General features: G+C 37.8%; 8 protein-coding genes across 9 annotated transcripts; 3 read left to right on the top strand and 5 right to left on the bottom strand.

Moving 5' to 3' along the window:
* Positions 1-1,574: 1,574 nt before the first annotated feature.
* On the top strand, positions 1,575-2,240 carry LOC110692566. The gene has a single exon (XM_021869602.1). The coding sequence runs from the start codon at positions 1,575-1,577 to the stop codon at positions 2,238-2,240; it is 666 nt and encodes a 221-aa protein (XP_021725294.1).
* Positions 2,241-12,935: 10,695 nt separating this feature from the next.
* On the top strand, positions 12,936-20,146 carry LOC110692486 (apoptosis-inducing factor 2-like). 2 transcript variants are annotated; one of them, XM_021869496.1, is made up of 5 exons: positions 12,936-13,226; positions 13,597-13,740; positions 14,609-14,865; positions 17,728-18,173; positions 19,739-20,146. In XM_021869496.1, the coding sequence occupies exons 2-5, from the start codon at positions 13,634-13,636 to the stop codon at positions 19,994-19,996; spliced, it is 1,068 nt and encodes a 355-aa protein (XP_021725188.1). In that variant the 5' UTR covers positions 12,936-13,226; positions 13,597-13,633; the 3' UTR covers positions 19,997-20,146. The 2 variants fall into 2 exon arrangements, with proteins under 2 accessions (XP_021725188.1, XP_021725187.1); XM_021869495.1 differs by lacking the exon at positions 12,936-13,226 and adding an exon at positions 13,235-13,338.
* An 11,537-nt stretch (positions 20,147-31,683) lies between these two features.
* Positions 31,684-33,309, top strand: LOC110692565. Its single transcript, XM_021869601.1, has 2 exons — positions 31,684-32,983; positions 33,059-33,309. The coding sequence occupies exons 1-2, from the start codon at positions 31,684-31,686 to the stop codon at positions 33,307-33,309; spliced, it is 1,551 nt and encodes a 516-aa protein (XP_021725293.1).
* Positions 33,310-40,045: 6,736 nt separating this feature from the next.
* LOC110692485 (monothiol glutaredoxin-S11-like) lies at positions 40,046-40,786 on the bottom strand. The gene has a single exon (XM_021869494.1). It carries the CDS (start codon positions 40,576-40,578, stop codon positions 40,270-40,272), a length of 309 nt encoding a protein of 102 aa, XP_021725186.1. The 5' UTR covers positions 40,579-40,786; the 3' UTR covers positions 40,046-40,269.
* Positions 40,787-42,181: 1,395 nt separating this feature from the next.
* LOC110692585 (glutaredoxin-C11-like) lies at positions 42,182-43,816 on the bottom strand. Its single transcript, XM_021869622.1, has one exon. It carries the CDS (start codon positions 43,049-43,051, stop codon positions 42,743-42,745), a length of 309 nt encoding a protein of 102 aa, XP_021725314.1. The 5' UTR covers positions 43,052-43,816; the 3' UTR covers positions 42,182-42,742.
* A 12,717-nt stretch (positions 43,817-56,533) lies between these two features.
* Positions 56,534-57,135, bottom strand: LOC110692583 (glutaredoxin-C11-like). Its single transcript, XM_021869621.1, has one exon. It carries the CDS (start codon positions 57,051-57,053, stop codon positions 56,745-56,747), a length of 309 nt encoding a protein of 102 aa, XP_021725313.1. The 5' UTR covers positions 57,054-57,135; the 3' UTR covers positions 56,534-56,744.
* A 4,521-nt stretch (positions 57,136-61,656) lies between these two features.
* Positions 61,657-63,125, bottom strand: LOC110692582 (glutaredoxin-C11-like). The gene has a single exon (XM_021869620.1). The coding sequence runs from the start codon at positions 62,197-62,199 to the stop codon at positions 61,891-61,893; it is 309 nt and encodes a 102-aa protein (XP_021725312.1). The 5' UTR covers positions 62,200-63,125; the 3' UTR covers positions 61,657-61,890.
* Positions 62,756-64,973, bottom strand: LOC110692564 (zinc finger MYM-type protein 1-like). Its single transcript, XM_021869600.1, has 2 exons — positions 64,684-64,973; positions 62,756-64,526 (listed from the first exon to the last, which is right to left on the bottom strand). Exons 1-2 carry the CDS (start codon positions 64,971-64,973, stop codon positions 62,756-62,758), a joined length of 2,061 nt encoding a protein of 686 aa, XP_021725292.1.
* Positions 64,974-71,183: the final 6,210 nt, after the last annotated feature.

The raw sequence follows: 71,183 nt of genomic DNA, 5'->3' as shown, positions 1-71,183 counted from the left end.
GCCGCTATTTCTTTCAAACCATAAAAAAGAAGGCCATGTTTGAGTGGACAGAGGAGGCCGAGGAAGCATTCGTACAGCTAAAAGGTCATTTACATACATTGCCTCGGCTTGTCAGTCCACTTAAGAGCGAGAAGCTATTCATCTATCTTGCTATCTCAGAACACTCCTTAAGTGCCGTCCTACTTGCTGAACGGGACGGCCGCCAGATCCCTGTCTACTTTATTAGCCACGATCTGCATAACGCTGAGCTAAGGTATTCCCCCATTGAAAAATTTGGCTTGGAATTGTACATGGCATCAAAAAAGCTGCGGCCATACTTCTTGGCACATTCAATTGTGGTCTACACAGACCAACCTTTGAAGAAGCCATTTACAACGCTAGAGGCAAGCGGTCGTATGCTGAAATGGGCCTTGGAAATAAGAGGCTTGGATATTACATTTGAGCCAAGAAAGGCAATCAAGGGGCAAGCCTTTGCGGATTTTTTAGCTGAAATGACTCGGCCGGATCTTCAGACGACCGGAGATCAAATCTGGAAAGTGTTCGTGGATGGAAGCGCGACAACCACTGGTTGCGGTGCAGGTGTTATATGCCAGTCACCTGAAGGAGATAAGTTTGAGTACGCCCTGAGATTCCAGTTTCAAGCCTCTAATAACGAGGTCGAGTACGAAGCCCTCTTGGTCGGCCTAAGAATGTGTAAGGCGGTAGGAGCAACAAAAATTGACGTATGCTCGGACTCCCTACTTGTAGTCAGCCAGGTGAATGGAGACTTCGAGGCGAGGGAGCCGACCATGATAAGGTACTTGAAGATTGTAAAAGAGGAGGCGGAGAGCCTAGATCATTTTATCCTACAGCAGGTCCCTCGTTCGTCCAACCATCAGGCGGACGCCCTCTCTAAGCTAGCATCCTCAGCATCATGTGATACTCCCAGGTCAGTTTTTTGGGAAGTAAAAGAGAAGAGGAGTATTGACGCTGAGCCAGTACACGCAATTGATAGAAGCTCCACTTGGATGGACGGGATCATATCTTACCTTAACGACGGATTACTCCCGGCCGATCCTAAAGAGAGCTGGTTGATGAAAAAGAGAGCGGCTTGGTTTGAAATTAAGCAAGGAGAGTTGTTCAAAAAGGCATTTTTAAAGCCGTACCTGAAGTGCATCACTCCTGAGAGAGGGTATGATAACTTGGATGATATTCACCAGGGGCAGTGTGGTTCTCACATTGGAGGACGAGCTTTGGCTGAAAAGGCTGCCCGCCTGGGTTACTATTGGCCGAGCTTAAAGACGGACGCAATGGAAATAGTAAAGAAGTGTGACAAATGCCAGAGGTTCGCAACATTAATTCATCGACCCGCGAACAGTCTTTCGGCCATCAGTAGTCCGCTCCCCTTTGCCAAATGGGGGATAGACATTTTAGGACCATACACACCAGCGTCCGGCCAGAGGCGGTATGTGCTTGTAGCAGTAGACTACTTCACAAAATGGGTAGAGGCCGAGGCCGTCCAGGGAATCAAATGGACGGATGTTTCAGCTTTCATATGGAAGAGTATCATTACACGCTTTGGCGTTCCTTAGTCTATGGTGTTTGACAACGGACCCCAGTTCGAAACGCCTCAACTCAAGGAATGGTTGGAAGACCAAGGCATAGCTCATTGCTTTGCTTCAGTCGGCCGCCCACAAGCAAATGGTCAGGTAGAGGCATACAACAAATTGATCTCCAATGGAATTAAGTTCAAGCTTGAAAGAGCAGGCGGCTTATGGGCCGACGAACTGGTTAATGTGTTGTGGTCCATACGAACCACGGCGAAAAGTTCCACAGGAGAAACTCCCTTCTTCTTAGTCTATGGTGCTGAGGCGGTCCTTCCAATTGAAATGTATGAGCCCACTCTTAGGGTGATGCTATATGATGAAGCGGCCAATTGGGAAGCCATGAAGACCGCTCAAGACTTCCTTCCTGAAGCTAGGGGCAATGCGGCGCTTAGACACGAAATCTATCGTCTTCGGATGACAAGGGCATATAATCGCCGAGTGTCAAAGCGGCCGATAAAATTGGGAGATCTGGTCCTAAGGAAGATGGAGGATGTGGGACGAGCAAATGAGGACGGCAAGCTAACCCCAAATTGGGAAGGGCCTTATCGAGTCAGAGAAGAGGTCAGAGATGGGACTTACCGTCTTGAAGCTATGGACGGCCGACCTATCCCACGTACATGGAACACTGACAATTTGACGAAATATTATGTTTAATTACTTAGCCAAAAGTTGTGTACACAGTTAGGTCTGATGACCGAGCAATGTAAGCCGTACGGCCATAGCAATGTAATTTTGACAAATTAATGAAAAAGTCAAACATTGTTATAATTATTTTTCTATTTAATTTATGCTCATTTGCAGTCATAACTTATACAGATAGGCCGCAAGGGAGTTGCAAGTAGGCTGCTTGCAACATAGCAACACGGTCGCAGAACCAAAGTAAATTAAATGAAATGGGCAACTTGATCCCAAAAGCCACATGAACGCATCCGCCCTTAATTAATGCGGACGGTAAAGGTAAGGTACCCTGTGAAACCCATATAATGGGGCAAGGGCATACCTAGGCATTCCAGCCCAGCCAAACATGAAAATTCTAAGTTGAGATCACACTTGGAATTTTCTAAGTGCGTCCGAGCAATAATTTCAACGGACAAACTCACATAAAGCCAATTGAGCGACCAATTAACGTGTTGATTCGACGTACCACCTAGTCCAAGGGCAATCGTTATTATGATTTGATTAACTTGGTAGAAGTCATACCACCTAAGGTACAAATTTTACCAAGCCAATCAAACCACCCAAAGTATGGACTAGGCGAACGCCGAATAAAGGGGCATACCCCCCAATTGTACGAAGATACAAAAACGTGAAAAGTACGTGTACGAAGATACAAAAACGTGAAAAGTACGTGTACGAAAATGCAGATACCATGTAAAAACTTGTTAAGTATAAAATGTGCAAAGTATGAAGCAAAAATTGGAAGCTAAATTAATAAAAGGGCCGCTCAAAAGGCGGTAAAATATCTTACATAAAAACCGCTTGAAAAGGCGGTTGAAAAAGTCAAGAAAAATATACATAAATAGAGCTTAAAAGAAGAGAAAGCTGAAAGTCAGGGGGCGGCCGGGGTTGAAGCTGAATCATGGACTGGGATGGGATCCTAAGAAGCTGCAGGAGAGGCCTCCTCAGCTGGCACCTCTTTGCTCTCCGCTTCACCATCATGGCCGTCCGCCACTTAATTTTCCTCATCCTCTGAGGTTATTGGTGTGGCGTCCAGCTCAGGAGAAGGTTGTCCAGCCTTCTTAGCTTCTTCCCTGAGGCAGACGAAGTTGAGGCGCTTAGTGAAGCGCTCTTGAAAATAGGCGGCCTCTCCATCTTCCACCATGAGCTCGAACGCTTCGAAGAAGAAACTCTTCAGCCTATCCTCAGCGTTTTGCTCAATGCAGACGACCTCGTCTGCGCTAGGGGCCCGAGGCGTCTTCAGCTGGAGAGTCAAGTCCTCAACAGACTTCTTCAAGGTCTCCACCTCGGCCATAAGTGCGTCCGCCTCGTCCAGGGATTCTTTCAAATGCTTCTGGGCCAAGGACACCTCACTTCTGAGCTTCTCTGAAGCCTCAAATCCCTCCTTCCAGCGTTGGCCGTCCAGAAGGGCCTGGTCCCTCTCCTGCCTCATAGTGTCCCTGGCTAAGGCCTCCTCTTCGAGGGACTTGCCCAGTTTCACCAGATCCTCCGCCTGCCGCGTTGCCTTGTCGGACAGCGCATTGATTTGGGTATCAAAGTATCGGCGCTGGACGGCCGCTTCCCCAGTAACAGCATCCTGGGCCTTCTGGACGTTTTCCCAGGCGCGCTTCAGCTTTTTGTTTTCTTTCTCTTTCCATTCAAGGAAGGCGGTCAGCCGCAAGAAAAGTTGCGCATAAGAAAAATAGGGTAAATGTGTTAGTAAAGTAAGAGTGAAAAATTGACTAAGTGCATTTGAGGAGAAAAATTACCTTAGCGCTGCAATTGATCATGGGGCCGAGGAAACCCTTTTGTATCCCCCGCAGCTTGTCTCACTGCTCAGCAGGGACGGCCCGGGCCATGGCTTCCCGCATAGCCTTCCTGTCCGCCCCAGTAAGGGACTGGCCGGGCAGCTTTATTTGTAGCTCCTCTGCAATGTCTGTAGGCGGACGCAAAGAGTCTAATGTAAGCTTAGTAAAAAAAATAAAAAAATAAAAAAATAAAAAAAAAAAAAGAGAAGAAGAGAAGAAGGAACAAAATAAAAGATCCAAGGTTACTTGGAATGACCGTCAGAGGAGCTTAGAGGGGTAGGAAGGTTGAAAGTGAATGGCGGGGGCGGCGCAGGCTCGTTATCCCCTTCCCCCGTCCGGCCAGGCTGATCGCCGGCCGACTGATTGGCATCAAGCCAATCAGATTCATTGACTCTTTGGACGGGCGGAGTCACTTCTGGCCCGGTTGGTTTTGCCGGGGTCGACTTACCCCTATCGTCCGATTTCTCGGACCTAACATGACCCGACATGGCGGCCGGATCTATGGACTTGGAGGCCCCGCTATCGCTCAACCGGGGTTGTTCTCCTTTGGACTGTTTTGAGACAGTCCGCGACGTCGTCTTGGCCGCAGAAGTGGAAGTGGTCTTGGATGCGACCGTCTTCCTCTATTTGGACGCCTTACCATCCTGATCCGTCTTGGACGCAGGAGACGACTACTTCCGTTTGGACGTGGGGGTTGGACTGGCCAGCTGTAGAGACAAAAGTTAGTAAAAGAAAGCAAGATAATATAATAGATCGAGCCTAGTTAGGAAGAAGATCTCCTCCGTAATGCATACACGGACGTAAGGAGGAAAGCTAGATGGGTTTACTTACTCCTTTAGATTGCTCGTACAGCCTCTGGCGAGCCTTGTACCGAGCCAAGTCAATCTCGGACATGTTGACCTCCCCTTTTTGCTCTTTGTCCAGCATCTTGTACGCCTCACCTGAAAGAGGAGGAAAAAGAGTTAGAAGATTCTTCAATATCAAATAATATGTGTAAGTGTAAGAATATGTGTCCGTGCGTCCACCTTGGGGCACGTTCTTGTACAGGCCATAGGCGGACATAAAGGTGGGATCCCGCAGCCAGCTGGATAAAGGGACCCAGTTACTTGGAACACGCTCAGTTTTGCCGTTCCTTTTCACCCGCTTGACTTTGAAATATTCAAGCTGGTACTCTTGGCTGGGGTGGACGGGTGGCTTATCGGGCTTGAGATCCCCACGTCCAAGTTGAATTGGCTCAGCATTGAACCGATTCATCCGCAAGTTAAATTTGACGTCCTTAGTTTTGATGCGGTAGAATCGGTGCTTCCAGTCGCGCCACTTGGAGACGCGGTCCATCACCACCATGTAATCTCTAGTGGTGCTCAAGATGAGCCAGACGTCCGTATCCGCGTCCAGCTTAGTCAGTGAGTGCATCTCACAGAAAACTACAAAGTCTGGCTCGAAGCCCTTGCAGATGCACGTCACCAGGTATCCAAAAATGTTTAACCAGCTGTTTGGCATTAGCTGAAAGAGAGCTATGTCATACTCGTCCAAGATTGTGCGGACGAAAGGATGGAGGGGGAAGCGCAGTCCAACGTCTAAGGACGCCCTGTAGACGCTGAAGGATCTTTGGCGGGGCCTCTCTTATTCCCAGGCGGCCAAAGCGCGGGACTTCCTTGGAGGCTGGATCTCAAATCCTTCCCCAAGGAGGAGGAATGCCTTGTATTCCTCAAAGTTGTGGTTCAGGTTGCCCAAGGTCGTGCTACCCATGGTACAGGCGTACGGATCCTTGAAGTTGTCAATGTTGGCAACATCCTCCTCGGTCGCCTCTTCGCCCTCTGCGGCCGCCGCTCCACCCTCGGCCGCATTCTCAGCTTCGCCCTCTTCTCAATGAGGAGCGCTCCCAAACTCGGAAGACAACACTCTATCATGGTCGGCTACCTCCGCCGAGCTGCGGCTCCTAGAACTATGGCCGCCTCGGGGGGAGATAATGTCTTCAATTGGTCGTTTGCCCTTATCTTTGGCACCGGCCGCCTGACTCCCAGTAGGAGGAGCTCTGCGAGGGGGCAGGTTGGACGGTTCATTAAGTAAAATCCCCGTTCTTTGTCTGTCCGACCTACCATATCGGAGATAGAGTTCTGAGGGAGTGGGGACGGACGCATCAGCGTCCGCTCGAGAAGAGGAAGGAGGCCCCTCACAGAGTAGCAACTCGGCCCCATCCATGACCGAGCTGGCATATTGGGGGAACCTCAACCCCGGAGTTTGCCCGGACGTTCCCCCCATTAAAGGAGCGCCTTGAGTTCTTTGTCGCTCCTCAAATGAGGAAGTTACTTCCACGGCCGAGCAGTGAGTGCCCGTGGAAGCGGTCAAAGGAGTGGTGGAAGGAGTCTCTACGTTAACATTGTTTGGGTCATAAGGAGGCCTAGGTTTTACCAGACTTCCGTCTGGATTTCTGGCCGCATAACGATCGTACGTTTGCATCGTCCGTGCCATGTTCGACTGCAGGGATAGAGAAGAATGGGTGGATGTGAGTTGGTACGCACTAGAAATGGACCCACTCCATGAAGGAGACAACTCGTCTCCGTCCACTCTAGACTCCTCAGTCCCAGCTTTTAAATAAACAAAGAAATAAAAGACAAGGAAAAGAAAAACAGGCGGCCTACCTCTGTACGTGTTGAAAACTTGGAAACCTTGAAGATTGATCGGAAAACTCAACCAATGTCACCGGAAAACTCAAACGCGCGGAGGAGCTCTTGAAGATTCAAAGGAAAACACACTTTCTCTCTCTAGAAGCTCTGACTTCTCTCTAGAAAATGTAAAGTTCCAAAGTTCCAAAATGAAGTCAAACCCCTTGTATATATAGGAAAAATTTATGGGGGTAAGATAGTAAATTCATCTTTCCCGCCTAACTTAACTCAACGGTTACAATTTGAAAAAGTGACCTAGAATTTGGAAGGACAAGGAGCAACTCCGTTAAATTAGGCGGAAAGGATGACCTAATAAACGGCGCGTCCAAAGGAAAGTTGGCAGAACTAAAGCTTTCTCCGAAATGGCAAGACGGTCGCAAAAATCGACGGCCTAGTCTAGTCCGCGCCGCTTGAATATACAGGCGTTCGCCCTAAAATTGTCAGGCGGACAGAAAGTTGACAAAACTCTAAAACATCTGTACGCGTCAAGGCTATTAGAGGTCAGAGGGGCCGGCCTGTATGCGTACGAGCCATCCCCCTCTGAGGGGAAAATGTTGAGGGTAAAAATCCTTCGTGTATGTGGACCAATCCCATAGTGACACGTGGCCCAGTTATAGGGTGACACGTATCACCACGGGAAGATGCCACGCAATCCAGAGTTCTTAAGGTCTCAGGCCAATCCCATAGTGACACGTGGCCCAGTTATAGGGTGACACGTGGCACCACGGGAAAATGCCATGTGTTTAGGCAATATGATTCTTCTTTAAAATCAGCACGCCAAAAAGCCCTAACAACGTCAGGGCCCAAATACCGAGAAATGACAATGAAAGTCGTAAAACGGCGCCCCCAGAGTGGCACGTGGCATTCGCTGATTGCGCAGCCAATCACGTCACGCAAATCTAGGGTATAAACCCTAGAGAGGGGCACAAGTCCCACCCCTATAAATACCCCAATCATTTATTATGGGAGGGGATTCTGACAATTGAAAACAACAGAGCATTAAATAGCTCCAACTTCTCTCTACTTTCTCTCTCTAGCCTTTTCCGTTCTGATCACTGACTTGATCGTCGCAGGTGAATATTCCGTTGATCGGAATATTCGTTGTTTTGCAGGTGGGACTAACTCATTGCCAGTAGAGCGTGACCAGTATCCCAGGAAATCCAAAAAAGACCCGAAACACCGGTAAATTAATTGTGTGATTGTAATACGTAGCGAGAGCCCTTTACAATCTGGTTAATTGATGCATTGATGATTGACTATTATTGATTATTGGTATTGCATGATAATTTCTTATTGGATTGTTTTAATGTTTTACAATTGCGGCTTGTAAAAGTATAACAATATTAAATTGATGAATCGAGCAGATGTTAATTTGATATTAAAGGCTATTTTCAATAAGAACTTAGATCTAGTAAATTGCGAGAGCCTGTTAGATCTAGTAATAATTTTTTTTTGTGCAGATTTTGAGCTAGAAATGGCTTCATTCACGCTGGAACTGCACTCGTATTCGATCGGGCAGAGCTCGCCCGATCGGGCGCGCGTACGCGTCAGCAAACTTTGTCAACTTCGACAGGCCATAACTTTTGCGTTTCTTATCCAATTTTAGCGTGTGACCTGTCGATGGAAAGCTCTTCAAGTCTAGTTTCCAATTCAATTTGAATCACTGTATTATAATTTATATATCAAAAGTTATGATCATAATAGTTCACCTGACTCAAATTTGAACTTTTTCCCACTAACACTTTGTTTCTTTCTTGCCCAATTTTGTTCCAAAGAGATGCATTGAAATCCTCGAGGCTTCGGTGACATTGATGTGGTGATGATGAAGAGTAGTCACTTTGACTACTAGCTTCCCTTTAAGACAATGAGGACATTGTCTGATTTAGCTTGGGGGGAGGTTCTCGTGTTCGTATGGTACATCTTTCACTCTCTCTCTTCTCTTTTTATTTTTATTTTTCTTAGTATAGATTTTATTGCTTTCTTAGGTTAGTTTTGTTCCAATGAATTGTAAATTATGCTTCCCTGTGCCCCTTACTTGAGAAAATTGTTTTGATTCTTGGTATTTGACGATAAGCATCGTGGATTAGTTGATCATGATTTGATGTTTGATTGCCTGAAACTTTAACATGCGTCAATTTTGTCCAGCTACTTGTGAATATAGTGCTTGACTAGTTAATTTGGTTAGGAATGTGTGATAGTTCCATAATTCCTGGTATGTCAATGAATTTGAGTATTGATTTTCAACTATGAGTAGTGTTTCATGACTTATTATTATGCACATAGGAGGACGAAGGCGTTCATTCTTTTAGGTAGCCTTCAGAGTATTAGATACATTTGTTCCCTTATTGTTACCCATGTTGTTGCCTTGACCTTTTGTTGTTTATCACCCACATTACAAGCCTATTTTGTTCCATTGGTTACTAGTCCCAAGCTTGGCTTGGGGGAGCTATTAGTGAGTGAGGTGAGGGAGTTTGTAGTGTGTTTATTATTTGCACAATTTGGGTGGGATTTAAGAAGTTGTTTTGTTGTTATTCATGTTTATTTTTTGATGAGTTTGAGAGTTATATTGTCTTGAAAAAATAAAGCATGATATTATGAAAAAAAAAGAGAAGTTCAAAGAAAAAAATGTGAAAAAAATAAGTGAACTTCAAAAGAAAAAAAATGTTCTGGTTGGAGGTTGATAAAAGAAAAAAAAAAATTTGAGCCTCAATGAAAAAAATTCAAGTTTGGAAAATAAGTTTGTTTATTCACTCTATTTCTTCATTATCATATATTTATGAGTGATTATTGTAAGTGTTGGGATTGTTTATATTGATTGGAGTTTATTTGGTTAATGTTAGAGTTGGTTATGTAGGAGGTGCATGGTCATTATTTATTTTGATCATGGGTTTTATTAGGATATGGCTCCTTTAAGCATAGCTTTTCTCTCACTTATTCCCAAATTTATCCTACACTTTACCCTAGCCTTACATTACAAGCTTTAAAGACCTTCTTTGTGCATAGAATTGTATGAATGTGAAAGTGTTGTTTATCAATGCAAGTTATGATTTGGCATATTTCGAGTCGACTAGTAGGTTTGAGCGTTCATTGTTTTATATACACGAGAGTGTGAGTTGGGAGGGCATTGTTCACATTAAAGGGGTGGTTGGAAAGCGATCGAGTACATCGTTTACTCGCCACATAAATGAGAGTCGAGTGTGTGAGCACTAGTCTTGAATTCTATATGCTCTTCTGGTTTGCTCTATTTGACAATTGTTAGGGAAGAAAGGTAATTGGATGGATTTGATTGGTTGACTTTGAAGCATGTTTATTTGATTTACCCTGGATCGTTTGTACTTGATTTTTACCTTTAGGGGTGAACCATATTTATTGATTCATTGATGAGATCTTTGCTTAGGGACAAGCAAAGGTTTGGCTTGGGGGAGTTTGATGTGTCTATTTTATATAGTATTTTACCCCCGTCCCTTGGTCATAATTAGTAGTGTTTTTGGCTCTTTAGCGCCACTTTTATTACTAATTGGTGTTTTCTAGTGTTTTCGTAGATTTGGTTGACTTTTGCAAGGATTTATGCTTTTGGAGTATTTTTCCGAGATATTTAGGAGCAATCACGAGCATTGGAGAAGCACGACCAGATTTTATAGCCCAGGGCCGGTTAGAGCCATCGAACCGGTGATTAAGGGCTCGGTATAGGTGATACCGGGGCATTTGGACCGAGTATTCAAGACCCAAAGAGGAAACCCAGATTGGCCCGAAGAATTGGAGCCCAATCGAAGTCCAAATAGTGGCCCAAATGAGCCGCCCGGCCAAAAAGGCTGGCGCCCGGAGGCGCGCCCGGCCGGGCGGGAGAAGCTTAGTCTGGCGCCCGGTGACGCGCCCGGCCGGGCGCGAGATTAGTATTGGAGTCAAAAAGGCGCGCCCGATCGGGCGCGTGTATTTTTAGGAGACGTTTAGTGTCGTTTTAATTTGTTTTAGTTTAGGATTTTTGTACGGAGTATAAATACTCCTCCGTAATACGATTTTAGTACTTTTTTCCTTCTTCTTAGATTTTCTCTCTCTACTTAGTTCTCTCTCTCTTAAACTCTCTCTAAACCTTTGTTCTTATTTCTTTCATTAATTCCAGATTTATTTTGGTAACGATTTCTCTTCCCTTAATCTTAGTTATTCATTTTATTCCTTTCATCATGATTTATTTTATTACCTTGATTAGTTTAGTTTTTAATATGTGTGAGTAGTTTTCTTTCTAGGGTTTATGAGGATCTAATAAATAATATGAAGGGGTAAATTATTGTTGTTGATTATCAATGCTAGATTAATTTCCTATTGATTGATTTAATGCTCTGTGACTAGATTAGGCCTATCTTTTATGCATGAGTTTGACAATATTGATTCAAGAATCGAGAGATGAGAATTAATGTTTAGGTCTAGTTTCAATAGGCAAGTTATTTTATAAATGGTTAAGTCAAGGTTCGAGAGATGAGATTTAATACCGGTAAATTAATTGTGTGATTGTAATACGTAGCGAGAGCCCTTTACAATCTGGTTAATTGATGCATTGATGATTGACTATTATTGATTATTGGTATTGCATGATAATTTCTTATTGGATTGTTTTAATGTTTTACAATTGCGGCTTGTAAAAGTATAGCAATATTAAATTGATGAATCGAGCAGATGTTAATTTGATATTAAAGGCTATTTTCAATAAGAACTTAGATCTAGTAAATTGCGAGAGCCTGTTAGATCTATGTTGATTAATAAATTGCGAGAGCCTGTTAATCATATTATTTATGCCATGTCAATGATTGATTACCCTGTTTTACCCTGGAGTATTATTTATTGGTGAACCTATGCCCTAGATCCTTTTATATATTATTTTCTCCCTATTCCTACTCTTTGTAGTTTAGTTTCTTATTCAACTATAAATATTGGTTACTTAAATAGTTTAGATTATAATAATAAATTAGGAGTAAAAAGACTAGTTTCCCTGTGGAGATCGACCCTACTTCCCTATCTACCTTAGTTAGTGATTTAGGTAATTATTTTTTATTAGGGGATACGACTTTACCCTGTCACCTCTATCCCAGGAATAAAGCAGCACATCTGCAGGTCGCAGAGCCCCATCGTTTCCTCCAATCAACCCAATGTTAACCTCCTTTCGAGCAGAGATTTCATACCGAAAACAAATATCAACATGGGTGTCACGAACAACATTGTGCCGATGTTTAATACCCACCATCCCAGCACAAGACACTGCATGATCCCCATAAATATCCCCGTCAAAAAACCTAGAGCAAGCAGAACACGGTGTTGAAACGGAGAACAAAGGAACACCTAACCGGTAGCAAAGAACACTACGGTAAGTCTTACCATTCATAGTCTGACCCAAACCCGATATCGGGACTGTCCGCAACCAGGCCGAAGAGTGATCCCCCTGCTGGGACTTCCATAAGGCTACCTGACGCGGAGTTAAGGAGAAAGTGGAATCCGCAGATGTAGTGACCTTCGTGAAATATATATCTTCCAACTTTTTCATGAGTTTGGGGGCAATGATTTCACTAGGGTTACTCATAAGGTCGGTCTCCGCAGCGCTGTTAAAAATACTAAGAGCACCATCGAAGGCCGGTCCCGGACCAACAATACCAGAATGGCGAAGAAGCGTAGCCTGAAGACCAGAAGACTGCAGACGCGATGCAAGGAAAGCATAAAGCCGAACATCACCCGCCGAATAGACACCCAAACCACCATAAGAAAAAGGTAAGGTGGCAAGTTGCCATTGCCAATCACCAAAGCCAGGCCCCGAAGTTGTTACAATGCGCTCCAAAGAAGCCCGAAGGGCCAAGTCAAAAGAAACTTGTGTTGTTTCAAAAAGACGAGGAGGACAAGTGCGCATAGCAAAGTAGAGTTTTGAAACTCCAATACACGCACGAAGAAGCAACAACTCGCATTAGGGATCATCGAGCTTAGCAACAACATCCATTAGCACAACGGTCTTATTATTATTATTATTATTATTATTATTATTATTATCGTCGTTGTAATAAGAGTTTAAAAGAATGAAATTTGGCTTTATATCATTAACAATCTCATTACACATGAGCTGAACTGAAGTGAACTGAATTGAACTGAATTGACCTTTAGAATTAGGTGATAAAATGATTTTTTTTTATTTATTTATTTTTATTTATATGTGGTGGTAAAGAATTTTTTTTTTTGGGAGGTGATAAATTCAATTAAGTGGTTATTTAAAGGTGGTAAAAGTCAAAATTACCTTATATTTATATATACTCCATATGAATAACAAACATTATTAAAGTGAACTTAAGATAAATAATGCAAGAGTTTTGGAGACAGATATGAAGCGAACAAGTTACCAGCATATGCGAGTAGAAGTTTCTGGAATAAATCGCTACTACCCCTGACACATCATCCTTGACGTCAGCAGTTTCTTCCTGTTTCAGAACCCAGTCGCTCCTTTCCTCCCAACAATTTCTTAATCATTTCTATAAAAGGTGAAAAATTCAAAATTCTATATAATCCCTTCATTTTTATTTGATTTAATCATATTCTATAATCTTTCAAAATTCAATTATTTTTGATTCCCAGATAACAACGATCAAAAGGGTTTGTTCTTATTTTGTTTACTCCATTGTTTATTTAATTTTGTAATTTGGTTTCAATTTCCTTAATATAAAATTCTAAATTCGAATATTGGAAATTCTTCTCCAATTCTGCAATGCAAGTTTACTTTCTATAATACTTGGCTTTAATTTCCTGTTTTGCATCTGTTCTTATTGTATTGCTTGTTATAAGTAAACTTATTTTTTGGTTGATTTGTTGAATTATATTGAAATTTGAGTGAATTTAATTTTGTTGTGGCAGTAATTTTTGTAAAAGAAAGAGTTTGGTTGATTTGAAAATGCATTCCAAATCGCCGAAAAACGTGGTGGTGGTAGGAGGAGGAATTGCTGGTGCTCTTCTTGCTAAAAATCTTCAAGATCATGCCAATGTCACTTTAATTGATCCGTATGTCATTTGCCTTTTTTTATTTGTGTAAATTTTTGTTAAGTCTAGTGTTTTTGTTTTCATCATTGATAGATAACCCCTTTGTTATGTTTATATGGTACATCTGGTTGTATGATAGTTTTTATCATTAGTGTATGTTAGAGCATTTTCGACGGTTGTAGCTAGGGACTTGCGATTTTTAAAAGTCCCAAGCTATGACCATTGAAGTTGGAATGAAAAAATAACTTAAACATATTAATTTGTTTGACAAAAAGTTGGCAAAAAGATGAATAATGGTGGCCAACCATTTATTGACAAGTTCAAATAACAATCTACTCGGTAGTTAACCCTTAAGATACAAACTGGGTAGAAAGGAGATTAACTTGAAATACTATGTCTCATGACAAGCTAATTTAACGAACAGCTTGCCATTGGAAATACTACAGATTGATTAAGAAATGTGTTAAACATGAAGAAGAGGGGCACACAGTGAAATTTCCTATGTGCACATGCACTCGGGAATAAGGGGCACCCTATTCACATAAAAAAAGCTCACATACTCATTTGTAATATATATTAGGGGGCGCACCTCCTAGTTCGAACGATTATATATCTACAGACTACAGTACTTAATACCACGCTTAAGTAAATTATGATTTATGAAACTCTTATATACAGTGTGGGATATTGTGCATGCTTGTTAGCTTAACTTTGTAAATGTTTTGGTAATATTGAATAGTCCAAGACAACAAAAAATGTGGAAAGTCAATAGAGTTTAGTCTTCTTTCATCCTTAATTTAATATATTATTCTTGTTTTGGATACTACATTTATTTTTCTTCAAATTTGTTTGTATAATAAAAGTAATATTTAATTGCAATGAACTACAGAAAGGAGTATTTTGAGATCATATGGGCTTCCTTGAGATCTATGGTGGATCTGTCATTTGCTGAAAGATCCTTAGTGAACTACAGTGATTTTCTGTCACAAGTGAAGTTAATTACTTCTTATGCTACACATATCACAGAGAGTGAAGTCTTAACTGCACGGGGTGATCGTGTTCCATATGATTACCTTGTAATTGCTACAGGTCACGTATATTCTGATCCTGTTACCAGAGCTGAAGGTCTAAGCAAGTACCAAGAAGGTCAGTTATCTTTATTATAAATTTGAACTAAGCAATCATGCTATAATTTGTATGTCAATAAGAATGTAATCAAAGAAAATAAGTAATATTTACATGCCATTTAAAAAAGGATGTATAAAAAGGATTTTTAATTATCCTGTCCTGTTTCTGACTTTTTGATGTGGATTTTAAGTCCTAACTGCTACTTAAGTGAAGTTTTCCCCAATCCGCAAATATTAATCAATGATTTAGTTATCAAACGAATTAGTCTACTACTAGCTAGATAATCCTTAAAACATTCTTGTTTTGAAAATTAATGGCAGCAAGCTAGGTAACTCACAAAGCATGAAATACGCTTAACAATTTAATCCAATATTCTTAAAATTTCATACAGCCTGATGGTGTATTAATACTATTATAGCCACCTCAGACAACTCTTATTAAGGTTAGGACAAGTCCCTAACTCTTAGAAATAAAGAGTAACCCTTAGAAATTAAGGAAACAAAAAGTTAACAACTTAATCCTATTTGAAATAGGAAAATTAATTTCAAGTGCTTTAAACAGCAAAAAACTATTTTAAGTGGATTAATAAAAACTTGTAAGCAAAATCTAAGTAAGCGATTAAAATACTAGTCCAATCCCTTTGGAGTACCAAGGGTGCCTTTACCTACTCCCCACAGTAAGCCAAGAACCAAAACCACCAAGGAAGGTGGTGTGTGATAGGTTGTCGTACACCTGTCAAAAATAAATTCCTAACAAAACCAACTAACAATGTAGTAGGGTAAGTAGGGTCGAATCCAGAGGGAGATGGTATTCAATCTAACCTATAAGAAATTGGAGAAACTAAACTATGTCACGAAATTGGGATAGGGAAATAGTCTAAATTAAAATAGGAATAAAACAATTGATAACAAGACCTAGGGTTATGGTTCACCATGTTTATAGCTCTAAATCTATCAAATATCAATAAAAATTCAATCAATCAATTATCTAAAGCAATTGCTAAGCCTACGGCCGGGTCTTAACGCTCTCAATTCAACATATGCAGTACGGTCGCTAACATAATTAGAATTGCTAATTGTAGGGAAGCCTCTAAAAGTAAGATCTTTCGATTCAAACTTTATTAACATGAATTAATCAAACAATTGATCAGGTTGCAAGATTATCAATAAAAACACTATCAATTAGAGATATGAATAATCAAAATATTAAAATTATCAATCAAGATTCATAATATAAACATGGATTCCCAAACCCTAGAAATAAAACTACTCTAGCATGAAATAAATAAATAAAACTAGATCTAAGGAATAAAACATAATAAAAAGCAAGAAAATAGAAATAAAATACCTCAATGAATTAAAATAGTAAACCCAAGAATCATCCATGGAAGAATCCATGGAGATGCCATGAGAAACTAGGGTTCAAAAGAGAAAACTAAAAAGAACGTAAAAAAAATAAAAAATATAAAAGGCATAAGGGAAAATATTAATCCCTTGGGATATTTATAAACTTCCTAAATCTAATCTAAAAATAATTAAAGAAAAGAAATAAGAAAATAATATATACATAAGTTGCAATATTATTGGATGATAAAGGATGACGTGGCACAAAGACTAAGTACGATGTGGGACGACGAAGCTACTCGAGGCTTCAAGGGCTGCTCGACCAGACCTGCGGGCGCAGGCCTAGCCGCGGCCTGGCAGTAGCATCAGGTGGCCTCGAGTGGGCGCGGGGCAGAGGCGCAGCCAGCCCTACGGTGTTACACCTCGTCGCTGATTGCATTTCTCAGATTGAAACGGCCATATCTTCTGTTCTAGGAAGCTTCTTTGGGCGTGTGACCTATCATTGGAAAGCTCTTCAAGTCTAGTTTCCAACGCAATTTGAATCGCTTCAATCCGATCTTTAGAACTCAAGTTATAATCAAAGGAGTGATCAAAGGTCAGTTTTGCCACTTTGTAAAATATCGTTTAACTTCGTTTCTAATTCAAATTCAATTCCGAAAAGTGCATAACAACCCTTGTGGATGCTATATTCATTCCTCATGCATATAAATATCAAAATCAACATTCACGAACATGGTATCTACGATTAATAAGCTCGATTCGTCGGCTTCCATCTAAATATCATCCGAATCAACTCCAAACACTTCGAAAGCGTCCAAATGTCTATCAAATCACCTGAAACATTAAGAAAAACACAAACGGAGCGTAATAGAGTACAGAACAAACAACTTATGTATTTACGACCTAAAAAGCGACTAAAAGACCTAAAAAGCAACTATAAACTTAGCATAAACGTGCCTATAAATCCTATATAAATGTGATTCATCAGTGTGTTGGGTTGGTTTGGTGCATGGCCCTACGATAGCCTAGGGTTGTTCATTTGGCCCATCTTTTTCCTTCCAATCTAGCTTTTGATGGCCTAAATTAAATCCCATACGATCCAAGAGCAAGGTAAATAGGATCTCTAATAGAATAAAACTTCATCAACTTTTTGATCACTTGCGATAGACAATAATTGATAGTGTTAATTTGTACAACGAAGGCAACTTCTCAAAAGCACTAGTATGCTTCTCAAGTGCTTTGTGTGTGTGTGTGTGTGTGTGTGTGTGTGTGTGTGCTTGTGTGTGTGTGTGTGTGTATGTGTGTGTGTGCTTGTGTGTGTGTGTGTGTGTGTATGTGTGTGTGTGCTTGTGTGTGTGTGTGTGTGTGTGTGTGCACGCGCACCAATATGCTTCTCAAGTGCTGTTTATGTGTGTTCAGAAAAATTGAAAAAGAGACTGCATCTATAGATTTTAATATTAGTATGAGCCACTTTATTGGGACTCTGCAATCAGACAATCAAATCTGTTCTTATTTCTCTTTGTGTCTGTTCTTGCAGAGTTAAATAAAATAAAGTCTTCAAGTTCGATAATGATCATTGGAGGTGGCCCCAGTGGTGTAGAGCTTGCTGGTGAAATCGTTAATGAGTTTCCTGATAAAAAAATTACTCTGGTACACCGTGGACCTAGATTGCTGCAGTTTATTGGATCTAAGGCATCACAGAAAGCTTTGGAGTGGTTGACCTCAAAGAAAGTTGAAGTGATCCTTGATCAGTCTGTTGATTTGACACCAACTTCAGAAGGTGCATATCAAACTTCTGGTGGAGAGACTATAGTTGCTGATCAGTATTTTAGCTGCACTGGGAGTCAATCAGGGTCTTCATGGCTTAAAGATACAATATTAATGGACAATCTGGATATGAAAGGGAAATTGGTAGTTGACAAGCACTTGAGGGTCGAGGGTCATAGAAGCATCTTTGCTATTGGAGATATTACGAATCTTCCAGTAATTCCTTATTTTGCATATATATTTTCTTTTTAAATGACTAAACATCCATTTTATTATTTTAAAAATTTAAAATCAAGAATTTAAGCTCCTGAGACCTAAAATTGAAACTCATCAATTTTTCAATTTTACACTCACAACTTTAAAGCTGAAACCTGGATACATTATACAATAGAGTGACCACGAGTCTAATCACATGACACTTTGTACAATACAGTTTATACAAGTTCCATAATTTTCAACACTTCTAAGTTCTAACTACAGTTTATTTATTATCAGTTACCAGTGCTCATGATGCATGTGCTTTTTCCACATCCATAATCTTAGATTTAATGGTTGAATCTCTTGAAGCTGTTAATTTTTGTAAAAATTGCTTTCCTCCCGCCAACAGTGAAAGAGTACATGACCAAAGACAATGGCTTAAGGCATATAGAAGTCGCCATGAGTTGTGATCTACATGGATGCTGTTAGAACGAATCCTTCCTTCTTCTTGATCCTTTAACCTAAAACCTGTGACACGGATGAAATTATTATTTTTTATTTATTTATTTTATTTTTTGGTTTTTTCATATTATACTTAGCCCTCACTTCCTTCCATATTTTAGGACATCAATTTACTCATGGTGCTAATTGCTCTATACAATTCTGGGTTCACTATGCACAATATTACACTTTGCCTATATGTCTTCTTAATGTGTAATGACTTACTGATTTGCACAAGCCTATTATTTACTTAGATTCCACAATATGAGATCACTTTTGGAGGGTTAATTACTGGCCAACATTTAAATGCCTTGAAAAAGTTCTTGTGCCTGCCTAAAAATAATGAGAACCATAATATTATCCACTAGCCAAAGAGTTCATTTTCACTTCTTATATTTGAAGTGTTGCAAATTGCCATGTCTGAGTTAGTTTTCATCTTCTGAATTTTTTATTCATGGAGTCAGAAGTGCACTATAATACATGTCGAATCAATCTACAAGTTGGCTGAAATTCCTCTTGAATGTAACTTTTTTGTAACTTGATCAGCTGTTTTGTTTCTCATATCCACTTTTATTTTCCTGCTGTTACTGCTATTTTTTTTTATTTGGTCTGCCATGAGCCTGGTCTTGTTCCATTTATAATGATTCTGGAGGATTATAGCTAGCATTTTTCCAAAGCAAGACATTGGTGGATTCCACCGCCCTCCCTTTAAAGTAGTCATTTCAATAGCTTTATCAGGTCCACTCAATCTGGAGCTGATGCTTTTTGAAGAAAATTCCTCAAAAGTGGAATTGAAAAAGAGCTAAAACTTAAACATCCTTTTATTTCAGTGTACCTCAGATGAATGTATGATCTGAATGTATGCTGTGTAATGCGAACATTAGCATTTTACTTTGTACCTAAAGTGGGGCTCAAGAAATATTTGACATTATATTCCAATAATTTTAGCTTGTCTTTCTCTCTATGGAATCCTACAATTTTCAAAAAGATGTATGTGATTTTCTTGCATGTATCATTAATTTTGGTATGATTATCAGATTGTCATAGGCATATATAAATCTGGTTCTTTCTCTGTCTTTCAGGAACTAAAACAAGGTTATTTGGCAATGAGACATGCTGAGTTAACTGCGAAGAATTTGAGGTTGCTACTTGGAGGAGGGTCTGAGGAGAAAATGACTGTTTACAAGCCTGGTCGTCCAATCGCTTTTGTTTCACTAGGTAAGAAAGATGCTGTAGCAGAAATTAATGGTTTTACCATGAGTGGGTGCTTTCCTGGATTGATAAAATCAGGAGACTTATTTGTTGGGAAAACAAGGAAGACATATGGACTAAACTCTTAATTTGAATTACTTACAATTATGTATTTGCCAATAGCCAATTTTATAGCAAATACTGTGAGCTATTATTTTTCTTATATCAACTTTGGTGATGTATGATTGATATATGTATTTATATATTCTGCAATAAAGTATTGTTTATAACATGCAATATTAAGTAGTATGGGAGTGTTGATTATTTGAGAGGCTGTTAAATACTGTTGTACTGAACTAACATTACTACTGACAAAAGTTGCATGAAAAATCTTTTGTATTTTCTAAAGTCAAATATTGTATACTGTTTCAACAAAACATTTATCTGAGCTTATAAACAGCTTGTCCCAAAAAAAAAAAAAAAAAAAAAAAAAAAAAAAAAAATCGCACTTGAGAATTTAGGCTTACCAATAGGCTGCGTGCTAGAGTAGTGAGTGTGGTCTGTTTGCATCATTCTATTCGCTAACGAATGTAATGTTCATGGAATAATCAAAACACGTCTGCATCATTCAAAACTTCCAAGTTTCCTAATTAAAGTTCAGAGATTCACTTAAGCTTCATGTTGGTAGAACCAGCTAGATTTCAAGTCTTGGCTGAACTAGAACTTCCAGTACTTGGATATGATGCTGATGTATCAGTAATCCTACGATAATGACTGTACAATGGAACCAAACCGTTGTTGAGAGCAGCCTCATGCTGATGTGGATAAAACATCTTGTACTGTAACTGTACATAAGGAAATGGAACTATACTGCAAACAGAAAAACAGTAAAGTGATTAACATGCTCCAACACTAGCCAAAAAACATAAAGGGAGAGAATTACATCAGTAAAGCTCGATAGACTTCAAACTAGAATGTGGTCTACTATATTCTACAAAAGTTTTATGAAATGGACTTTAAGAAAACAGAGAGAAGTGCACTGAAATTCTGATCTCACTGCACATGCACTGTACTTTGAGACTCTCTTCATCCCATAGGGGACTGACCATCACTATTGGCCATGGAGCACAAAATTACTGTAATTAACAATTAATTGTTGGTTTGATGATATAGAGAAACTTTCAATTACAAAAAAATGAAAGTATTGTTTTGTTATCCCACATTGGAATTCGACTGTTAAATATCTATATCTTACATTATTTCTTGTCACAGGAATTGAAGTAACAGAGTTCAGCGGCAAATAGTCCCATGATATGAATCTTAAAGAAGTCTTTTAATAATAACTTTCCTTATCTAATTGTTTCACTAATCTGTTTTAAATTCTCATTTACAATTAAACAACCAAAGCGGCAATTCATCCCCATAACACAAGTCTTATGGGCAAGTTAATCCCATAAACTCATACTTAATACCCTAATTACCTTTGAAAGCCTGTCCCTGAATTCTCCCAGTAAAATTTTGCAATCGCTTTTTATAAATCATGATTTTATTGATTTTGCAAATTACATACTTTTCATTTGTTTCATAGATTGACAACTTGACCATCTTTTACATCTACAGTTGTAAGTAGCCTTCCGTAGAAATGATGCTGGAAAAAAATATTACAAGTAAGTTTCAATAGGCATACTTGTGTATTACATTTTGAATTAACTTCTGAGTTTGTGGACATAAATAACTGGTAATGATTTTCTTTTACAAGGGCTCTTTTGCTTTTATAGAACCTCATTTGTCATACAATATGACTTTATCGTCATTTGGTAAACATTGAATCATTACATAGTTTATTGTACTGTCAAAATAATTCTTGTATTAGAATTTAGAATTCACTGTCTTCAACTATGTTGTGTGCATTGGGCAAGTTGGTGATGGCAAATTGGCAATGCATATTTATGTAATGATACTTTTAAGCATTTTGCATTGGCTTTTCTTAGGTAATTACTCATATTCTTGTCTTTTTCTTGATAGTTATTGTTTGCAATTACAATTATCACTGTCACACAGCTGCTAGGCTTTTAGCTTTCTACCCTTAACCATGGTGAGATTGTCTCTGTTGGGGTTCTTAGAGATGATTTTGATGAGTGTTTAGACTTATGCAGGTCATAGAGTTGGTGGAGACTATGGCTCCTATATAGTCTTACAGAAATAGGGTGTACAAGCTATGCATGCATAATTAAGCTCGATGTTTATCCCGGGCTTCTGTTTGAATGAGGTAACTTTATCTTGGTTTTTCTTTTCATGATCAGACCTGTACAGAATTTACTATATTCTTTTTTCTTGTATAATAACATGCACAAGAACCTGATAATTTTGCATCTCTGAATGGGGAATTGTTTCACAGGTTTGTGACAGCTGATAAAATCCATCCAAAATACATAAAGGATAAACTGACATTGAATTATAACCCAAACAAGAATAATAAAAACCAAATTCAGCCCCAAAAAATTGGAAATAAAAAAAATTGTGAACCTGATTGAGATGTTTGCATGGGGGAGGTGAAGTGGTTGAAATTTAATTAGCGAGTTTATTTCTAATAGAATGATTATTGACAATTGGAGAATAATGTGTATGAACTTAATAATGTTGGCAAAAAATGGAAACATGGATGGGAAGTAGATTGAAATTGAAATGAGTTTTTGGTTTGGATATTAGCAAATTTGAAGATCATTTTCTCATGTTGGAGATATGTGTCACTCTTCAATGAAATCTCAACAAGTTTCAAGAGAGAGTGAGAGAGACAGATGATTATGGATATTGGAGAATTAGCTATGTTGGGTTGAGCATATGAGTTGTTGATCAAAAGATGCATCAGCAATGAAGGTGTAGACTGGGATGATGGATATTTCAAAAGGAATGAGGGAAGCCTAAGATGACTATAAAGAGAGTTAAGAGTGAAAAAAAAAAGGTTTGGTAGAGCATGTAGCACTAGATAAAAACGAATAGTGAAAGAGAATCTTTGTGGATGACCAGGTTTCCAAGAGTGAAAAATTCTTTTGTTCATGTACCCGACCCCAACCTTTTGTGAGTAATAATATGATTTTGTAGTTTTTTTTTTAATTTTTTTAACCTGATTTTTGTTGTTGTTGTTGGAACGTGTGTTAAACAAACATGTAATGCAGGGAGACATTAGAGTTAAAAATTTAAGATATTGCGTTAAATGAACAATGCTTGTGCATTTATGTGTGTAGCATGTGTCCGAAGAATATCATACATGTGTGTGCAAGATGTATATTTCCCTAAATCATCTTACTGCCATTAAAGATAGGTCGGGCAAAATTATCAGGGTAAGAATGTAAGATACAAATTTTAGTTAGTAGTATACCAGTGATCTCATCTTTGTACCCTACTGGCTTGATAAAATTTGTTAAAAAAAATGTCTAAACTTGCATTCTAGAGTTAAGAGTCCTAAAATTTGTTACCCTATAACTGTTCTGCTTTAGATTATTATCAAGGTATGCATGTTTTGATGCCATTTCGTTTGTCGCATAATTTGAGGGGGTGAATTTATGAAAGATGAAGGAGGGGGAGGGGGGGTCTTTTTGAGGTAACCTTGAGGTATTTGGATCGGTACATATGTAACGATTTTTGTTTCTAGTATGAGTTTATATAAACCTCACTTTCCCCTATTTTGTTAGCTGTAAGTGTGTCATTCTACACTAGCTAGCTTGTTCATAGGAAGTATTATGTGATTGCTTACTCTAGGTTGTTCCTTGAAACTTGAAACTTTAAACATGATAGAAAAAGTGAAAAGCTAAATGTCGCCCTCGAATATCTAACTAACGCCCGTAAAATACCACTGAAATTACAAATTTACCCTTTTTATAAAAAAAAATTACCCACTCAATTTACCCCCTCTTCATACTACCAACCACTACCACCTCTTCATACTACCCACCACTACCACCACCACCACCTCCTCCTCCTCCTCTTTTAACCACCAACTCCTTAACTCCGGTTTCACGATCTACACAGCCACGGTAATGACAAGTAAGGACAAAGGGAAGTCGGTCGCCGACGGAGAAAATGTTGTTTTTTTTTATTTTTTGAATTTGCGGCAAATGCCTAGTTTTTTCGCACGTCCTAGGCTCAAACACCTAGTTCGTGTTAACAACCGTGTGGTTGTACGAAAAATCTAGGCGTTTGAGGTGAAACGCCTAGTTTTTTAGAATACCCTAGGCAAAAACTAGGCGTTTAAGCCAAGGGCATTCGAAAATTATAGGTGTTTTCTGGGTTTCGATTTTTTTTTTTAAAAAAAAAAATCGCGACGTACCGATTCCGTAAGCCTTCGGCGAACATCTAAGGTTGTGTTTTTGGTATTTCGTCGTTATTCATAAGATCTAACAAATTTGATTTTACAAAATTTGTTTGATTTTGAAACTCACGGTGGTTAGGGTGGTTGTTCGATGAGCGTTGGTGGTCGTTTTTTTTTTTTTTTTGAACGGGGCGTTGGTGGTCGTTGACCACAAGAGAGAACGGTAAAAAGTTTTATGTTATTGTAAAAGTGTGAAATTGAGGTAAAATTAATTATTTTTATAATTGTTATTATAAGGATAAATACGTAATTTTATTTTATTTTACGGGCGTTAGTTAGATATTTGAGGGTGATATTTAACACCCCTGAAAAAAAGGGACTTGTTTTTTCTAGTGTTCAATTCAATTGCAAGATTGCAACTCAATTTCGATGTTTCTTTAATTTTCTGCATCATATGCTTGAACATTATAAATATTTTCTCCATCTTATACGTCTATTGTTGGTTATGAACAAGAACAACTGCTCTTCGGGTTTGGTGAGATTCGTGGTATGGCAGGCTTGGCAGCTCATAGAAATGTATAACAGCAGGAATTATAACTTCACATGATTATACATAACTGAAGCAACAAGTTCGGAAGCAGAATTTTTCACATAGATCACATAAAATAGAAATCCGGAAGGATAAAAAGCATGGAAAATGATAGTAGCAGTCAAGAACTCTAAGATATCAAGTGATCATTCATGATGCTGACTTGATTAGCATCACCTGTTGGCTGTTGCTAGTCATTGCAGGATCATGTTACTCAAAAACTTTTGCATGCCCCCGGTTTACAATAATTTTATTGTACATCGAACATTTTGCGAAAAGCGACTCTTTTTCCTTACAAAAGTGACTCTTAATTTTTATAATAGTGACCCCTTTTTTTCACAAAAGTGATTTTTTTTTTCACAACCCTTTTTTTTCACAAAAGTGATTTTTTTTCCACAAAGTAACCCTTTTTTTCATAAAAATGACCCTTTTTTTTCACAAAAGTGTCCCCTTTTTTTTCCACAGAAGTGAACCTTTTTTAAAGTAATTTTTTTTTCACAAAAGTGACCCTTTTTTTTTACTTTAAAAAACAGAGTATCAAAATCAACAAAAATAAACAAAAAATTAACAATAGTCATGAAAAAACAGTACAGTCACTCGAACAAATCAAAATAATAAAGATCGACATCACATAACAACAAAATTAAAAATAAATAAATAAAATGTACATGCATTTAGATCAAGTTCATCAGAAACAGAAACAAATTTGTCAGCCCAAGAAACAAATTCAAAAAATATAATTTTAATTTTGTCGTTGAGATTAGTAGAAATTAAAAATGCAATTGTCGTTCTTTCAAAAAAAAAAAAATTGTCATCTTCTTTTTTCAAAGCTCAACTTTCACTATTTAATATTAATCAAAACTTTTTTAAAAAAAAAAGTCAAATTAAAAGATACATGAACATACCTCGAAATTAGTTAAAAAATTAAAATAAAAAGATCAATACTATAAATCAGTGAAGAACAAGAGGAAGAAGAAACACAAATTAAAGTGTGCTTTGTTAATGTAAAGAAAAGGGGAGGAAGGAGAGAGAAAAAGAATAGCAGAGGAGAGAGAAAAATATCCTTTAAAGAAGAGAGAGAAGGAAGATTGTAAAATGTAAATGGAAACTGAAAAAAGAGTTTCTCACACGTGTAAGCAGCAAGTCCTATTCATGGAAAAAAAAACGAGGTCGCGGTTGCGTTTGCGGAAACGGTCGCGTTGTCGCGGGAACGGCTTGTAACGGTTAACTAGAACGGATCGCGGGTTTTACGGCGTGAATTTTTTAAAAAAAATCACATAAGTAGATTTTTTAGTTTTTAGACCTATATTCTTTGTCTTTATACCATATTATAGCCAAAACTATAAATAATATTTTAATCTAAAGATGTACTGCATAGTTCAATACTTAAAATACTTGAACGTGTACTATTAAAATTATTAAATGATTTTTTTTTTTAAAAAAAAGGGATAATGGAGGGTGGGTCCAAAAATATTAAAAATAAAAAGAAAAGGAAGTTGATTGAATGTGGGGTCCAAGTGTAATATTTCAGCCACTCATTTTTTATTTCTCTCTCCTCTCTCCTCTATATTTTTGTCTCTTGTCTGCTGAACAGTTTGAGTGTTTGATCGTGAGGTCCGTGACCCATCTTCAACCTCCATCTCCGCCATTAATGAAACTCCAAAAGCTTGAAGCCATGAATTCGCAAAAGCATAAAAGGATAGTATGAATTACTAAAATTAAACGGCCGCTAAATGCCTATAACGGTTCTAGAACGCCGTTCCACCGTTATTGAACGGGAGATGCGCCGCGTTGGGTGTGATTTTTGACTCGCCGTTATATAACGGGGTTTTTCGGTTCGGTCTCTCTTAAACCTGTTACAAAGCGCCCGTTCCATAACGGAACGGCCGAGTTTTGATTCCATGGTCCCACTTGCTTAAGTTGGGCTGATTTACACTAAATTACTGTATATCCGGTTTTTTAAAACTTTTGTGCATACTAATATGGTGATTTTTTTTTATGTGGAGCGATTTTCTTTTTAAAAAAGGCGGAATGAACATTTAGTTGTTTAGTAAAGAACATATATACTACCTCTGCTTCGCATTACTCGCAACAAAGAGGTATTATTTGTGAGATATAAAATATTCGTTTGCTGCGAGTAATATGAAGCAGAGGTAGTAGTTGTTTTATAAAGAACGTCTAGTTTTATATGTTTTTTTTGTAAATCTAAAGAACATTTGTAATATTAGTAAAGAATATTTGTAATATTAGTAAGAACATGATAATATTAAAGAACATTATTCATATAGTAAATGTACATTTGGTATAAATGACCATGTATGCATATAAAAAAGTACATTTTATTGTATTACAATGTACATTGTATTATATTCTAATGAACATATATGTTATAATGTTGGTTACATGTTTAATGTACATTGTATTATTTGCATCATGCAAGTATATGAAAAAAGAACATTTTACTGTATTTTAATGTACATTGCATTATTTGAATCTACAACTTTTTTTAAAATTGTCTATTTGCTTGCTTTTTTCTTCAAAAATAGATTAATCGGAAGATCTTCTTTAAGAACTTTATTTTATTTCTCATTGCAACCGCAAAATAACATCAAAATCGCAATTAATTCCCAATAAAATCAAATATTACAATTTTCAATCAAATTTATAAAAAACAAACACTCAAACTCAAAATAAACAAGTATGAATGTCAAATAAACAAGTATGAATGTCGAATTTGGTCTTACCTTTCGTTTTTATTTGTCATCTTGAAAAATTTTGGACTCAAAATTTCGAATTTCATTCGAAATTTTGCTTGAGGTTTGAGGAATTTAAATGGTTTGAAGTTTTGTTTGGAGAGAGAAAATGAACTTTTGGTAAAAAAAATACTAAAATGATTTGTAATTAATGTATGGTAAAAAAAATAATTATAGTACTATTTATCTATTTCATTATACAAAAAAAATAATTATATTATTATACAAAAATAATATACAAAATTGTTGCACAAAAATCTGATGTACATTATAAATGAACACTATGTTCTTTTATGTATATGTCTATGTACATTATAAATGAACACTATGTTCTTTTATATGCCCATGTACATCAATATATACCTGCATGTTCATTCCGCCTTTTTGTACTTTGGAGCGGATGCACCATGCGAATCGTGCATCCGCCTCCACGAACCAAGCTTTACTAATTTGGCCAATGCAAATCACAAACATGTTATTAGGGTGAGTTAATCGAAATTGAGAATTATTATATTTATAGGAGTGGAAATTTGGATTATTCTTGTCATTTTTTTTTTGTTTTGTTTTTAGTACTTTTACTCACTCTTTTTTCTTTCTTTTTCAGGCTTATGCCTCAAATTACCATTTTCGGTCAGGTGCGTGGTCTACTCATATAAGCAATGCTAATTAACATCGTCTAATTTTAAACTGAAATGCAAAATTACTTAAAACCCGAATTTTGGAAAGTAAAATTGATCCGAATTGATTTTTATTCAACCTGAATCCGAATTGACTCACATTTTAAGACCTATGCAACACAGGTTTCTGGTATAAACCCAACTCATAAGAAACTAACCCGAAATCAAATCGAATCAAATACGTTTTACTTGTAACCTGTTAGTGATCTGACCGTGTTTCAACTTGAGGTAAACAACTTGTGACCGGTTATTACTATGATCAGTTCTTTTAGTAACTAGACTAAGGCCCTGTTCTCATTGACTGAATTCAGCTGAACTGAGCTGAGCTGAGTTGAGCTGAACTGAACTGAATTGAGCTGAAATGTATATTTTATAAGAGAAGGAAATTTGGAGCTGAACTGATCTGAACTGAGCTGAAATGAACTGAACTGAATTTCAACGTAAGAGAACAGTCCCTAATTACTATGAGTAGTATATACCCCATCTGGCCTTTAAAGTGTATCCCATTTTTCGTTTTTACGTCATCCTTAAAAGATTGACATGGTTAATATATGTATAAGGACGACCACAAACTAGATTCTTGCAAATTAGAGTAAACGAGTGATTTTATTAAAATAGTTTTTACACGAGAAATAGAGTAGGACTAGCCTGTTCTCATACGTTGAAATTCAATTCAGCTCAGTTCAGTTCAGTTCAGTTTAGTTTCTAATTTCCTTCTTTTATAAAATATTCATTTCAGTTCAGCTCAACTCAGTTCAATTCAGTTGAGTTCAGTTAATGAGAACATACCCTAATTTTCATGTGTAAAAACATATTTTGAATAAATCTGTAATTTTACACTATACGATCTCGACCTTAAAACGCGTGTCACAGTGTTGTGTTGCGGATAATAAAAACGGAGGAAGTATTATGTTTTTTTATCATGTCGTGATTTGCTTCGTACTACATACATTTTTATGAATATAAATTAGACATGGTCTAGCAAGTTTAGTTAAGGCTTGGGGTGACATCATCAATTTGAATCTTAAGACAAATGCTTAAGACTTTTTCCATTTTTCTTCAAAAATCTCAAGCAAGTCTCAAGTTGAGTCTTGAAATTCCAAAACTCAACTTAAGACTTGAGATTGGGACCACTTAACCCACCTCACTTTTTTTTTTTTTTTTTTTTTTTTTTTTTTTTTTAAAAAAATATTTTTTTTTTACACTTTTCTACATATAATATGCCAAATATTTGGCTAAAGTGATAAATTTGTGTAAGCCTTAGTGAGTCTTAACAAGAATTTGATGACATCATTTTCAATGGGAACCACAAAAAATGATGTCACATCAAAGTTTTAAGACTCGGGGCTAAACTTGTTCTAAGTTTGATCTATAATGTTCTTTAGCATTATATTCTTAAAATATAAACCACATTTTCATTACTCTATGTTTGGGTTTTAAATGCCCACTATAAGGTCTATAACAATCGTCTTCCTAGGATTCCCGTCTAGAATTCTTTTGCGAAGAATATTATAAAAAGGTGTATAATGAGATGTGAGTTCGTAATCACCCAACAACAGTTGGATAGCCATTATAAATCTTGAATCATGAATTATGAGATGTGAGTTCGTAATCTGGGCATGGATTTTCTGTTACATCACTATGTACATAATATCTCTGATATAAGATCTTGTAAAAAAAAAAAACTTTCATATAAGATATTTATTTAAGTATTTATAAAGGGAAACAAAAGGAAAATATCTTTGATAAAAGCAATACAACCAATTGTCTAGATTGTATAACTTCTCGCCCGTTATAAAGATCTCTTAAAAAAATCAGGTGTACAATAATTAGAACGTTTTTCCAATTTGAGCTCTAAACGTAAACTATTGACAAAAATGGTTGCGTGGCAAAACTATTTACCAAACTAAGCTTCCAGGGTAAATCGCTGTCTCGGACAGCGTTTTACCCCTGGTTTTTTTTTTAAAAAAAAATTCAACTGGTAAACGCTGTCCTAGACAGCGTTTTACCTTCTGTATTTTTTTAAATTCAGTAGGGCATAAAACGCTGTCTCGGACAGCGTTTTATCCTTGGGTTTTTTTAAAAAAAAATTCAATGGGTAAAACGCTGTCCGAGACAGCGTTTTATGCCCTGTTTTTTTTTTAAATGAAACGCTGTCCGGGACAGCGTTTCATGGCCATATATCAGCATGTTCACTTCAGCAGAATGCGCAAGAACTCAACCTCAACCTCAACGCTTTCCCTCCTCCCTCTCACACTAAACCACGACCGTACTCAAACACCCGCATTGCCGCCGCCGCCCACCCTTGCGCCACCGCTGCTGCCGCCACCTTGCTGCTGCCCTCCTCCCTCTCACACTCACTCACTCAATTTCGTGGTTAGCCCTAAACTGAATTTAGTGTAATTGCATAGTTATTGTGGTTAATTATTGTGAATTGTATGTAATTGCTCTTACTTGTTGTTAATTCATGTCAATTGCATGTAATTGTTGCTAATTATTAATGAAAATGTGGTACATTGTTGATAATTATTGATGGTGATGTGGTACATTGTTATTGAAATTGTTCATGACATTGGTGAAGTTGATGATGGTGAAAATGTTGAAGTTGTTAATGGTTGAAATTGGTGAGAAGAGATGAAATTGTTGAAATTATTGAAATAGTTTAGGTTGAAATTGTTGAAATAATTCAAATTGTTCATGAAATTGTTGAAATTGGTGAAGTTGTTGAAAGTGAAGTTGTTATAGGTGAGAAGAGTCTTATTTCAGTGTTCATAATTTACCTCGCTCTAGATTTCGATAATCCTAAAATGTGTTTTGGTTATGTAGAATATGGCGTCACAAAATGTAGTTTTGTTATGCCGGTGGGGAGGAGAAATTCTGTTTGATGGACCCCGGGTCGAGTATAGTGGGGGAAATATGGAACCACTAACACTAGAACCGAACATGACTATGAATGATTTGATGAATGAGGTTCATAGTAGTATTGGTTCAGACCCGATGACCGTTGACGTACACATTAAAATGAGGTTTGAGACCGGCAATGGGGTTCAAGTGTTACCGGTTTCTACGAATAAGCATGTGACAGCTCTAAGGAACGTTGTTGCAATGAAGGGTGTTCCCACTGAAATATATGTGGAAACGGTGCCTATATGTACCCAACATAGTTATTCGCCTACGCAAGATGATGGTCAGGCTTCACCGTCTCAGCATGCGCCGAATCATCTTGAAGATATTGTGAATAACGAACTTTCTGTGTATGATGTGTACACAAATGATGAGGCCGATAGCGGAGAGGAGGAAGATGGACTTCAGAACATGGATGTAGAACCTGCTCGGATGGAAGTGGGCGAGCCCCTGGTTAGAACTCCCATTCCTTGGTTCAGTCAGGTGAACGAGAACTACGAAGTTGATCAGGATTGGGCCGAATCGGGTAGTCATACGTCGTTTGTTCCGGGGGGGGGAATTTGAGAAGGGGATGTGGTTCGAAAGTAAGAAAGTGCTCCAAGAAATGGTGAAGATGTATTCCATACAGAGGAATCAGTTCTACACCACAATTACATCGAATGAGAGTGTGCTTCATTTGCGGTGCAAGAAAAAATGTGGTTGGATGCTACGGGGTACCAAATCTAGTGAGCACTCGCGTGGCTTCGCCCTAGTCACATACAAAGGCCCGCACCGGGAGAACTGTGTCACGGAAGTACTGTCCACTGATCACCCGCATTTGGATTCGTCGTTAATATCAGATTTTGTGAAGTCCTTTGTTCGGAAAGATCCGTCTTTGAAAGTTGAATTCATACAAGAACTCATCTCCAAGCAATTTCATTTCGATGTCCCGTACCGGAGGGCATGGTATGCAAAGGGGAAAGCAATAGCTGATATTTACGGTGATTGGGAGAGTTCTTACGGCAGACTTCCGCACTTCATGCAAGCCCTCCAACAGTCAAACCCGGGAACGTGTGTTGTGTGGAAGTACAAAGCGTTGGTTGACGGTGTTTACTACAACAACATGGAAGTGTTTGAAAGAGTGTTTTGGGCGTTTGGCCCTTGTATCGACAGTTTTAAACATTGTATGTCAGTTATCTGTATCGATGGGACGCACTTGTACGGGAAGTACAAAGGAACACTGTTGGTTGCTACAAGTGTTGATGCAAACTTCCAAGTATTTCCTCTAGCATTTGCGTTGGTTGAGGGGGAAAACACCTCCAGCTGGTCTTGGTTCCTGGGTTGCATTCGGGTTCATGTCACTCAACGAGATGGCCTTTGTGTTATATCTGACCGACATCCTGGGATCATTGCAGCAATGACTGATCCGAACGTTGGATTTACCGAGCCGCGAGCCTATCACAGATTTTGTGTTCGCCACATAGCTTCTAACTTGAAGACTCACGTGCGACGAAACGACATGAGAGATATGTTCAAGGCTACGGCGTACCAAAGGCAGGAAAGAAAACTACACGGCGATCTGTGTTTCATTAGTGAGGCGTGTACCAAGGCAATGGAGTACATTGTTCAAATTCCGTTCACCATGTGGTCCCTCTTTCACGACGCTGGACGTAGATACGGGATTTGCACTACTAACTTCTCTGAGACATTCAACAACGTGTTGAAGGGAGCACGGTTTCTACCGATCATGTCCCTAGTCGAGTTAACTTTTCATAGAGATAACAAATATTTCACTTTGAGAAGGGAGTCTTCTGAGGCAAGATTTGAACAGGGACTTGCATACCCCCCCAAGGTCACTGCCATTCTAGAGAAGAACACCGCAAAAGCCAGATATCACAGAGTGGATGCGTATTCCCTGTTATTTTGTGTAATGATGTACATAACACTTATGAAATTAATATAATAAATCTTTTTTGAATGACTCCGTGTGTGCTTTGAAGTTAATTTGGTGGTTGGACTGTTGTTGGGCTGTTTCGAGTTTTCTGCAGTGCTTAAAGTTGACGGAACTCCCAGAATATGGTGGTGGTACGTGGTGGGGAGTGGCGGAGTTGGTGGTCGACGGTGGTGGGGTAGGGCTGTGGAGCTGGCTGTTGTGGTGGCTGTTGCAGGACTGCAGCATGCAAGCTGTTTGCTGAAGCTTGTTTTCTGCCTGGATGCTGGTTGCTGTTTCCAGCAGAAAAGCGCTGTCTGAGACAGCGCTTTATGTTCAAGCATAAAGCGCTGTCTGAGACAGCGCTTTATGTTGAACATATAAAATAGTTGTAGTTGAATTTTTTTTAAAAAAAAAACCAGGGGTAAAACGCTGTCCGAGACAGCGATTTACCCTGAAAGCTTAGTTTGGTAAATAGTTTTGCCACGCAACCATTTTTGTCAATAGTTTACGTTTAGAGCTCAAATTGGAAAAACGTTCCAATAATTATTATACATCCATTATAAAGATCTCTTAAATTGATTAAAAGTTACCCTTAAAGTGATAAAAAATTACCCTTAAAATGTATAAAAGTTACTCGAATATGTATAAAAGTAACCCAATTTAAATTAAAACAATCAACGCTTTATTGGTAAAAAAATCACATTTTAAATGACTAAAATTCAATTATTAGTATTGAAAATAATTTTATTACCCTTAAAAAAAATTTCTTGTTTAATTTATTAAAAATAAAAATCATATTATTATTATGTTCAAAATTACTCAAAAAAAGACAAAAAGTTGGCTTAAAGTTACCCTTATACTGCTCGATGTACACTAATATTAGTGTAAACCGCATTTATACAAAAGTTTTTGAAAAAGTTTTGGAAATTCTTCATTATAACCCTCTGGTTTTGCGTTTTCTACGTAGTGCCCCATATTTTTGAAAGTTGCACATTGTTGTTATCCCACCATTAAAAAATTCTATTATGTTGTTTTAATCATCGTTATTAGGCCCACTTTTCACTAATTAATATTTTTTAATTAATTAATAGGATGAAAAATGTTTCGTTATAGGTTTTGGGGTTTTTTTTTTATTTTTTTTTATTCTTAAGGGTCCAAATTAAACTCAGATTTTGGATAAAATAACGTAATTGCCTCGTTTTTGTATATTAAGAAATATCTCGACTTATGTGTTATTATTTTTTTTAGCAGCAAGAATAGTTTAAGTAAGGTTTAAGGTCATTTTAGTTCTTTAGGAATCAAATTGAGCTCAAATCGACAAAAAAATAATGTTTAAGGTCATTTTAGTTCTTTAGGAATCAAATTGAGCTCAAATCGACAAAAAATAATGTAATTGTCTTATTTTACGTGTTAATTGCGTTACTCGTATTTCTTAGCACACCAAATGAGACATTAAACATTACCTTTTTTTTTTTGGCTAATTTCAAATTTAATTTGGAACTAACAAACCTTGATACCTTGCCTGAAACAATTTCCACTGCTAAAAAATAATGACACACAAATCGAGACATCTCTTAGCACGTAAAACGAGACGTTTACATAATTGTTTATCAAATTAAAGTTTAATTTGGACCCTTAAAAACCAAAATACCTTCAAAACCTTTAACATAGTTTCCAACACGCAAATTGATAAAAAAAATATTAATTAGTGGAGAGTGGGCCCCACTAACGGTGACATAACGGAATTTGCCAACGGTAGGATAACGACAAGGTCATTGTATGATTACTAATTATACCTAAGGGTTACTACAATGTGTAACTTTAAAAAAGATGGGACACAACGTAGAAAACGCAAAACTAAAAGGTTATAATGTAGAATTTTCCAAAGTTTTATAAGCACGAATATAAGGTGCATTCAAGGGCATTTTCTGCTCATTATATAATTTTTTGACTCAAAATCTTAAAATATGCAAAAAGTACTAAGCAAAAGAGATGGTGCTATTATCAAAGAAAAACATGGTGCTAGTATCATGTTTTATTTTGAAATCGTAATGCTAAACACATTGGTAAGAATGTTTCCTCCAATATATTACCTGCGTTTTGAGATATTTTAAATTTTACTACCTGTTATTTGAAACACTTTAAGGTTGTGCTAAATATATCATGTACATGATTCATTTTGCCCGCATAATAAATTACTCGCTCCGTTTCTTAATACAAAACTTGTTTTGGTTTTTACGCGGAAATTAAGAAAGTTGTAAAAATCTAATGACGATTAAAAGTACAAAATGTGCATGTGGGGTTAGAGAGAGATTGGGAGAAAGAAAAAGTAGTTGGGAATAATTGAAGAAATAGAGAGAAAAAGTGTTGCGAATTGATGTTAAAAGTACAAAAAAAAATAAAGAAATAAAGATGATAACTCATAAAAAAAAGGATAATAATGTCAAAAAAATGTATTGTATTTTGGTTTACCCAAAAGGAAAATGAGGCTTTATATTAAGAGTCGGAGAGTGTATTAACTATATTGAAGATCCGAAGCTATTTACCCGATTAATATTAGGGTTAGCTGGTTGGTGCTTTATATGATCACTACATAGATCAAAAGTTCACCCCCATGATTCCAAATTGCCCCCATTTAATTCACTTGTTAGAGCATAAATTTTACTAGTAGGTGTATTTTTCAAGTACCCCAAAAGTTTAGATTTGTATCACAATTCGCAAAGTTTAAAACATTAGTCAAAGAGAAATTGAACAAGCTTGATACGAGGATATGATTCTGTGCTCATATCGACTTTTGTAGCTTTCACGAGGGACACATCTTCTACCACTATCATAAGAATTTGAGACATGTGACTTAGAATTTACCTTTATGGATGAGATATTATTATACAGGGTAACGGCTCCCACAATATAAATAGATCCTATTTGGTAAGCGATAATAAATAGTAGAAGGGTAACGGTTTTTATGTAATTTAGTTTTGTAAGCAAAGTGCTATACTCGTGTCAATTATTCATGACCACGGAACATTATTTCTAAAGCATGTGCATATAAATGAGCGTAGGTGTACAGTGTATGTGCATGTAGCACACCCGAGTGTATAATGTAAATTTTATTGTTCAAGAGTAGTAATGTTAGAACCTATGTTACTCGGACTCTTTCATTGACCTCACGTAACCGTGTCGACATGACTCGTGTCGGACACCTACACTTGGACACTTCATTTTTAACTAAAAACAAAACTTTTTTCAAGAAAATGGGCGAGTCCGATACTTGGACACCCGTGTCTAATTAGACACTTCATCCGAGTCCAAGTAACATTGGTTAGAACCTAAGGCAACTAGCTAGGTCCATTTCAGTGGCACCTTTTTGAATAATACTGTTGGTGTTGATTATTTTGCTACAAATATATTATTTGGTTCTAGGGAAGTTAGTAAGGCGGCTCCGTGTAAGATACACCACTTTGAATGTTGATTATGAATTAACATGAACGGGTGAAATAGGAATCAGAATCTCTTACACCGATCACATAAATTGGACTGATACATAGCTTGCTATAGTTAGTATCCATACATATATTCCAAGTGATCATTCGCGATAGAGACTTGACTTGGTCGGCACAGGACCAAGGGTATTCTTGATTAGTTGATTCTAACCTCATCACAGTTTGCCAAACGGGGATCTCTTCCAGTTTACTTTAATTTGCATCTCTTTTACTAACTTAAATACCATTTTCGCTTTCATTTCTAAGATCAGGATCTGAGTACTTTCTGTCTCTGAACTCACAGCATGGAGGTTTAGTTAGGGTCTTGCTCTTTGCTTCACTACTTGTTCAACTCAAAATGCGCGAGTAAAGCTGCTGCCTTTCACTTCCATGATCTTTGTTTGACTCATCATGCAGCACCAGTACAATGAAATTTACTGTCTTAGACTTTTAGTTTAGTTGAATACTTTGTTTAGATGATACTTTTTACATTTTGTTGTAGGCCAAAAGATGTGCAGCCAAAGTTGAAGCCTCAGTGAGGACAGTGACCAAAAATAGGTCATCGCGCAAAGCCTGCTGCACCAAACTTTAGGTACGAAATGGAAACAGTCAGCAGACTCGCATACATCAACTTAAATTGTAAGACTTACAGACATCATCTAAGATGAATAGTCTCATTAGTATTACTAATCTACACGTGTAAGAGACTGAGAGTCAATTTGCTAGATTAGTTTTGAACTTTAGAATTCACATAAGTAATAGTACTTCATGATTTATGGTTGTGACTTAAATTTAGAAGTGCAGCAAATAACAGTGCTAAACCCAAAAGACTTCTTCTCTAAGATGGGATTATCTAATAACTAGCTTTAGTTTCCTTTTATGGAGTTTTAAACTACTTCATCCCTGTCATTCTGTTTTGGTCTATTCAGAATATTTGCTCACTACCAATCTGTGGTTTAAAATAAAGCCTTTTCGATAGGATTTTTCACAAAAAAATATAGATAGGAATCCTAGGAAAGGTGGTCTCAATGAAGTTACATGATATGAGTATTCTGTTACAAGTTTCCACCCATAAGAAGAAAAAGGAAGACATAATAATATTAATAATTGTGCCTTTCTAGCTAGATAAAATACTTTATTGTGCCTTTTTGATCTGTTTTTTGCATCTAAAACGTGGGTGTTAGGGAAGGAAAGCTAGCTAAGCAGTTCAGATTGCTTCCCTTTTGGTAGGTTGAATGTCAACAAATGACAGTTAAAGAACTTAAAGATATGATTATATGTGATTGTAGCAAATTTGAATGAAAAGTCAATGTTTGTCAACCTCTAAATATTTTATGATTTCTGTCAATGGATGTAATAGAAATTTCTGGAGGGAAAGAAGAATAGGTGACTTAACCGCATTACCATGTCAAAACTCCAACTAAACCTGATAGTTGAAAAAGCTACATCTTGGATATATTCTATCATGACCCTTCACATGAGAGCCGCCTTTTGGACTTGAATAGTGGATGTAGCATGAACTTCATATACATTGCATAATTTTCTACTTTGAAAAGGACGGGTGGATGACATATGAATTTGTAACCTTCTTTTCAGGCTTCGACACCACATGACAGAAGGCCAACTAAACCAAAAGTTTAAAATGATAGTTAAAGCCCCCATAATTAGTTTTATACTCTTTCACAACATTAGCATAAACGTATGACAATGAATATATAGGGAGTAACCTGAGTATTATCAAGCAATTAATGATGCAAAATTAGTTAATGTAAGTTAAAGATTTGTGAGGAGAAAGCAGTTAAATTATACTGAATTCAATTCCTACAGCTTTTTGAAAGAACATATCCTCTAGCATTACTATTAAGTATAGTGATATGTGACTTAATAATACTAAGAAAGACTTTTGGGTCATTATATACTTCACTTTTGATGTTCAGTCAGTCTTCAGAATAGCTACTTCTGTTTTGTGTTGACTGAAATTAGTGAGGCAGGTCAGTGAAAAAGTATCAGTTTAAGCGATAATTATTAGCTTACTTATACTCTCAGACTAGTGCAGTCAGAATCAGAATCTTTCACAGTGATCACATAAGGATGAGGAAATGGTCTGTTATTAATAGTTTTCACTTAGATTCCAAGTGATCATTGGTGATAATAACGTGGTTGATAAATTAAAGATCAGCTGATTTTATATTCTAACCTAACGTGAATTTGGTTGTTGTTATGGAATATAAGTATTGGGACTCTCTATGTGCTGCACCAGTAAGTTACCACAACCAACTTTTGATACGAGACTAAAGTGTTGGTGGAATTGTGAGGAACTCCTAGTTGATTTCGGGAATCAATGGTAAGATATATCCTATGACACATTGACATGTGTGTTGTAGTACTTTAGACTTATGGTGGTCTATAATGTTGGTTCATCGTATCCTATATGGTTGTAACGACACTTAAAAAGGGCTCTAGTATTACTTTTGGTGATAAAGTTTAGCTTAACCCTACGATCAACCATCTGTCTTAGAGGAGCTGGTATAAGTTACAGATTATAGCAACATTAAAACTTACCTTGCACCAAAAGTTTATCATGACGCAAGTATGCAACACTAAATCGAGGTTTCAATGCATGGCACTAGTTATAAAGATATTTGCACAGTTTGATTTTTTACTGAATTGATTTCAATCAAACTAGCTTAGAATATAGTCATTGGTCCAGCCTTCCCAAAGCGGTAGCAGTAGAAAGTTCAGGACTAATGGTTTCTAATTATTATACGTCAATTAAACATATATATATTCTGTAAAAAGCGAAAATTGTGGAATATATTGCCATTGTCCTTTTTCATCAAAGATTCTAAGATAAAAAGATGCAAGTAGGAGCACCACGAAGTTGGAAAAAGAAGGGCATTTCCTTCTTGGCTTTTTTAAAATTTGTGCTTCAATGTGGTAAGAGCACATATCAAAAGTTTTAACAATATGTTCTCTTTTTGTTTCTGAAATCTTTTTCTCTAGACTTTATTGCTTTCGTTCTAGGGAAGATATCGATTTTTGGACATCTTCTCTGCTGTTAACATCAAGTAGTGATTGAGCAGAGATTCTAGAAATGACCAGACCTTTTTGGAATCTGAGAGTCTGAGACCATGTGCTATTAGTAAATAATGTTACAAAGCATTAGTATGCTTAAAAAATTCTTAATGAGAATCAGAAATGTTTCTCATTGATCACGTTTAACACCACATTAACATAGAAAATTATCATGCTTCTGGAGAACAAGTGACTGTTAGCTCTATTTTGGAACACTTGTAAATCATCGGCTCAATCACCATCATATGGTTAGTAGTCTAACTTTCGAGAAAGAGCTATTCTAAATGAGGGTATTCTATAGTTCTTGTAAGCTCAGATTTTGAAATGTTTGATGTTATAAATTTTCATGTCAGAAAAATATCATGTTGGCAAGTATTTTTCTACTACCAGCTCTATGTAATATGACTTATTATCAACCCTACCTCATTGTTAATGTATAAAAAATTAATCCAAAACTATATTTTGAATTCGTAGTATGTCAAATTTGATTTGAAATACAGACTGAACATTGGAATAAAAGTTTACATATATAATAAAGATGACTTTCATTGCAAAGAAATATTACATGCTTTAGCTGCTCTTGAACCATCTGAATATTAGCTAAATGTAAAACAACATAGACCATCTACTTAGACAACTATAATGTTGATCAAATTAAACTTTATTCACCTAAACATTTCTTTTGACACTGCAGCTAGCAAGGGAAATTACAATATGACCATCAATTATTAAAACCATGGTATTGCCTGAGCAGTGGGATGAGAGCTCCCCTTAGGTGAAGCGACATGATCTCGTTGGTGGAGCCTTTCAGCTGCCCACCAATGAACACTGCTGGCACTGGTGTGTTGCATCCTAGCTTCATGATCGCCTTCTCCATTTCCTTGCCATCGGGGTCCTTATCAATCTCATAGATGAAAGGGGTAACTCCGAGTTCTTGGAACAAAATGTTAACACTGTAGCATAGGCAACAGGAACTCTTGCTAAAGATCACCACACCATTTTCTGAGGCTACCTTTAGTACCTTGTCCATCTTTGTTTGTGTTTTAGTAAATGTCAGAGCCTCAGAGGTCCTGTGGCACAACTTAAACTCGTTATGCCAACAGGCCTAAGAAACTGATCCTGTTAACTGAGTTTTCGAGCAGTATGATATTCTGCAGGAAACGAAAGAAAACAGAAGAAAGGAGTGATAATTGTCTTGAAGGTTTGGTTGGCGGAACTTTGCATTACCTTGCTGAAGTATTTATAAAGGTAGCTTGAGTATAGGACTTCTCATCTGTCCCAGAACATTGAAAAGATATTGTGCTTTTTCGTTAGATGCTAAAAGATTTTAAAGCTACTTTCAAGGAGATTGGAACTATTGTGTGTGTACTTCTCTTTGAATAATCAACTTGGTTGGCTGATATATTAGACTAATTTGTCCTGTCATTTTAATCAAGTGATAAACTTAGTACTAATCTATGGTTGGCCATGATAATAAACTATATAGTTTTTTTAATTTGCTTTTCGAATGACAGCCTGTAGCAATATGATGGTGACTGTTACTATGTAAGTTACAGTACAATAACAGAGAAACTAATAAAGATGCAAATACTACTTACTAACTAAGGTGGTTTGTCATTCACCAGATTCTCTGAAATCTACTTCGTTCAATATCTCAATGGAGAAGATTTATCAGGATTAGCTTTTGATGGGCCATGATTCGGCGTTGTTCTCATCAACTTGACCTGATTCTTAAATACATGATGGACCTGTAAGATTCTTCACATTGCTATTGGAGCCATTCTTTACACCTCTTTGTTGATTTTTGTAAAACATAATGTATGCAAGGCTTACCAATTGGTAAAGTAACGACGTTCATAATCATGCAAACTTTAGCCTTTATTCATGCACCAAAAACAAAATATAAAATAAAGAATCCACCTATTTCTTCCATACTCAAATCTCACATGTGTTTCTCTTCATATAAAAGTATTATTCATCTTTCGCCCCTTAGGCAAGAATGGAGGGATAGATTGATAGTTGGAAGCTAGCATCAACTTCTAATCATGCTTACTCTATAATTTCTTGTCTTTACTAAAAAAAACCGCGTCTTATCTTTGGTATGAATCCCCCTCCCCTCCCTTAGATGCCTAAATTGGAGGCTAGCATCATCTTCTAATCATGCTTACTCTATAATTACTTGTCTTTACTAAGAAAAACGTGTCTTATCTTTGGTATGAATTCCTCTCCCCTCCCTTAGATGCCTAAATTGTGCTTAATTAGGAAACAAGTATCAGTCTGACAACATCTTCTTTCAAATCATGTTTCCACATTATTAGTCAGAAAGCAATAAAAAAACATAAAGAATTGAGAAGCTATTATAAATGATAAAATATAAGCTTAATGTTTCTGGATGTTTCAGAATAACAGTTATAACAGTTGTGAACGCACACAAATTCAACAGAGTTTTTGTATCTGTAGATGCAAGATGCTTACTGATATGATAAAAAGAACCTATGCTCTTTGCTTTTCCAAGCACCCAGGGCCATTAAAACTTAGCTGTCTTCTTCCTTTGGAAGAATGTTGACTACCAAAAGAAGCAGTGAAGTCAAAAGTGTGTGTTTGACAGAGATTCTAAGTCGACTGATCGATTGTGTTGGACTGTTGTTAGTGAAAAAGTATTCGTAAATGATATTTTCATGTATGAATTCATGCCAATCAAAAGATTAACTTAACGCAAGAAAAATTGCCTGCAAAACTTGATTTCCTGAAATTTGATTTTATGTATGAATTCATGCCAATCAAAAGATTAACTTAATGCAAGAAAAACTGCCTATAAAACTTGATTTCCTGAAATTTGATTTTCATGTATGAATTCATGCTAAATTGCCAATCAAAAGATTAACTTGATTCAAGAAAACTGCCTATAAAACTTGATTTCCTAAAATTTGATCTAGTAAGATTTTTAAGTCATTTTTGCAAATATATACATGTACTTTTAACTTATAAGTACTGGTTTTGCACCTATATACTTGATTATTTGCAGGCTATTTGGTAAGCTGCATGACATTTTCTACCCCTACAAAGTAACTGCAAGCTGTATTAGAGTTCGTTCTGTACATTTCACTATAGCTATTGATACATAAAGCTTATGTATAGAAATCCTTTGGATACAAGCATATAATATATGCCTTTATTCTTGAATAATAGTGGTGTTAAAGCCAGATAGCTTTTGCTTGCATGAGCCTATCTTTGAGAGAACCATTAAGGTGAGCAGCAAGAACATCTCCTGCTGAGCCCACATACTTTCCACCAATAAAGACTGCAGGAACAGTTGGATTACAGCCCAATTTTTGTAAGGCCCATTCCATTTCCCGTCCTTTGGGATCGTGATCCAGTTCATGAACTCCTGGGCTTGCACCAAGTTCATGGAACAGTGTCTCAATGCTGTGGCTCATGCAGTCTGTGCTCTTGCTGAATATCATTGCTGCCTTAGTTTTTGCTAACGCGTTTACTCTCTCCATCTTATTGAATTTCACTGCTGCCTTAGTTTTTTGTTAGAATTTCTAGCATCAAAGTTGTTGGAACATGTTGGAAGTTTTGTGCTCTGAGGTTATGTTCATGTGTTCGGATCAACCCTTTGGCATTCTTGCACCAATTTATAAGGGTGGAAAAAGCCTTCATCTGAAAAGGATAATAATTCAGCAGCAGATAAGGTTGAAGTTTTCGGCTTTAGACCTCCTTAAGGATAAGAAAAATTCTTCTTCCCCTTGATTTTGTATGACATGACCCCTTGTGTGATGAACAAGTGTTGTCAAGTTTCATGATGGCTGAATTCTTTTCTGAATCTATTCTAGAAAGTGTGTCAGATTACTATGAATTATTGAAACACCATTCTTAAACTGGAAATTTGTTTAAATTTTTCATGTGCTTATTCTTGGTAAGAAATGTCGAAATTCCATTCTAAACAGGAAAGTTTTTTTCATAGTTGCCTAGTCTAGTATGTAGATTGTAACAAAGTATGCAACAAAAGGATTTAACTAGAACAGATATATTCTCTGATAAAGAGTGAACTGTGGTCATGAAAATATTAGCATCATTTTTCACATGAGAGACAGCAAAGGTACAATAATTGTTCCTCCATTCACTGGTAAACTAGATAAGAAAGGTTGAACTAACTATTCTTTTGCAGGACATAGAACGGTGATGCACTTCACACATAGATCCTCGAAGGCAATTTTTTTTAATGTATCGTATGGTGTTTAATTGTTCTTGGGTTAGTTATTCCTCGTCTTTTCAATTTGAGACAAGCTGATAAATTTGACTGTCCCTTATTGTATGAAGCTAAATCTGAGTCTCTAACTTCCCTTCATTATTTTATAGGGAATCTATCCTTTGTTTCTTGGTCATTGCAAGTTGTCATTCCACAACATGGCCAATTGATACTTTATGCAGACAACCAGATGCACCAATAATCTGATCTGGAAAATCTAAGAGTTTAATTTCGACAATGCTACTCCTAGTAATGTTCATCAGACAGCTAATCTTTGATATCTGTGTATCATATATTCTGTGAATATCCATTTCCAATACTAAGAACTCCTGAGGTAATTTTACTTAAAATATCCTAGGCCTAATCATTTTCTTTATTGCTTCTTCTGCGGGATTGTTGATGACCAATGAGAATTCTCACAATCGTAATCTTATATGCATTAAAAAACCGTCTAACCTTTGTTAATTATGATCTGGTGAACATGATGTAAAAATCTTCATTTATATTTTGTCTGTGATCAAGTCTTTTGTATTTTATTTAAGACAATTATACAACTCTCTTTCAAAATGTTGTCTTTGTTCATATATTTTTTTTCCCTGTTAAAGGATGATTATACAAGCTAAAATCTGAAAGGGAAAGGAATGAACTGCAGTAGCAGGTGATTGAAAGAGTCCCAGTTCAGAACGAAAGTTATTTTACTACTGTAGGCCTGTAGCTGTATATCCTTACATGATCTTTTATGAGCAGAATGATGCTTTTTGGTCAGCTGAAGTTCCAATGGCGAGGCAGCTGATGTGTACACTGAACTCTGAAGGAGCAAGGTCAGCTAGACCATTTTATACACTCACTTTGGACTGAGAAATAGAATTAAGAAGCTTTTTCCCAAGCAAGCTCAGAGTCATACAGGAGTTTACAGTAGATTGATGTTTTAGTGTTCTGATTGTTGAACTTAGTTTTTTAGTGTTTGCTACGTGATTCTGTCAATTAGCTGTGTTTTAACATTGAGCTACGTTTCAGTTAAGGCAGCATTATGTTACCCAGTAAAGCCGAATGGTAAAGGTGCATGGATAATGTGAAAACTTATGAATAGCTATAATATAAAATTTAACTATTTAATGAAAGTTCCAAAAACTTAGGCCATATTATTTATTCTTTTACAATACAAGGAAAATAAAGCTTCATGCATCGATAACATACTTTTATGAGATGTTAGTATTGCAGTTTAACTCTAAAATCAAGAGTGCAATTTACACCTGAACGTACTTCTCTAGTTGTGTGCATAGCACATGCTAGAGAGGGCATGGCAGGTGCGCTACATGCATGGAACGCACACCTCGTCATGTGGAGGATATGTATAACACGTGTAAGGAAAAAAAAAAATTTGTTTCGGGTAAAAACAATGGGACCTTCGGATAAGGTCTTTATTGTGGGCTGAAGACTGATCTCGGTCCAAGTGATGGCTGGGCCGAGGATTTCCTGCACAACAAACACTCGTAAACTAGCCTCGGGGGTTGTGTCGAGGAAGGGCCCTCTGACGCCAAAGTCATTACAGTATTTAGAGAGTAAAAGCTATGCAAAAGTATTAATTGCTTGAGGCTTTTTATGCATGAATGTAAAGAGAGGGAATTGATGGCTTTTATACCTTTGTTCAAATAGGAGAGATAGTCCTTGCGGTCAAATGGGCTTGCCTCGTTGACCGGGCCTTTGACTAACTTGGCATGACTTAGGAGAGTTGAAGCTTTGCCTTGGGCTTGATAATTGAATCATTTTGGACCGGCCCAATTGGAGTAAATTGGACTCAAACAACTTGCCCCCCAGACCCCATTTAGAAGCACGACATGTTGGGTTTTGACTTGCAAAATGAAGGGAAGATATTGTTTTAATTAATTTTTTGAATTTGGCAGTTATTAGTGTAATTACGGCTGATTAGAGAATAATTAGGGAAGTTGGAAGGTTTCACAGGTAGTTAATTAGGAGAAGTTTGTTTAACAGTTGCTTTAAAGTGGAGTTAGTAAGGGTTTTAGTGGCGCGGACTCCCAAAATTCCATTTCTGGAAAGATTTAAGCCACTCATCCCACCTCTGCTCATTTCTTTGCATAACCAAATTCACTCTTCGCGAAACCCCACTGTTAACCGATTTCCGATTTCTATTTTTTGTTTTCCGCCCATTCTCTAAGATTTGGACCCCGAAACAAAATTTTGTTGCTCCAATCTTGTAGATCGGCGAAGTCCGCTTTTGATAAAGGTAATTTTCTCCGAAATTTCTTCGGTTTATTTGATTTCTAGTGTACCCTTGCTTTTTCGAGTACTTCCCTTTTTTCCTAATTTTCCTGAATTTCCAGCGACAAAAATGGCTCGAGATCGAGGGAAGAGGCCAATGAACCCTGACAAGGAAAGAGAAGCTCTTCAACCAGTCCTTCAACAACGCTGCCGTTAGAGGCGATGCCGCCGTTGACTGGCCGTAATCCACGCCAGATGAAGAGGGGGGAAGATGGGTGAATCTTCTTCAAGAAGGGCGGCTCCGGAACCAATTTCGGCAGTACCCCTGTCGTCAACGCCGTCTCGAGGTTCGGAAGGGGCTAGCACTTCGAGCCGAGCCGAGCTTTCGATAGTCGGACCTTGGGACTTGCCCACCGGAGCAAGTGAGTGGAGGGATGTCCGCGCCAATAACGGGCTGATGACTACACGCCAGATGAAGAGGGGGGAAGAGGGGTGAATCTTCTTCAAGAAGGGCGGCTCCGGAACCAATTTCGGCAGTACCCCTGTCGTCAACGCCGTCTCGAGGTTCGGAAGGGGCTAGCACTTCGAGCCGAGCCGAGTTTTCGACAGCCGGACCTTGGGACTTGCCGACCGGAGCAAGTGAGTGGAGCGATGTCCGCGCCAACAACGGGCTGATGACTACCGTCCATACTCTTGGTGGGTAGAGAAACATGCTGCTTATCGGTTTTCCAAGCAAATCGAGATTTTTTATGGCATTCTTGACATGGATGGATATTGGTGCCGAATGCCCACCGCCGAAGATAGAATTCATCGCCCTCCGCCTGGGTACCTCGGGGTGTACACGCGGCAGTTGCAGGGTGGACTTCGATTTCTTCCGCATCCCTTCGTCATTCAGGTGTTGAATGCGTACAACATTTCTTTATGTCAGCTGATCCCTGGCAGTATCCGAAGAATGATGACCTATCTTTGGACTTGCCTTTTTATGTCTAAAGCCGAGCGTTTACGTTTTTCGGAGGCTCCTTAAGCTGATGTCGAACATTCAGTCTAACATGGAGCATGATCCTGGTTGGTGGCGAATTGCGACCATCCGAGGACATCTCACCTCTTGGCCGAATGAAACTTCGGATAAAGAATGGCGAGGCCAATGGATATGGGTTCTGGCACCCTATGAGGAAATCCATATGAACTTTTTTGGTGGGCCACGGTACTTGAGTAAGTCAGACCCTGAAATGAAGAAAATTGGCCCTGATCCCAAGGTGCTCAGCGAAGTTAAGAAGAGGTTGCTGACCCTCTTCGGCAAGAAGGCAAATCCTCGGAGATCGGGCATCTTTACTCATGCCTGAGACATGGCTTCCCTGCTACCACTACATCTTCTAAGAGAAGATGCTTGTTGTTGTCGACCTCAGCCGAAACGGCCCGAAAGTTCCAAGGGGGTAAGGAGTTCGGCTGGGGTCGAAGACTTTTATTTCCTTTCTTTTTTATTTTATTCCTTATCCTTTTTCTGTTATCTAACCCTTGGGCTTTGGTTTTTCAGTGTTGATCGAAGGGAATTGTGGGATTGACTATGACAAGCTTTGAATTAATGTTGCCAGACACGTGACCAACAACGCCCCTAGAATCCTTGGATCTTCGGAGCGGCCTATTGCCTTGCGTTCTACTAGACTCACCATAGTCGAATACACGGCGTAGAAGGCTTGCTGAAAGAAGCAGGATCCGTTTTTCCTTCTGGGACCCTAGAACAAGCTATAGCGGAATCACCTGATGAGACACACGCAGTTGCTGCTACTAAACCTTCTACTATAGCTCGTGAATCTGAAGTAGAAGAGAAGGAGGTTGAGGAAGAAGACGGTGAAGCTGAAGACACTCGTCTGCTGAAGACTTCAGTATGTCCTCTAGACTTTGCCTTATCATTTTTTTCCACTTTTTCTTCCTTTGCTGATGTAGACACCTAAAAATGTCTCCCCAAAATCAAACCCGATGATAAATAACCTTTCACCGCCACTACTGGTCGGGTTTAGTATTTAATCCCGAGAGTGCTTAAAAAATCGTATTTTATTAAATTCTTATTTTTGAAAGGTCTGTGGATTAGTCTTGGTGTTTGGTAAAAGCATAGTTTTAATTTTAGCCCAAGCTTGTTAATTAATTTTAAGCCCAAACCTTTTTATTTTATTATTTTTGGCCCAAATATTTTATTTATTTTTATTTTATTATTTTCTTATTTTAGCTCGAATAATAAAAGTCAGAAAAAAGCCCGAAATTATCAATCGGCACTTAAAAAGAAGAAAGAAATTAGGGTTAAAAATGAATTTAGACGGAAAAGTGGACTGGAACTGACCGTGTCACGGTTAAGCTTGACCGTGTCACGGGAACTGTTCCCGTCTGACGGCAGGACTTCCCGTGACACGGGAGGTCTGCTGTGACACGGGAAGTTCCATGTCCTTTCCGCGTAAACCCTTAACGCGTTTTCTGTTCCGTTTTCTAAAAATTTTCCGCGTCACTCCAAAACTGACCGTGTCACGGGAACTTGTACCGTCTGACGGTACAGTTTAACCGTGTCACGGTACAGTCTGACCGTGTCACGGGATACATTTTTAGGGTTTTTATCATTTTAGGGTTCCGTGTGCTCCCTCAGCACATTTCCCTATAAATACCCCCTCATTTCTGATGTACGGGGCAACCAGAATTCTATTATTCTTATTTTTCTCTCTTCTATGCTCTTAACCCAAACACTAGCCTACCCTTTTCACTTCAAATTCCTTCTTCAAGCACTCAAAGGAGTCCATATTTTACTCGAGGTTCTGTCCTTAAGCCAAAGCGTGAAAGGTAGAATCGTTTGAGGGTTTGGCCCCAAAATCAATCTTGTTTTTATTTAATTTAATTTAATTGTTGTTTTATTGTTTCCTTGAAGTTACTAACTCGTTTATTATTTTGTAGTTGCAAACAAACAGATTCAAAGTAAGGATCATGCTCTTTTTATTATTATTATTTTTCTAACGATGTTTATGTTGTTGGAATTATGATTAAATTGGTTTTTATATTAATATTGATTCTATTATTATTTTGATCACCATATTGCATGTTTAAAGGGAATATGTAATTGAAAATCACGACTAATAAGATAACTTGGACAACCGGTTTAGGATCCCTTTTAATCTTATTATTAATTGAAGTGATCACCAAATATTTAGAATTATGTGTGCATTAATCTTAAACCAATTTAGTTAAATAATAGTTTGGAGCGAATTGAATTATTGTTTGTATGCCTTTGAGATCACAGGAATGCTTTTCAATATAAGAATCGAGTAGAGGCCAATACGGGCGAATGTGACTCCATGACTCACTTCGTACCATCATCCCCGATCCTCCTTTCGTGGTTCCGAACCATATGGAGTTAATAATCTCATGGATTATGAATGGGGTGTAACCTTCACGGGTCAATCGTTGTTGCCTTCGTTTTCCCTTATTCGTGGTTGCCTTTTATGATCCGTGAACGGTTTACAAGTTCCTAAAAAAAACTTGTTGGCGGCTCCCTACTTTATTTGTCCCTAATCGTAATGTCAATTCCCACTTCCTATGAGTGCCAAGCATATTCACAACATGCTTTAACGTAGGCGCACCTCAAACGACGCCTACAGCTGAAGATGTTGCTGTTGTCATTTTTTTATTTTTTTTGTTGTTCATATTGCTCCTTGCCCCCTTTAATTTCTTCTGTTGCAGGACGAAGAGGAAGGAATTAAGAAAGGACCGTTAGAAGAAGACTCTTCTTCATCAGACGAGGAAGAAGAGGAAATGGCGGGGCTGATTAGGAGAAAAAAAGTTTCAAGATGCCCCAGTCCCTTCAAAGAGACCTCGGCTTGAGGAGGGAAAAGAGAAGAATCCTCCCCTCCTTAGGTTCCTGCCGAAGGAGCTGGTCCGTAGAAGACTCCTCCTCCCCCTGAGAAATTCGGGGAGGAAGAAGTCATACAACAAACTTCCCCTCCTGAGAAGTTGGCTGGCACTCAGGAGGAACTTTCTAAGAAGGTCACTTCATCTCCTCGGCATAGGGCCGAAGATTTTACTGAAAAGATTCAGCGGGAGGCTGACAACTTGATCGCCCCTCTTGAGGGCGAAGATGACCTAGAGATCTTGGAGAAGATCCCGAAAGTTTTTGCTGAAGAAGGCCTGAAGGAGGTCAAGGAAGAGAAGAAATCTGAAGAGCAACCAAACAACAATGTGCCCTCTTCCCAGCTGCGAACTCGTGTAAGACTTTGCAGTCTTCTGAGATGGGGTTTGGTTCCACCCCCTTAGTCCTAGTTTCTGAGCGATTATGGCGTCCTTCGGCCAAAAGGTACTTTGGCAACCCTTCCAACATGTATGAGTTGGAAAGGGCGAGGTACTGGACTGCTGGAGCTGCTGCTCGCGCGCGTGAGCCGTCGGCAAGGGAACCAGACCTTTTTGTCCAAAACCAAAGGCTGCTGATGCAGGTAAATTCATCTTTACTCAAGTTTTTTACATAAGTTTTTAAGTTTTTCTTTTTGAACTTCTCTTACTCTGCAGGTCCTTCAGAACTATTTATTGGCCGTGGAGATGAACGACAATCTGAGGGGGCCAAGGCAGAAAGAGTTGAAGAAGCTGAGCAGAAGCAGCTAGAAGCTGAGAAAGCTGCTATCGAACATAAGGCAGAGTGTGAAAAAATGGCGTCTCAGTTCAAGACTTTTTGGCGAGAAATGGAGCAGGACATCTTCCTCGTTATTTACGAAAACCAAGCTCTGATTCAGGAGTATGGGGATGAAGACGTTCCAGGATTCTGGGTTCGGATCGAGCAGAGGATCCAGAGGGAGATCAAAGTTGCCCTACGCCAAATGGTTAAGAATTTCAAGGCTAAGGTTGCTTTGGTTGAGGCAACAACCCAACAGAGAAAGCAAGAGCTCAGGGATGAGATTTAACGGCTTGGGAATGAGATGGAGACTTGGGATACTGAGTTAGAATCTAAATATACTGAGCTTACCAAAGACGCTTAACTGGAAGCCTTAGATGCTCAGTTAAAGGGAAAAGATGTTGAACTGTCTCAGGCTCAAGTCAAGCTGTCAAATGCTCGGGTGCAGCTGATAAGGTTCAAGTTGATCTCGAGGCTGCTCAAAAGCTGCTGCAATTTCAAATCTACACCCAAGTGCAATATGACGAGGGTTTTGATAATGGCTTCAAGGCATCTCGGCGCCTCACTTTCCACCTCAACCCCTGCATCAATTGGGATGTGGCTAAAGAATGGTCCATGGATGATAGGGATTCTCATCTGCATTCAGCTCACCCTGATGAAACTGGCACGCTGGGCCAAGAAGGAAGCCCGACTAAGGGAAAAGGCCGAAGAGAAAGAGGGAGTCTGAAAGGACTTATGCTCAACCTGCCTCTTCATCACCTGAGCTTCCCAGAGTCCAAGGTGTTGTCCGGCTGATCCTTCTGCTGCTGAAGCATAGGAATTCGGGGCAGCTGTCTACAAAGTCTTGCGGATCTACTTGCGCTTAACTGTTGTATTTTCCGCATCTATTTTTTGCCTTGAATATTTTTTTGCTTCAGCTTGCCTTGATGTACAAACTCTAGTTTAATTTGCTTTTGAGTAGTTGTACGTAGTTCGGCAGCTGTGTTTTTCCGCTTGTGGGCGGCTGCCGATTTATTATTTCCTTGTGTCTGGTTTGAAAATTCTAAACTTTTTGAATGAACTTGGTGTAGCTCGATGTCCGAGCATATTTTCCTTTTATGGATGAACAACTTTCTTTTCTCATTGTCATGTTTTTCTTGCTTAGCTTGTCTTTGCCTTTTTCTGAATTTTTGAAATTTTTGCAAAATTTTTCTAAGGGTAAACTTCGGCTTGGGAGTTTTACTCACAGCTGAGTATCTCTTACCCCCTTAGAAATCTGAAGTTGTAGACTTTAGGATTCTATGGTTCTTGAATGAACTTTTTCTTTGGCAGACGAAGGTTCATCCTAGCTGAATTCTAGTACTTGAATATAATTTTTAGAGTTTCAGTTCTTTCTTTTCTCTTCTTTTGTTTTGAGAATCTATGAGTTCGCTACTCAGAAGCCTTTGACTCTAAAGTAGTATCTTTCGATTTTTAAAAATTTTCAAAAATTTTCTAAGGGAATGACTATTTGAAACACAAGGCCTTTGCTTTGGCAATGCCTCATATATAACTCCTCTGAAGTACAATGCTAATTTTTAGGCAATACTTCAGATTTGTCCAGGACTTCTTTGCCCCAGGAACTGACTCATCTGAAGTACAGTGCCAGAAATTGGCTATACTTCGAGGGTGAAGCCATTGTACCTATTAGGCTGGTTCCTCGGCAATCTGCAACACAATGCCACATTTGGGCTATGCTTCAGACAGTGTCGAGACAGAATCTTTAAGAAATTTAAGGAAGACAGAAAGTGGAAACTAAAAAAATGTGATAAAAATGGTTGCTCAAAGGCCATTTCAGTAATTCTGAAGATGCACTTACATAGATTGTTCTGCCCCCAAGAGGTCACACATGATATTTCTTAAGTACATCAGCATTCCAGTGATTCTTCAACTCAGTTTTATCCAATTGCCGAAGTCAGTATGTCCATGGCTAAACTTCATCATAAATTTCATAGGGTCCCTCCCAAGTGGCTTGAGAGTTTTCCATGAATATGGCTTTTTTGCATAGCTGCAGTATTCCGAAGAATAAGATCTCCTATTTTGAGAGGTCTCGCGTGGACTCTTCAATTGTAGAACTTGCTGATTCTTTGCTTGTATGCAACCATTCCGTCTCAGGTCGAGTCTCTGACCTTGTCTAAGAAATCGAGGGATTCTTTCATGAGTTGTTTGTTCTCGGCCGAGTCAGATTCACACGTAATAAGCTCTCCGAGCTTATTTCCACTGGAAGAATGGCTTCGGATCCATACACCAGCTCAAAAGGTGAATGTCCCGTAGCCTTTTTTTCAGTTGTCCGAAGTGACCAAAGGTTTCCAGGGAGTTTCCCTATGTACTTGGACTTTTGATCTTCAACCCTCTTCTTGAGAGCGTTGAGGATTTGCTTTTTTGCGGCTTCGGCCTGACCATTACTCTGCAGATGACACACCGCTGTGTATGGAAATTTGATGCCAACTGGTCTGTGTACCGCCTTAGCGGAAAATTATCAAATTGCTTCCCATGATCAAAGGCAAAAACCTTCGGAATGAACTTCCTCACATTTTGCTCCGTGATGTTTGAGGCTGCCTCCGCCTCGATCCATTTGCTGAAATAGTCAATGTCGACTACCAGCCATCTCTTTTGGTACAGAGCATCAGGAAAAGGCCCCGAGATATCCAGTCTCCATTGGGCAAATGGAAGTGGATTTAGTATTAGATGAAGGTCTCGGGCTGGCTGATGGATGACTGATGCGAATTTTTGACATGTCTCGCATTTTCTAACTAGCTACCTGGTATCTGAGATCATGGTGGGCCAGTAATAGCCCGCCCTTAATTCTTTGTGGGCTAAAATTCTCCCCCCTATGTGGTTACCGCAGATGTCGAGGTGAATCTCCCAAAGGAAGTAAACAACATCTGTTGGTCCCACGCACTTAAGAAGTGGAGCTGAGAAATACTTTTTCAGCAGCTCTCCTCCAAAGACTATCATTGAGGGCTATCATTGCGAGGTAAGCTATCATTGAGGGCTCTTTGGCCTTATATTCACCTCAATCTGGTTTGCGACGAGCTGAGAGACTGTTTTAAGACATGTTCGACATCCAATGAAATGCACAGCTCTATTCCAGCGATCACTGCTTCATATTCAGCTTTGAATGAAAATTTGAGCGCATATTCAAAGGACTTGCTTTCGTGCGAGGTTATGACTACCCCTGCCCCCGAACCATTTACGGTGGACGATCCATCCGTAAAAACGGTTCAGATTTTCTTTTCTTCGTCTAGCATCTCCTCGTACGAACATTCGGCCAGGAAGTCCGCTAGAACTTGAGCCTTGATGGCTGTTCTCGGCTGGTAGCTGATGCTGAACTCGGTGAGCTCGAAGTCCCACTTCACTAGATGATCGCGGAGCTGCTTGAAATGCTCTTTGATTTTAGGATTTTAGCGCTTTGAAGAAGTGTAACCCTTTGTCTGATGCCCGACAGATGAACTTGGACAAGGCTTCCATTATCCGGTGAGACGCTGAACAACCCTCATTGTTTTTGGCTCGGGAAGATCAAGCACTGCTTGCACCTTTGTGGGAATGGCATCATTCCCTGTTTTGATGACCATGAAGCCGAGGAACTTGCCTGACTTCACGCCGAAGACACACTTCTTCGGATTCAGCTTCATTTGGTGCTTTCTTAGGGTGGCGAAGGTTTCGGCCAGGTTCGCGACTTGGTCTTTACTTTCTTTGCTTTTGACGATGGAACCGTCCACACAGACTTCCATGTTGCGGACTTTTTGCTCGGCGAAAACCTGATGAGCTCTGCAGTTGTTTTCTCTCGGCGATTTGCCGTAGAAAACTTGCTCTTGAATTGGTTGGAAAGGTCTTTCCAATCGGTTATCGAGCCCTCCTTCACTCCTTTGGTGTTCCATGTTGTGCAACACATTTTAGAGTATTCGGGAAACATTTGCACCAGTTCGCTTTGGACCTGGGGTTCATATACTTGCGCCCCTCGTAAGAGGCAATGTGGTTCTTCGGATCCAAAGTACCATCATATGTAATGTGTTCCGAGATTTTCACCGTCGGCACATGCTCTTCCAAAATTCAGTTTTGGAAGGGTGAGCTGGTGGGAACCATCACGGTTTTCCCCTTTTGTCCAGCCGAAGGGACCTTGCTTCTCCCTCTCATAGAGGTGGAAGTGGTTTTTGTTCTCGGCTAAGACGGTTCCCTCGGGGTATGAGGCGGCTATGCACGATCATCTCCCTAGAGCCGAGACGTTCATGAACGTTTCAATGAGCAGGCTCGGGCCGTGCAGAGGCAGAGTTACAGCTCTTGTAGCTGTAGGTGTTGCGGGGTTCAGATTCTTCGAAGAATTGCTGGTTTCTATTTCTTTCTCGTTCAGTCCTCCAAGTGTCCTCGTCCCACTTGTCGTCTAGCTCCTTGAATGATGGAGCTTGTCCATCTATCTCCTGGTCGGTTCTCCTTCTCAGGTGTCTCGGCCGGATAGGTGAATATTCACGTGTAGGTGGTGGAAAGTTGCCCGCTTAGGACTTCATGAAATTCATGAAGACCGCGGCTCTCACCACTCGGCCACTTCCTCCGTAGAGGGTCTTGATTGAGGAGTCGTCCTCGACTGAGAACAAGAATGGACGCTTCGAGGTGGACTCTTACCATCGGATTCCTTCGACTTGGCATGACTTGGGACAGTTGAACCTTTGCCTTGGGCTTGATAATTGATTCATTTTGGACAAACCCAATTGGACCCAAATAATTATCTTTCTGTTTTATTGTTTACAAACTGTGGGATGACAAAGTTTATGCGATCAAGCAAGGGAAGAATATGGCAAGAATGGTAAAAGTTCTATTCTTCTTTGCTATTTGCTAGTATGTAGTTAAGGTGAGTTTGCCAACTTAAAAGACTACCTTCTATCATCCAAGCCTGGTTTCCAAGTTAGTATAGAGAATGGCCTTGGCTTGGGCCTGGGCCTAAGATATATTCCCTATAGTCCGAGAGCAGGGCCTAGCACTAGGCCCTTATTTCCATGGATGAGCTTCAGAAATCTGCCCTTTTAATGGGTTTCAGAAAGTTTGTCCATCCCTTTTTAGAAGGAACTTTGATAAGTGGACAATCAGTCCACCTTTTCATTTGGAACATTCAGGTATACAGTCTTTGGAATGGAACTGGACTTGTAATGTTTATCAAATGATTCAATATACTTCTTTTTCGTACCATACACATGATCTGCGTACAAATTCATGCATGCTTCATGTGTTGTACTAAATGCTTTTGTCCAATCCAGAGCCTGCCCAAACTTGTGGCAGGCAGACTAAATGATATCCCTCATCTGGTGCTTAGTACACTCATACCCTTTCTCTCTTTAGACTCTCTCTAGTACAGTTATATGACTTACACATCGAAGGGGTAATTCTGGGATAATCCTAATTTTATAGGTTCTGAGTCAGTTCGACAGACCTCCCTCTGCTCTGATGCTCTACGAATAAACTCTGACATCAGAGAATTCCTTGTTATACAGACATAAAACTCACTAGAAAACACAGCTGATATTTGTTCTAGTTAATTCAATGCTCCAGAAGAAAGCAAGCTTTCTTTTGTAGTAGTATGTTTTATGTTCTCTAAATTTACATGATCAATATAGTTAATCAATCACAAAATACTTCACCTAGTCTAAAAATAACTCACTGTTATGACTTGTTACATACTAGACTGTCATGGGCTAATAGTTACTAATATCCTGTTACAGTGGTGGATTAAAACTAAGATTTTACTTTGGAGTGGCATTTCTAGGCATATAGTTTAGTGTACCGCGAAATTTGAGTTGGTGCTCAATTATTTGTGCTTTGTCACTCTTGTGATTAACCGTGTAACAAGATTTAGGAGCATGGATGATATATCAATCAATCAAAGTCTTAATCCCATAAGCAAGGATGATATATATTGCTAATATATGGAAGTAATGGCTTACGCCCTTCCAAAACCAATTGGATATTTGACAAACAGAACACAAAGTTACAGCATTGGTGTGATCATCATCAAAAAGCTCACAAAAAAAATTAAGCTTTTGATATGATGGTCTAGTGCCATATTTATGTCATCACTAAACTAGAACCAAATAGCTTTCGCTTCAATAAGCATATCTCTAAGGGATCCATTAAGGTGGGCTCCAAGCACATCCTTAGCAGACCCCACAAACTTGCCACCGATAAACACTGCAGGAACAGTAGGGCTGCAGCCTAACCTCTGTAGTGCCCATTCCATTTCTCGGCCTCTAGCCTCTTGGTCTAGCTCATAGACCGCGGGACTTGCACCAAGGTCATAAAATAGTGTACTGATACTATGACACATACAACATGAGCTCTTTGTGAATATCACTGCTGCCTTTGACTTTGCCAACTCACTTAGTCTATCCATTATAAAAACTACAAGTATTATGAGGAAGAGAATAAACTTGTTTGTGTGACTGTATTTCTCTGAAATGTGTTGTGGTTGAATACTACTGCGGACTTAGGTATCAATATATATAAGGGGCGCTATGAACCCAGTTGTTGAGGAAAAAATACTAGTGGTAAGGATAAGGAACACAAATACTTTAGTTTTTCTTTATATTTTCGGCTTGATAAAGACCACCTTGTGATTTACAGTGTCAGAGTGCTACTTGTATTCAGCATCAAATAAAGTCAAAATCCTAAGAATTTCTATGGAATCCATATTAATGATGATAATCCATTGAAGAGATTATATTAACCATTCTTTTAACATGGTATATCTTGATGTCCATTAAGTTTGTTAATTATACTTCAGTGGATTATGAAAGAACGTTGTGGCGAATTGGTTAGCAAGGAAATATTCTTCTTTTAGTAGACTAGTCTTTTCAAAGCCGTTTTTAGGTGATATCTTGAAAGATCTACTTCCTGTTTGCTAATTTGATCAATTTGCATTCAGTACTAATATTTAAGTACCGAAAGTGGCAAATTGCATTCAGTACTACTATTTGGGCTTTCACTTGAATAAAATTCCTTAACGATAAGTTGGCTAAATTAATAATTGTTGTCACACCTTGTAAGATTCATTAATTTCTGGCATCATAGTTGGCAACTGAACTAATTAATCGAAATAGCATAATATTTTGGTGGACAGAAAAAACATGTGTGAAAATTTGTATTATGAAACAAAATTAATTCTTCTTCAGGCTGTTTTTCGCCATGTTGTGCATCCAAGCATTGACATAGTAATTCATATTTAAAAGTCCAAAGCTGAGTACAATAATAATCTGTCTGTCATTTGTCAGATATCAGAATACACAAACTTCATCTGTAGTATTAGCAAAAAAAATGTGTTCCTTTGTAAAACAGGATTATTAATTCTTCATGTTTTTCATTAGAAAATTTTGATGTTAATCTTTGGTATACTAATATGTAATATCTGCAGAACTCTGAAGCTGATTATGCTATTAAACTTATTCGCGATCATTTGTCAGGTATCAGAAAATTAACGCTTTCATTTTTGTTATCAGAAAAAAAAAATGGAATGATTTTGTTCTTTTTGAAACTTACCTATCCAAGTCAAGAAAAAAATCCCTTTGCCCTTTGAGCGCAGGAGTGATCAGCCAGTCATTATAATTGCTTACGCACGCAATTTTGGTAAATTTGGATAAGGCAATAACCTTTAGAATCATCGATATTATGGCTGATATTCTTCATCCCATTTACACACATCAAAAGATTCTTGATGTTCCTATGCATGCATATGCTCAACTTTATTCTCTTTCATTCCTATCTTGCCAAACGTTGGAGATGTATTTGATCTCTTATTTTAAGATGGAAATGATAAGAGAAATTGGATGGGATAAAATAAAGTTTTCACTGATCGATTGGAGATGCACAGTTGAGGTACCAAGCTTCTAGCATCATGATAATAAGGAATGTCAACCCACTGTCAGAATAGGAGGCATCAGAGATGCTAAAGAAAGGTGCTCGTGTGACGTGGTGAATTCGAAAAATTCTCAATTTTACTTGTGATGAAGAAGCTTCATTCAACTTTTTTTTCGATGAGTGGTCACTTGGAAAAGAGTAGGGGTCACCTAGTAGTTGAAGGATCTATGTACATCGATATCAAAGTATTATATGCCCTCAAAGTAAGCGGGATTTGAAGAAAAAAGTCTCAAATAATGGACCTGTGTACCCAATTCTGACATAAGGAACAATCAAAGTTCCAAGGCAAGCGGAAAATGTCTACTGTAAATATAGACCACAAGCAGGGGATGTTAACATACACGAGCAACGCACTATCATCAAAGTTCCAAGGCAAGCGGGCGGAGTATTATGTATTGGACCTGTGAAACGATTATTGAACATATGAGACGAGTTAAGTATATACGATTTGAAAGCTGATTGTGTAGTGATAAAATCCCCGTGGGGTTTGATCCTGAAACCAATTGGCGATAGGAAAAGTATCCATACAAGATTATGTTGGTTATGATCTCTTATTTTTCAACAAGGTACAATAATCCCAACTCATACGTGACGAATTTTTCAGGTTTGACCCAAGTAAGAAGTAAGACTATTTACCAGGTCAATGTCTATCTTCTTAACCAAGCATAGCCTTAGGAGTTTATATTCCATAAATCATTGAGAAAAAATACTCAAAACACAAAAAAAGTCTATATGCTTTCTGAAGGTATAGAATCTGAACTGTTTTTGCCTGTCGATTTCACCACCGATCATACAGGAGACAAGTAGAATTCCCTTACAAAATGAGATTCAACTTTTCCTGTATAATAGCGGGCGAAATTAGCATACTGGAATCTACTTGTAAAACTAGCAATATTGGATAACTGTTAGTGCATTCCCACTTGTAGAATGTCAGTATTTCACTGGCTTATGTCTGCATCACTTTTCGTCTCTCAGATTTTTTTTTCTTGCTAGGATGGTTAAGCACTCAAACCCTTCCTTAACCGAGTAAAGATACAATACAGTCTGTTGGATTTGTGCATAGCAGATTACTGCGAGTTTTCACCTTTGGTGCACCATGTCCTACAGCGATCCTGCTCCATTAAATCGACTCTTTGAACATTACATGCCTTTGTTACTCTGTGATCAGTACATTAATAAACTCATACAAGTAACAAAATTAAATATGATACATTATGTTGTTGAAGTTAATATATTAAGCCTTCACTAATTCTTAACTTACATTACATATTTTATTTTTCCCAAATTCTAATTTGTAATGAAGAAGCTTCAGACATCTTTTAACAGAAAAAGGTCACTTTTGGAAATGATACCTGTCACAACTCACAATATAGCAATTGCTGAAGAATCTATGTGTTCTTATCCTATATTTAAAACTAGTATTATAACACATTTCTGGTCCTACGTTTAACAAAGTGGAACATATAGAATTAATAAGAGCCATCCACTGTCTTAGCGCGAAAACTTGAACTTATAATGCTCCAATCAAGAATCATATATGGCTAAATATTCTCTTTTCTGATCTGTAGTCACTTATGCTGTCGCGTCCTGATTGGAGATCGAAACAATAATATTACACGAAACAGTCGTCCAAGCACATGATCTGACCTAAAGGACTATAAGTTATCCCTGGATTAGTATCATCAAAGGATTCTAGATAAGCCATGAAATGCTTAATATAAAGTGTGCAAATATCTCTCTGAATTGCTTTTAAGAAAACATATAGGACATGCATTTGATGCATAAATACAGTACAATATATTCTTTGTCTAGTGAATCAAGATACTCTGCCCACTTTCCCATGCGTTTACAAGTCACAACTTACATATTTGTCCGTAAATTAACTAATCATCTATAAGAAACATCGGAGATAAAAGCATTTTATAATAAGACACGTGTACGTTTAAGAAGAATTTGATTTTACCACTCGATCTAGTATAGGCCCCCTATTATTGAATAATAGTCACTTCATTTACCTTAGAATGTCATCATGTATATACGTGTCACACAAAATTCATCATATGAAAAAGTAGAAGTCATTTTTAGATCAAATTGCATAAAAAGTCATTGCGAGATATGTGTCAACATTTTCGTCTTATATTCCTTAAAAATTCGGATTTCGTATAAAAAACATAGAATTAGATACACAAATAATCCAAATGAATTACCCTGCCTGTCAACTTGGCCATGCATCATCAATTCATAACAGTGGAAATCAAGAAAAATTCGTTTTGTAAAAAAAATTAACCTTATATTGGCAATTGGCATCCATTTCTCTATGAAAGAAATTGTTACAAAATTGAACGTCAGAATTTCAGCCTATTTATCATTGAGTTATCTGAAACACCATTAAGTTTGACAAATTCTCAACCTCTAATAGTGCAAGTCATCAATGAAGCTAATAAAATCTTGTTGGAGTTAAATTATGTTGTTTTTTTAATAAATCTTGTTGAGGTTAAATTATGCTTAATTAATTTATAAGCACTCTATATCAAAATACTCTTTTTCGTACCAATTAGAATTTAGGCTTTGGTTCGTATCAATAGATTTTTTTTACTAGTCAATAATGACTATCAATACTAGAGGCTAAGAAGTTCTCATTTATTTATTACATATTTTTATTTCATTTTAAGTACACATGTATGATCTTCGACACTCTAACATGCATGGGTATATATACTCTGACCCTTCATTCTTGACCAAAAACATTGAAACTTTTAATTGAAAATAGCTGAGTCTGACATTACCCTGTCACCCTGTGGCAGATTTTCGTTCCCATCTCTGTAACATAGACTGCAGGTAATTCAGTTGACTTCTTCCTAATGTTATACCACCTAATTATACATAATCCACGTGAAATATAATCTTCTTAACCTACTCCCTCCGTCCTTAATTGTTTGCCCCTTTTTTTATAGAGTCAAAGTTCATCAACTTTGATGTGAATTCCCGTTGATATATAAGGAAAAATATAGTCGTGTACATAATTATATGGAAAAATAACGGTAAAGAGCAAAAGATTACACAAATATACGTGACAGAGAACATCTCTGAAGCCTTACTTCATAATTCTCTTTTTGTTACATTACATTGTTATTCACAAAATGCAGCTATGTATCAAGGCCTTACAAAAAACGAAAAGCCCTCGAAAAATGCTGCACTGCGCTCGCTAGCTCAGCTCTTTTCAAACTGGAGGCCATAAATTTCATCCATTCAAAAAAAAAAAAAAAAAAATTGAGAAAAGTACATATATACATCCTTGTTTTAGGATGTGTATATTGCTAAAACCAAATAGCTTTAGCAGCAATGAGCATGTCTTTAAGAGAGCCAGTAAGATGGGCAGCAAGAACATCCTTAGCCGATCCCACGAACATGCCACCGATGAAGATTGCAGGGACTGTAGGCTTACACCCTAGTCTCTGCAATGCCATCTCGAGCTCTCGTCCTCTAGGATCACGGTCGATTTCGTATACTGCCGGGCTAGCTCCTAGCTCGTAGAAGAGGGACTTGATGCTGTGACTCATGCAGTCTGAGCTCTTTGTGAAAATTACAGCTGCCTTAGATTTTGCTAGCTCATTTACTCTATCCATTATATTTTCTTTGAAAATAAAGGAGTTGAGGTTTTTTGTTTTGTTAGAAGGGAAGTTGAGAGTTGAAAACTATTGAATGTATTTACTTGGTTAGTAGAAGATGTGTAGAATTGAGTTGTGTTAGCCAATTTATAGGGATGGATAGGCAGGATAGATTGATGGATTGCATTTTTTTTATTGTAGAAAAAGATTTTTTTTTTTTTAAAAAAATAATAAATTTAAATAAAGGGGGGAACAAATGTGAATAATTATAGTAATATAATTCTTTCAAAAAAAAAAATAAAAAAAAAATTATAGTAATATAATTGGAAAAGATGTAAAGGAAGAAATTCTTGCAAGAGAATATATGGTCATATGGATACAGTGGCGGATCCAGGATTTTCAATTCGGGGGGACAAAATGCTTAACTTACAAATAACTTAACAAAAAATAAAAACAAAAAATAACTCAAACACACAAATTGGTTAATACTTAGTATTAAAATTTCAAAATAAAAAACATACTTAGTCATACAATTCAAAATGATGAAAAAAATTACATAAACATTACATTAAAATTACGCTTTCATCCTTCGAGTCTTCATATTTTGGAAGCGTTCAACAACTTTTTCATCGGAAACTCTTAAGAAGACATCCTTCTCAATAAAAGTGACCAAACAATCATTCATAAGTTGATCACCCATGCTATTTCGCAACTTATTTTTTACACATGTCATTGCGGAAAAGACTCTTTCAACACTTGCCGTGGCAACCGGAAGAATCAACATCAACTTGATAAGCAAATGAATAAGAGGAAAAGTCTTATGCTTATTAGTTTTAACAAGCATCATAGAAAGAGAATTAAGGTCATTTAAACCTTGAAATCTTTCATCATTTAGCATATTCTCCATGAATATATCAAGTTGACATTCAAGAGTCATCAAATCAAAGCTTGAAAATTCTTCGGGATAATAAGAGGCAAGTTTAAGTACCTTATCTTTATCAAATGATGAGAAGTTATCTTTAGGACTTAAACAAGCCATACACATTAGTATCTCCATATTCCTCTCATTAAATCGATCATCAAGTTCTTGAAGAAGCAAATCAATCACTCTTAAAAAAATTCCAACCCGAAAATGATGTTGATTTGTTGCTTCTTCAACAAAACGTCTTGATCTTCCTTGAGGAACATAAGGAGAATCCATAGTGGGAACAACAATACCATGTTTAGCACAAAATGAAGTTACCTTGTTTAAGAGAGTATCCCATCCTTGCTCCCTCATTTTTTGCAACACTATTTTTGTGTAAGTGACAAGTTCCATGGCATTTACAATATCTTGCTCCTTTCTTTGCAAAACAACACACAAATCATTAGTGTATCCAAAAATAGTCAACATCAAGTAAGCAATAAAAACAAAGTCAAATGACTCTAATTGTCCTAAAACAATTTGAGCTTTGAACTTATCTTCCGATACACCATGCTTCCCAATGTGTACAAGTACCTTAACAATTGTAGGAAATAAGAGGATGATGTTTGAAAGAGACTTGTAATGAGAACTCCAACGAGTATCCCCGGGCCTTTTCAAACCAAGTTCTTGATTTAAACCCGATCCACTCACAATATCCCCTACATCCAATGCTCGAGCAACTTCTTGAGCTTGATCTTGTCGAATCATTTCTCTTCTCTTGCAAGAAACTCCAACCACATTCAATAAATTTGCAAGTATCTCAAAAATCCAACCACAACTATCATTCTTTTTAGCAACGGCATCTAGTGTTAGTTGAAGTTGATGAGCAAAACAATGTATGTAGTAGGCACTTGGAGTATCATTATTCATAATCAAAGTCCTAAGACCATTTATTTCACCTTTCATGTTGCTAGCTCCATCGTACCCTTGCCCTCTTATCATAGATGGACTCAATGAATGTTCAACAAGTAAAGACATGATTGCATCTTTAAGAGTTAAAGCGGTAGTATCACCAACATGAACAATGCCTAAAAATCGCTCCATTACCTTTCCACTATCTCTATTAACAAAGCGCAAAACAAGAGCTAGTTGTTCTTTTTGGGACACATCACTTGACTCATCGGCTAATATGGCAAAGTAATCATCACCAACTTCTTCTATTATGCACCTAGTTGTTTCTTTGGCACAACAATTAATAATGTCCTTTTGAATAGAAGGGGAAATCATTTGACAATTTTTAGGTGCATTTTCAAGAGTATGTTGTCTTACTTCCTCAACCTTTTCTCCTAACCATTTCAAAAGCTCAAGGAAATTACCCCTATTATATGACTCCCCACTTTCATCATGTCCACGAAATGCCAAACCTTGCCCCAAAAGAAATCTTAAACAAGTTAAAGATTCATTCAAGCGGATAAAATATTCACTCTTAATCACCTCACTTGCATTGTCAAACACATTCAAGATTGATTTTTTTTTCCATCTCTTAAATTCACATATTTCTCATAAGCAAGATTATGAGCACTATTAATTCCACCAACATGCTTCTCAAATCTTTCCGGTTTATTCCATGCCCTAAACCCTCCATCAACAAATGCATCACCCCCGAATAACTATCAACTTCATTCTTGAACAAGTAACACACAATACAAAATGCGGCATCTTTTTCAATACTATACTCAAGCCAATCCCATTTCTTGAACCAATGAACACTAAAGCGACGTAAACCAGACACTTGTCTTTGAGGAAAGTCATGAGTTTTTGGTTGGCAAGGTTTTTTAAGAATATAACCCCTCCTAACTGCATTTCGTTCATTTGCGGGGTAATCCATTATGTTTATTCTTTTTCCCGGATCATGAGGAAGAAATTCAACATCGTATACCAATTTTCCTCCAATGGTACATTACAAGTACTTGAACCACCCATTTCCATATCATCTTCTTGACATTGAGGGGAGCTTAATGAAGGAGAGTTATTGGACTCATTTTCATGGAGTTTCTTTCTTTTAAACATGAATTGTCGAAGATCGGGTTGTTTTCTAGTAGCCTTGGATTTGTTTGAATTAGGTGAATCATTTGACATTTCCTAATTAAATTGAAAAATATATATCAATTTCCACAATTCACATCATTGCATAGAATGCATACTAATAAAACGGTAAAACCTAAGATTAAAATTGCAATTAATATTAAAATTCAACAAAGATTGCAATTAAAATTAACAATAATTAAACAAAAATCTGGAAATTAGGGTTAACAATTGTCAATTGGGGATTTCAAATTGGGAATTTCGAATTAGGGTTAGCAAATAGCAAGACATACCATCAGTGACGGACGGCCGAGGCTCGACGGTCAGACGGTGGTTGCCTGGTTGCACGCAGGCGGCGCCGGTGCACGCAGCTAGTGAAGAGGCTGCCGATTTGCGAAGACCGAAGTGGTGCTGTGGTGACTTGGTGAACTGGTGAGTGGTGAGGAACCGAGAGCAGCGACGCAGCAGGGCGGTGGTTGCCTGGTTGGTGGAGCAGCGACGCACGCCTCGACGGTCGATCTCAGTGGAGGCAATGGCGAATTGGAGGAGTGAAGACTGAGTGTTGTTGGCTGTTCTTCGTTCTGTAGCAGTGTCGCGTTTTGCTTTTTTTGGTTTTTTTTCACTTTTTTTATTTTTTATTTTTTTTTTAAAAATGGGGGGACAGCTGTCCCCCATGTCACTTAATTGGGTCCGCCACTGTATGGATATGGATAAGAATGGAGAAATTTACCTAAGGATGGCCCCTTTAGGCCTTTGAAGTAGTTCTAGATGATCATTGAAGAAGTAGCATCTTTCAAAATAGTTTATTCCGTCTACTCGGATTATATAAATCACATGAACTATTTTGAGACGTCTGGATATTTTGAGATGGCCTTCAAGATAGTACTATATTATTTTGAGATGGCCTTCAAGGTAGTACTATATTGTTTTGAGATGGCCCTCCAGGTTATATTATAATATTATATTTCACTGTTTTTATAGTATTTGAAATATTAGTCTATATAAAAAAAAATATTCACTTAAACTAGTATTCTAAAATCGCTTTAGAAGTATTAATGATAGATAATTGATTTTCTTTATATTTGAATTTTTTTTTCAATAAAATCAATGTAAAACCGGATTAATAGTTAATATTATATACCCCTAGAGTACGAATCATGGTACTTCATACCAATATGATTGAATTATATATTTTGTCTAATCTTGTGTAATTTCGCTTAAATCTTGTGCTATTTTCTTAAAACAATATGTTATTTTGCTTCAATCTCAAGCTTATACTATTTTTACATAAAATTTGTGTTATTTTTCCAAAACAGTGTATAAAATAACATGTATTTATTTTAAAATAACATTTATATATATAAATTGAAATAATAAAAAGTACACCAAAATAACATGAATTTTATTAATTTTGAGTACAGTAAAATGATCAATGTTGAATATAAAAACATGTATGTATAAATTAAAATAACATAAACTTACTTAAAAATAACATATACATATGAATTAAATAATAAGAAATTCACATCAAAATAACATGAATTTTAAAAACTTGGAGTACCTTTTTTTTAAGAATAAACTTGGAGTACCTTGTGCATGGTACTCCAAGAGTAAGATAGAAATCACTACGTGAAATAAGCTATTTCGCGACAGCCAAAATTTGTCGCAAAAATCGTAAAAACCGTCGCAAAAAATAGTTGCGACAATCAACTGTCGTAATCCGTTTGTCGCAATCACAGTTGTCGCAAAATTTTATTTTTGCGACAGTTTGACTGTCGTAAACCTTTTTACGACGGTTTTACTAATTTCAGCGACAGTTTTATTTTTTGTCGTAATAATTAATCTGCGACAGCTAAAAACCGTTGCAAACTACGACATCCATGAAAACTGTCGCAAACACCAACTTTAGCGACAGCTAAAAGCCGTTGCAAAAAAAAAAAAAAAAAAAAAAAAAAAAAAGGTAACCCCTCAACCCAGCCACATCCCTCCTTTAACGCTCACCCACAATAGCCCAGCCGCATAACCTGTAACCACGACCAACCTCCACCATAAACCACCTAGCGCCACCACACACTTTCCACCGCCACCCAAAACCACCAAATTAAGCCCAGAAAACTCATAAACCCACAAACAACCCTGGATCTGAAATTAAACCAAAAAAATCTAAAATCCAACAATTCCCCCTTACACTAACCACCGACAACCCCCAACCTTGCACCCAAAAAATTAAACATTAAGATCTAAAAATTAAACCCCAACAAACAAAAAATCAAAGAAAAAACCCAACATAATAACCAAGGATAAATGAAAATATAAAACAAATTCATAAAAATAACAAACATCAAACAAGAAATACAAATATACATCAAATAATAAAAAACCAAGAATAATAAAACAAACAAGTTAATGAAATAACAAGAGTTATAAAAAAGGGTACAAAATTCAAACAAAAATACCACAAAAAATCAAATGAAAATAAATGACAAAATAACAAGATCTAACAAATTAAATAAAAATCAAATGAAGATGAACGAAAATAATTAACATACCTTCGAAACTTTCCTCTTCTTTGGGTTTTAAGGGTCAAATTCGACCATAAAAACTCCAGATCTGGAATTTTTATGGTCCAATTTGGCTAAAAAAAGGAGGAGTACGAGAAAAAAAAGAATGGAGGATGAGAAATAGAGAGGAGAAAGGAAAAGAGAGGAAAAAAAAGAGGAGGATGAAAAAGAGAGGAAAGAGAGGAGGAGAAGTGGGAAGATGATATGAGAAAGAGAGAAGAGAAAAGAAATGAAAGAAGAGAGAGAAACTGATAGGGAGAAGAGTAACGAATCGGCGGACAATACATTATTAGGGTTTGGTTTCAACACCGTCGCAAATATTTAAAAAATTTACAATTATTTTTTATGTCTATTTCGACATTATATTGGCCAAAAACCGTCGTAAATCAGGGACAGACTAGAAAACTGTCGTAATATTGTGACAAAAATAAAAACTGTCGTAAAATTTAAAAATTACGACAGTTTTGCTGGCTGTCGTAGAAAAACTGTCGCTATTTGCCCAGATTCTAGTAGTGAATTCCAGTATTCCAATCTATTATAAGTATTCAATTTGTTTAGCGAAATTCCTTGCACGCTTTTTTCTTTCTAATGATTCAATGTAAAACCAAAATTCTCAATATTTATTCTAGATTATCCTTTTACTCCATTAAGAAATTATAGTTGAACATTAATTAATCTCCAAGTTGAGAGATTTAGTGATATAGCCATATAGGTATTAACACCGAAATTTTCTTACTTTTTAGGTATATATGTTTAAAGAGATAATGAATAAATATATATATATATATATATATATATATATATATATATATATATATAGGAAAAGTTAGTGCTTTATTAAATTAAAATAGCATCCGCAAATACATACGGGGAAATCTCGCTAGGGGCGTGATTTTCCCAATATTGTTCATCACCGAACGACACTAACTTAGTTAGGTAATGGCCTACATAATTCTCATCCCTTTTGACATGAGACCAACTGAGAAAAGTAAAACAACTACTAATAGAAACCAAATCAACTAACACACTATCAACTAAACTCAAAGTGAACGAGTTCTTATGCATTCTGGTCACTAGAATCTAGGAGTCCGATTCAATGATCACACTATCAAGATCATATTCTTTTGCCTTCTTAACACCAAAAATTGCAGCTCTACATTCAGTAATCAAGGGGTCCCAACGAGCCTTAACACGACGCACTGCAGCAAACAGGACCTTCCCCTCACTATTCTTAGCCACAGCCCCCATCCCAATCCAACCTTCTTCGCTGACAGAAGCATCCACGTTGATTTTAATAACATCAGCAGGAGGTGGCGACCACACAACACGTCCAGCTTGCTCGGGGTTCTTGCGTGACCCATATATTTTCTCAGAATACAGACCAAAGTCAGACACCATTTTGCTCAATCTGTTAAGGATCAAGTCCTCGGGCTCTCTTTCCTAATCAAATACCCATTTGTTTCGTCTGTACCAGAGGGACCACGCTAGAAAAAGGGAGCGTTGATAAATACCTTCACTCAACTCTTTTGCCCAAAACGACAGGATTTCACCAAAGCTCTCAATATCCTCGTAGCAAAGAGCAGCTGCACAACCACTCCGAGCCCAGAGCTGGGCAAAGGAGGGGCAATCAATGATGGCATGAGTGATTGACTCGTTTGCACCACACCATGGACAACAAGGGTCATCCGTCAAGTGCCGATAAGCAAGGATCCCTTTAGTAAGAAGGGAGTCCGAACAGCATTTCCATAGGAAATGTCTGATTTTCGGGGTAACCTTGGCTTTCCAAATTTCGACCAACAATAATCAAAGGAGTCAGTGTTGTATGATTTACCCAAGTGATAGGTAGAGCTGACCTCATAAGAACCATGCTTCGACCAAGGCCATATCAATGAATCCTCAGGTAAGCGCTCGCTAATAGGAATAGCCAGCACCACTTCTTTGTCACTGTGATTGAAAACACGGTCTAACTTGTTCAAATCCCAACATTTGTCACGCTCATTAATCAAATCAGCTACAAATTGAATATCCTCATCAGGTAATTTATCACTCGAAACAAATCGATTCCCATCCTTTAGAATCCAAGGGTCGTCCCAAATCTTGATGCTTTTCCCATTCCCAACTCTCCAGGCTACACCTTCCAAGACAAGAGCTTTAGAAGCCCAAATACTACGCCATGAGTAGCTCGAGTTTAGGCCAAGAGCTGACTCAAAAACCATAGATTGCGGGTAGTATTTTGCTTTGAACACCCTTCCAAATAAAGAGGATTCATTATGCGCCAATCTCCAAATTTGCTTCCCAAGTAAGGCATCATTAAAGACCCCTAAATCTCGGAAACCCATGCCCCCTAAGAACTTAGGGTGGCAAAGAAAATCCCAACTCTTCCAATGCATTTTCTTTTCCTTCAAATTTGATCCCCACCAAAAGCAGGCCATCATAGAGTGGATTTCATGGATGAGAGAAATAGGAAATTTCTAAGCTCCCATTATGTAAGTCGGGATTGCTTGGATGATCGATTTCAACAAAACCTCCTTGCCGGCTCTCGAAAGAAGCTTTTCCTTCCACCCTTGAATTTTCTTCCATATACGATCTTTGACAAAGGCAAACACTGCTTTTTTAGATCTACCCACCTCCGCAGGTAGGCCTAAGTATTTGGTGTGACATTCAACCATTTCCATCCCAAGAATAGAGCTAAAAGAGACCCTTGACGGAAGCGATACACCTTTACTAAAAGAGACCTCCGACTTTTCAAGATTAATTTTTTGCCTAGAAGTTGCTTCATATTTGTTAAGAATATTAACAATGATTGAACATTCCTATCGGGTGGCTCTAGTAAAGAGCAGACTATCATCTGCAAAGAAGAGATGAGTAATCTCTGGACCGTTTCTGCTAGCCTTAACTCCATGAATCTCCTTTCTCTCCGAAGCCAACTATAGCAATCTAGAGAGAACATCCGCAACCAAGATAAATAAGTATGAGGAGATCGGATCTCCTTGACGCAACCCCTTGAAGGAATAATAGTATCTGACAGCTCCCCATTAATTAAGAACGAGTATTGAACAGTGGACACAAATGCCATTACCGTATCCACCCAAGCACCTGCAAACCCTAACTTAGTCATAAGCCGGCGAAGGAACTCCCACTCAACCCTGTCATAGGCCTTACTCATATCAAGCTTCATAGAGATTGTGCCCCTCCGACCCTTTGACCTCTTCTTCATAGTATGGAACAATTCAAGAGCTATTAGGGCATTATTCGTTATCAACCTCTTCGGAACGAAAGCACTCTGGTTCTCAGTGACAATATTTTGAAGAAGGGGTTTTAACCTGTTCGCCATAGCCTTGGAGGCCAACTTGTAAAGCACATTGCATAAGGAGATAGGTCTAAATTGAGAGATACATGTAGGATCTTTGACCTTGGGAATAAGGGCTACATTCGTGCGATTAACCACACTC

The sequence above is a fragment of the Chenopodium quinoa genome, unplaced genomic scaffold, assembly GCF_001683475.1.
Source record: "Chenopodium quinoa cultivar QQ74 unplaced genomic scaffold, ASM168347v1, whole genome shotgun sequence".
In the NCBI taxonomy this organism is placed as follows: Eukaryota; Viridiplantae; Streptophyta; class Magnoliopsida; order Caryophyllales; family Amaranthaceae; genus Chenopodium; species Chenopodium quinoa.
The sequence above is the reverse complement of the archived record's forward strand: the minus strand, read 5'-3'. Positions and strand labels throughout refer to the sequence as shown.

What these genes read in the sequence shown, in the direction of transcription:
- LOC110692566 (XM_021869602.1), top strand. Translation starts at nt 1,575, where the DNA reads ATGGTGTTTGACAACGGACCCCAGTTCGAAACGCCTCAACTCAAGGAA.
- LOC110692486 (XM_021869496.1), top strand. Translation starts at nt 13,634, where the DNA reads ATGCATTCCAAATCGCCGAAAAACGTGGTGGTGGTAGGAGGAGGAATT. An exon ending in AATGTCACTTTAATTGATCC is followed by an intron (nt 13,741 to 14,608) that starts GTATGTCATTTG and finishes AATGAACTACAG; the next exon opens with AAAGGAGTATTTTGAGATCA. An exon ending in GAGATATTACGAATCTTCCA is followed by an intron (nt 18,174 to 19,738) that starts GTAATTCCTTAT and finishes TCTGTCTTTCAG; the next exon opens with GAACTAAAACAAGGTTATTT.
- LOC110692565 (XM_021869601.1), top strand. Translation starts at nt 31,684, where the DNA reads ATGGTGAAGATGTATTCCATACAGAGGAATCAGTTCTACACCACAATT. An exon ending in TGCGTATTCCCTGTTATTTT is followed by an intron (nt 32,984 to 33,058) that starts GTGTAATGATGT and finishes TGTGCTTTGAAG; the next exon opens with TTAATTTGGTGGTTGGACTG.
- LOC110692485 (XM_021869494.1), bottom strand. Translation starts at nt 40,578, where the DNA reads ATGGACAAGGTACTAAAGGTAGCCTCAGAAAATGGTGTGGTGATCTTT.
- LOC110692585 (XM_021869622.1), bottom strand. Translation starts at nt 43,051, where the DNA reads ATGGAGAGAGTAAACGCGTTAGCAAAAACTAAGGCAGCAATGATATTC.
- LOC110692583 (XM_021869621.1), bottom strand. Translation starts at nt 57,053, where the DNA reads ATGGATAGACTAAGTGAGTTGGCAAAGTCAAAGGCAGCAGTGATATTC.
- LOC110692582 (XM_021869620.1), bottom strand. Translation starts at nt 62,199, where the DNA reads ATGGATAGAGTAAATGAGCTAGCAAAATCTAAGGCAGCTGTAATTTTC.
- LOC110692564 (XM_021869600.1), bottom strand. Translation starts at nt 64,973, where the DNA reads ATGGATTACCCCGCAAATGAACGAAATGCAGTTAGGAGGGGTTATATT. An exon ending in CGGAAAGATTTGAGAAGCAT is followed by an intron (nt 64,527 to 64,683) that starts GTTGGTGGAATT and finishes AACTTGTTTAAG; the next exon opens with ATTTCTTTTGGGGCAAGGTT.